Below are 72,089 nucleotides of genomic sequence, written 5' to 3' on the forward strand. Positions count from 1 at the left end.
TTGCATGAAATGTTCCCTTGATATCTTTAATTTTCTTGAAAAGATCTTGCATTGATCACTGAGGAAGGCTTTCTTATCTCTCCTTGCTATTCTTTGGAACTCTGCATTCAGATGCTTACATCTTTCCTTTCCTCTGCTTTTCACTTCTCTTCTTTTCACAGCTATTTGTAAGGCCTCCTCAGACAGCCATTTTGCTTTTTTGCATTTCTTTTCCGTGGGGATGGTCTTGGTCCCTGTCTCCTGTACAATGTCACGAACCTCTGTCCAGAGTTCATCAGGCACTCTATCTATCAGATCTAGTCCCTTAAATCTATTTCTTCCTTCCACTGTATAATCATAAGGGATTTGATTTAGGTCATATCTGAATGGCCAAGTGGTTTCCCTACTTTCTTCAATTTAAGTCTGAATTTGGCAATAAGGAGTTCATGATCTGAGCCACAGTCAGCTCCTGGTCTTGTTTTTGCTAACTGTATAGAGCTTCTCCATCTTTGGCTGCAAAGAATATAATCAATCTGATTTCAGTGTTGACCATCTGGTGATGTCCATGTGTAGAGTCTTCTCTTGTGCTGTTGGAAGAGGGTGTTTGCTATGACCAGTGCGTTCTCTTGGCAAAACTCTATTAGCCTTTGCCCTGCTTCATTCCGTGTTCCAAGGCCAAATTTGCCTGTTGCTCCAGGTGTTTCTTGACTTCCTACTTTTGCATTCCAGTCCCCTATGATGAAAAGGACATCTTTTTTGGGTGTTAGTTCTAAAAGGTCTTGTAGGTCTTCATAGAACTGTTCAACTTCGGCTTCTTCAGCATTACTGGTTGGGGCATAGACCTGGATTACGGTAATATTGAATGGTTTGCCTTGGAAATGAACAGAAATCATTCTGTCGTTTTTAAGATTGCATTCAAGTACTGCATTTCGGACTCTTTTGTTGACCATGATGGCTACTCCATTTCTTCTAAGGGATTCCTCCCCACAGTAGTAGATATAATGGTCATCTGAGTTAAATTCACACATTCCAGTCCATTTTAGTTCACTGATTCCTAGAATGTCGACGTTCACTCTTGCCATCTCCTGTTTGACCACTTCCAATTTGCCTTGATTCATGGACCTAACATTCCAGGGTCCTATGCAATATTGCTCTTTACAGCATCGGACTTTGCTTCTATCACCAGTCACATCCACAACTGGGTATTGGTTTCATTTTGGCTCCCTCCCTTCATTCTTTCTGGAGTTAATTCTCCACTGATCTCCAGTAGCGTACTGGGCATACCGACCTAGGGAATTCCTCATTCAGTATCCTATCATTTTGCCCTTTGATACTGTTCATGGGGTTCTCAAGGCAAGTATACTGAAGTGGTTTGCCATTCCCTTCTCCAATGGACCACAGAGAGAAAGAGAGAGAGAGAGAGAGCAGTGTTATTTGAACTGTGTTATTTGAACATTATATATATATATTTGAACTGTGTTATTTGAACATTATATATATATGTGGAGTGATCAGTCGTTTTTCTCCTGCCCACAAAGGATGTTGACAAGGGCATCCAGTCAAGGCTGGTGGTAGTGGGACACAGGATTGCAGAAATCTTCACATTTATCTATCTAAAAAAAAAAAAATTTTGTAAGAAAAGAGAAGAAAGGGACATAAACACAATTAATGTGTAATTTCAAATTTCTCCAGGGCTCTAGCACTTGTCCAGGTACCTGAAGTGGAAAATTAAAAAGAAAATATGAAAGGAACAGCAATAACTAAATTCCCTAGAAACATTTGGAGAAAAGTAGTCCAGGGATTGACTTTTGGAAAGGATACATTGGTTTGAATTAAAATCAGAAACTCTCAGATTCTTGTTTTTCTGGTATAGTGTTTCTGTGAAAGGGACATAAATAAAAGTAAATAAAAGCTCTTCCCACATGTAACTACATGGCTTAAACATTCACCTTGCTTTGATGAAACAACTCTGTGGGAGATCAGACTGTAAGGGCATTAGGTGCCAAAAAGAGATATCTGGGGAGTTCTTTATAATTTAACTAGAAAATTAAACTAGATGGAAATGTTAAATTTCTTAGTAGGAGAAAAACACTCAACATTATTTTGCCAATTATAATAATACGTGCTAAGTCGCTTCAGTTGTGTCCCACTCTTTGCGACCCTATGAAGTGTAGCCTTTCAGGCTCCTCTGTCCATTGGATTCTCCAGGTAAGAGTATTGGGGTGGGTTGCCATACCCTCCTCCAGGGGATCTTTCCAACCCAGGGATCAAAGCCACGTCTCTTATATCTCATGCTTTGGCAGCCAGGTTCCTTACCATTAGTGCTTTGTGGGAAGCCCACATTTCTCAATAAAATAAACATTTTCTACTAAAAGAAAATTAGTATTTAAATAAGCTGCATAAGCATTTTGCAGAGACATGCATGGTCTCTTCTCTTAACTGCAAGTGTCTTCTGTACTTGTGTTAAACATTTTCACTTTTGCCAGAGGTATTATTCCTCTCTTCCTATTTAGTCACAGTGGAGTATGATTCCAAAGAATCAGAAACAAGGAAAATTCATTTTGTTCTCCATATAATCATTCTGTTTAGTGATACTGCACTGTGTGTTTTTACAAAGGAAACCTCACAGATCAATCTATGTTTCAAGTAATCTGATAAATTAGTAATCTTCGAGTTTTTTTTTTTTTTTTTTTACAGACCAATTTAGCAATCTTCCAACAGATGTGCACATGGTACCAATAAAAATGCTTTTTTTGCCTTCCTGAGTTTGGCAGTCCTGCACACTCATACTTCCAATGGGATATTTCATCATTTGTAATGAATTAACATCAAACAGCATGATGGGTGATATAGAGAAAATTGGCTGGAGTAAACAAGTCAATAAACATTTACTATTAGAACCATGTTAAAAATATGACATGAGAGAGTCTATCCCATAAAAGCCATAAAGGAGATGTTTACAGGCCTGGGAGACCTTTGAAGTTTGCTGTTATTTCTTTTTTATACTTTTCTATATACCAAAGAAGAATGAGAGTCATACGAAATTATTTGGAATTATTGGCAAACAAATACAGAGAAGGGGAATGCAATACGTCTCTATAGATTTTCAATATGTATCTGAGGAATTTATTTTCTAAAGATAGCTCATTTCAGGGAGATGTAAAAATTGATCTACAGTATTTTGACCAGATTGGACATTTTAAAGATTCCAAACAATGAAATTAGTGCTTTCAGGGAGAAACTGCACTGTAAAATTTTCTAAGAATCTAAGAAACAGCAACTATCCTTATATACAGCAGTCATCAATAGAAAATCATAAAATTTTTGAAATAGAAAGTAACTCAGAGATCATAAAATTCAACATTCTACTCTTTATACCATGCTGTTTTATTCACTCAGCAGGGGCATCTGATAATCCACTAAAGGCAAAACCCCAGAGACACATCTTTTTTTCCATGATAACCTCTTCGTTCTCATAGCGTCTAATGGCTATGTGATGATGTAAAGCCCATTACTTATCAACCAGTATTTGTAGACTACAAAAAATTTGTAATACTACTATATTAAATATTGTCTTTTTTGCTGAAAAATAATACACTTCTATTCTAATAATTATATGCCAAGTATTTCAGTGTTACAAAGGCTTTCATTTAAACTTTATTCATATTTAGCCTAAATATACATTTGAATCACTTTTGGACATTGGTAATTTGTTATGGCATCACCATGACTGGTTGGTATAGATGGTCTGTATGAGTGATCAATAAAATTTTAATCCCCTTTTGTATTAAAATTAAAATATTGAGGCATATTGAAGAAAGCCCCAAGGTTTCCTTTTTCTTTCCTATTTGACTACAATAGCAATTTTTTCTCCATCTTGATCTGCTTTCCCTTGAGTAAATTATATGTCATTTTATCACTGCACCTTAAAAGCACCTTAAAAGCCAAAAGCAAATTTTGTCTATTAATTCACACATCAAAAATCCATTTAGTACCTACTGTGTGTCAGGTACTTTCCTTGCCCTGGGCATTTAGTGGAGACAGGCTAATTTCTCTTGAGATTTACATCTTGTCAATCTGCATATTCAGTTTTCTTTAGCTCAAAGGAATTATCTTTTATTTGTCTAATGATTGTGCATATCCAGTTCTTTTCTCTTTTGGAAAATCCTAACATGATCATATTAGATACTCTGAATCTTCTTTCCAAGTCTTATATTTTCCTTCATGCTTTTTATATTATTTCATTTTTGCTTGAAATATTATCTCTACTTGATTTTCTGGCACAAAAAGCACTGACTTCCTATTTATGAATTTGTACTTGTTAGTCTGGAAAACAACATTTTTCACTTCCATAATGTATGTTAGTGTGATGTGATGTGCATCATTTTCCACAAGAAAGACAAAAACTTTGCTCCTGAGGGCTGGCTGGGCATGGAGGCAGTTGGAGGAAGGTCTCCACTTGATTAGTTCCTAGGGCTCCCCCAGGCCCAGCAACAGAAGTATGACTCAGGCTGAGCAACTGGCTCTACCTCATCTTCCAGAGAACCACAGGGAAGAACCAAATGTGTACAGAGCTCCAGGTCTTCCCTGCTATCTGAGCTGCTTGGCTCAGGAGAGGAGATGGAGGGATATGTGGGCAGTTGGATAAGTACATATATGTTAAATGCCACACCTGTCATCCTGGACCCTCTTTGGTGGAAACCAGAAGACTATTTGCTAGAGGGAAAATTGATCATATAACCTCCCTTCTTAAAATAAATAAAAATAATCTCAATGCTCTTAAAACTATTAAAAATGGTTTTTGAGTCCTCATACCCTCGGAATAGTGATTATTTCTAAACCATGTTTTCTGCTATTTTTCTTTCAGTCAATCCCAATAGATGGACAATCTGATTTCAGGTCTTTTTATCATACTCCTTCTCACCTCAGAGCCTACTTGTCTGCTTCTTCCTTTGCCAGGAGTTCTAATTCTCTCTTTCCTTACATTTCAGTTCAGTTCAGTTGCTTAGTCGTGTCTGACTCTTTGCGATTGTCCATCCCTCCCAGCATCAGGGTCTTTTCCAGTGAGTCAACTCGTCGCATGAGGTGGCCAAAGTATTGGAGTTTCAGCTTTAGCATCAGTCCTTCCAATGAATACCCAGGACTGAGCTCCTTTAGGATGGATTGGTTGGACCTCCTTGTAGTCCAAGGGACTCTCAAGAGTCTTCTCCAATACCACAGTTCAAAAGCATCAATTCTTCTGCACTCAGCCTTCTTCACAGACCAACTCTCACATCCATACATGACCACCGGAAAAACCATAGCCTTGACTAGATGGACCTTTGTTGGCAAAGTAATATCTATGCTTTTTAATATGCTATCTAGGTCAGTCATAACTTTCCTCCTTACATATAGCTACTGTTTATTCATCATTTCCTCCCTTCTTTTTTTCTTAAACTTGTTCTTACTGAGTTCTGATTATGTGCTAAAGGCTAGTTATACATTGATGATCAAAATTGATATCATCTATGTCTTTGCAGAGATTTTAGTTTACCAGGAGTTAACAGACCAAAAAAAAGTACATAAAAATTTAAAATCCAAACCGCCATGAATTCAGTGACAAAAGAGAGAAAATACATTGGTTCAAGGACAAAAGGCTAACTGAGTGAAGGTTTTGACATATGAACTCACTTCTGCCTGTTTTTTAAAACTCTGGCCTCAATCACAATGTTGTTATCTGTTTAATAAAATCATATTAGTTTACTTCCTGGACCATTATTTTACTTTTAATGTCAATTGCTGCTAAGTCGCTTCAGTCGTGTCCGACTCTGTGCGACCCCATAGATGGAAGCCCACCAGGCTCCCCAGTCCCTGGGATTCTCCAGGCAAGAACACTGGAGTGGGTTGCCATTTTTAATTAGTTAGGATATATTCTGAAATGTTCACTGCTATCAATCAGAAAAACATAGCAAATAGCAATAGTGGAGAAGAAAGAAAGTAGGCTGCATATTTTTCACACCTCCCTATTTTGTCTGCCATGTGACTTTTCAGACCCTGACTAGTATCACTGTACTTTATTTCTCCACCTCATGAATGTTGGTGACATACATTAGGATGTGGCTTGTTAGGCAGCGCTGTCTGTGATAATCATTGACAAACATGGTACACATTCCCAAGTCCCTTTCAAATTTCTACAATATTGATGTATTTTTAAACTTTAACTGTAGTCTCTAATGTACCCCCCCACAGAAGTTCATTTAAATATATTTATTGAGGAGCCATTATCTCAAAACATTTCTTTTGTGGTATATTAAAAGGAAAAGTATAAATTACTTACTTAAAATAATTATGGATTCATAATTTCAACAACAATTTCCTCCATTGAAATTTCCATTCAACTTTTCTCCATTGAAACACTTCTACCCATATCCAAAAGGTAACAGTGGAAGCAAAATTATTAATTAAAAGAAAGACATAATCCTGTCTTGTTCTAATTTTGGTGTTTATTTTGGGGGATGTAGGAAAATGAAGCTTATATTTCTGTTCTTTTCCTATTTAGAAAGACATCTGTATTTATATTAAGATTCCACCACACTCCAATGGAAGTCGGTTTGGAACCCAGGATTTCATTGACGGTTTGGTACTATGGGTAGAAAGATCACAGAATTAAGACCCCTGATTCAAGAAGACTATAATAGGTTTGGTAGTGAGAAAGGCTATTATATGATTAAGGTACAATGTAAAAGTCAAAACAGGTCAAAGATGTCTTGAGCTGATTTTGATAAGGTGCCATTCCCATAGAATACAACCCATCTGTGATATTTTCTATCTTACAAACACACTGGCCCTGTTTCTCCCTAGTTATTGCTCTTTTTCTGCTCCATGTAACAGAAAATCTCAGAGTAGTGGTGTATGCTTATTATCTGCAGTGCTTCTTCTGTTATTCTCATTGAAGATATTCCAATGAGGCTTTCATCCCATAACTACTCTTATCAAAATCACTTCCAGTCCCTACACTGCTAAATTTAATGAGAATTCTCACTTTTTATCATCCTTTACTTACCACCAATATCTTACACATTAATCACTCCCGCTTTATTTTTTATTGAGATATAATTGACATACAGTATATTAGTCTCAGGTGTAGCCACTTACTAAAACTTCTTCTATTGCATTCCAGGACACTTCACTCTCATGATGGTTTCCCTTTTATATCAATGACTATTCCTTTTAGCTTCCCAGTATCTCAATATTGTAGAACTTCTGGACATAACTTTTGGATTTTTCCCTTATTTAAATCCACTCCTTGATATTTATGGCTTTAAATATTATCTAAATATTGAGAGATATTTTTCAGCCTGTACTTCTCTCCTAAATCTCCAAATTCCAGACTGGTACAATATCACCTACTCAGTATCTCTATCTAAGTATTCAAAATGCATCTCAAACTTAACATTTCCAAGACAGATTTATCACCTTCCTCAAAGTCTGCTTCTCTTAAAATCGCCACCATCTTGATCACAACACCACCACTCTTCAGATGTTTAGGCTAAAACTCTTGTTGTCATTCATGATTTTTATTTTATGACCAACATTAAATTTGGTAGCAAATCCTGGAAACTCTACTTTAAAAATATATCTAAAATTCAACTACTAGGTTACTACATCCACAGAGTGACATAATCCAGCAACATTATTTCTAGTCTGGATAGTTGCAATGGCCTCTTAATTTTTTTCCCTTGACCCAAATGTATATTCCTCATCGAGTTTCTGAAGGGAAATTAGCCATATCTGTATCTATATTGACATAAATATATCAATAGACATTATCTTTTTAAAAAGTAATTTATTTTTTCATTGAAGGATAACTGCTTTACAAAATGGTTTTGGTTTCTGCCAAACATCAACGTGAATAAGCCACAGGTATAGATATGTGCAGGTTCTAGAGGGAGAGGACATATATCTTTTAAGATATCAATCGTACAATGCCACTTCTATGCTTCAAACCCTGGCTTCCCAGATCACGGAGAAAACAAAAATTACTGCAGCATCCTACAGTGTCTTACAAAATACCTATGCTTTCTCCTCCAACCCAGTTATCTCTCCGAGCTCACGTCCCATTATCATCATTCCCCTTATTTGTTCTTTTTAGTGCCACTGGATCTTTCTCTTCAAACACACTGGGCAATGTACACCTAAGACCTTTTATCTCTACAGGTGTTTAGTTTTCATGTGTTTTGCCTAGAAAGCTCTTCCATCAATAACGCCTGCACTCCCCTCCTTAGTCTTCATTCTCCAGACGCTTCCTCTGATCAGACATTTCCTAATCATCTTATTTAAAGTTGAGCCTCATCATTCTCTTGGTAATTCCTTTCCTTATTTCTTGCTTTGTTCTCATCTCTGACACTTACTGATATCTAACATCATATCTTCTCACTTAATCATTTTTGTTTTGTGTCTTTCTCCTGTCAGTAGAATGTAAAATTTATGAGTGTTGAAATTTTCGCTTTTTACTTCTGTTACATCTTCAGAACACAGGATGAAATAAATATTGAATGAATGAATAAATAAATGAATGAATTTCCTAAGTCCTGTTTTGCTGAAATCATTGATGAATCAACAGGCCAATTAGCTAAAACTGTCAAAGAAGGTTCCAGTATAAAATGGGTGTAAGGAATAGAGATTTCCTAGTCCTTAAGCATTCTTACACCTTAATGACTTTGTGGAGATAGGGCATATATTAAGTAAGAGGAAGGAATAGACACACTTTTTTTTCTCCTCCATGTGATGATAGCATAGGAAGTATAGTTGATGTTGCAGAAAAATAGTTCTGCCTCACCACAGTGGAGTATAATGGACCATGGGAAACCTGGCACACTAAAGCCTTAGGTAGGTCTTCCTAAAGGCTAAGTGATAACCATCCCAGACAAGCCATGTTGTGTAGACCTAGGGCTGATTTTTAAAATAAAAATGATAGCCAATGGATGACTACACTGATTAATTTCATGTGCTGAATGTAAAGTTTGATGATAGGATACTTTGGCCTCACAGGTAGCATTTGTGAGATTACCTAATATCACTGAGTGCTGAAATTCTATTCCTACCCAAAGTTGTGCCCACGTATTTTTCACTGAACACTTTGGAGATGAGTGATGTCATCAGTCTCAGTGCAGAGAGAAAGATTGAAACAGTAGGAGTATGTAGCCAATAGATGCTGAGGAATAAAAGCAGTAAAGAGAAACTCTGTGTGTGTGTGTGTGTGTGTGTGTGTTATACAGGGAAGAAACTGGAAAGAAGTATGAAAACATACTTGATTTCTGAATCATTTTCATTCAAAAATGTATAGTATATGAAAACTGATGTGCTTATCTATGTAGAGATTCTATATTTTGGGATTCTCAAATTACCTTGATATTTTAAAATATCACTATTATACTTAATTTATTTAAAGATGGAAGAAAAAGACACCTGATTGCCTGTCAAATCATGAAAGCTAAGTGAGTGGCTAAAAGTGTAGAAGTAAATTTGACAAAAATGGGAATTCATACACATAAAGGCTTCCTTGGTGGCTCAGATGGTAAGGTGTCTGCCTTCACTGTGGGAGACCCGGCTTCGATCGAAGATCCTCTGGAGAAGGAAATGGCAACCCACTCCAGTACCCTTGCCTGGAAAATCCCATGGACAGAGGAGCCTGGTAGGTTACAGTCCATGGGGTCACAAAGATTCGGACACGATTGAGCGACCTCACTCACACACATAAACAATGAGTGTTTTTCACTTGCATGCACTGCCAAATGACATGTGTAAGTGTTAGGAAGGGAAGACAGCCAGTGCACAGAGAATGAGCAGTGCTGTATTATGTGACAAACCTTATTCCTGCCTTGATACCATATATAACTCCAAATCTTTTATAAAAAACATCACTAAAGAAAGAACAATTCAATATCCAAGAAAAGAAGATGATCTAGAATTTCAACAAACATGAATTAGGAAAATGTACGAGAATGCTGTGCCTTGACGACACAAGTCTGAAGACAGAAGTTGAATTTGGGACCTTGGTGTGACTGGCAGATAACAGAGTAGGATGTCCATATGGTGAAGCACTTGGCACAAAGTAAAAAATAATCGAGGCCAGGAGACTGTACTCCCAAATAAACTCAAGGGAATAAAGCAGCAAGGGGTTGTATACATATGATAATTTAGAGGACAGCAAGAAAATAGCACAACCAAAACATGATTAAAAATGAACACGCCCAGCAGGACAAACACCATAGTGGCTCAGAAAATAGAAAAAGTGGTTGTAAAGATCAGTATGTTTCACATAAGGTACTAATTCTACCTCCAACTGAACTTATGCCAAAAGGATGAGAGTATTTATTGTTATTGTAGTTGATTTATAACATTGCCTTAGTTTCTTGTGTACAGAAAAGTGATTCAATTATATATATGTACATATTTTTCATAATTTTCCATTATAGATTATTAATAGACATAGAATAAAACAATTTTTTCAACTCTCAGAACTTTCAATATATTGAGGAATAAAGAAAAGTGAATATATAATTATATAACACAGCTTTAAATGCTCTGAATGTAGAAATACAGAGGACATTTCAGAGGATAGAAGAATGGGAACTATGTGAACTTGAGATAGGTGAATGTGGACAGGCAGGAAGACTTCCAAAAAGTTATGTTTCACTGATGGTGACGTAAAGACTGAATGGAAAAGTCTCTTGATTAAAGATCATGACATATCAGACAGCCCAGAGACTAGCAGAGAATTTAAAGATTTGAAATCAAGTTTGGAGTTTCATAGGATTTATTGTTTGTTCTTTTTTTTTCTGTAGATAGTCAGACCTGAAATAGAAAGAGCAGAGGTGTTGCCATTTTGTGGATACATTGCATCTCTGAAGTTTATATTTTTCAGAGATCTATCACTACTAACTTTAATCCTGCTAAGCCAGGTAGTGCAGTGAAGACCACACTCTTTCACTGTTGTGGAAACTGAGGCTTATACGATCTCATAAAGTTTCAAGGAAGTTGATGCCAAATCAGAATTCAAATATGTAAATCTTGACTTAGTCAAGTTAGTATTCCATGTTGGCTTCTCTCACTTGTCTTGTAGACAAAGATAAACAACTGATTCTGATGTATTTAGATTCTCTCTTTGCCAATGAAGTACTGAAAACAATTGAATACAATTTAGCAGAAATAAAAAAAATTAGGAAATATAATGAAGTCTCTTTGAGGAACTATTTTATATTCTACTCTATATAGGGATTGTGTGTTAAGTGATGGTATTTTATTCTATTGTAGGAGAGTATGCAAAGCAAGCTCATGGTTACTCCTTGAATTGGGAAAATCTTTAGTTTCTGAACATAATCTATAATTTGCATGTGATTCTATAATTCTAGGATGAGCTGATTATAGGATGCTGCACACAATTAAGGTTGAGAAATAATTTCATTTTACATACTGACAATGAACAGATAGAAAAAAGGATGTCAATTAAAGCCACACTGAGAAAATCAGTGACAAGTTGGCATGAGAAAAAAGGGATTTTTACATCTGAGGTACAGAGAAATTGCAGTTTGAAGGTGATGCCAGATTTTGGATATAAAAGGGAGGAAATAGAGAGTAATAAAAAATTTATACATAGTATCAAAATGGATTAGAAAGTTTAGTTTCTTACTTTGGCTCCATTAATCTAGATGAACACACCATATACATTCTTCATACAATGCTCTTTTCTTCTATAAAATGCGGGTAAGATGGGGAGAGTCGGACATGACTGAGCGACTGAACTGAACAGAACTGAAGATGGGTGGGGTAGGAAGTGACATTCTCACTCAGTGCCCAAGGAACTTGTGGAACTCATAAAGGTATCTCTTAGAGAATTTCTAAATAGAAAGTATATACAAATAATACATTTGAAAGGTATCAGGAGAACTCAAATGAAGGACAGGGCAGAGAAAAATTGCCCTATCTAGACTCAAAGAAAAGAGATGGAAAAAATGTTTTTCTATAAAATCTTAAAAATTAATTTTTAAGGAAAATGGGTTTTAAAAACTTTTGGAAACAAAAATTTCATTTTAGTGTCTCAGAGTAAAGAAAACTCATTAGAATAATGGATCTGCCTGACAGTCTTTAGTGTCCAGCCTCTATTTCATGACTTTGAAGGTACTCTGTATTGACATTTTATCAGTATTTAAATTCTTAAGAGTTGCAAAAGTCACTATGTGACTCAGTTTTGAATTTTCTTGTATTTGTTGAATTTACTTATATTTATTACAGATGTTCATGGTTTAGTTAAAGAACAATAAATAAAACTGTTCACCGAATACTCGCCTATGTTTTGGGCCTAAGAAATAAAGTGTACGGTTTACAGCTGCCTCCATTTAGTGCATTAGCCCTTCATTTACAAAAGCACATTACATGAACATGACAGCACTAATCACAATATACATAATTATTTCTAAACAAAGCTTTAATATATGACATTTTTCCATGGCTTATTTGAGATAGCTGCTTATCACAAGATTTATGAGCAATTCTGTCACACAAAAACTGAAGCCTTCAGGGTCTTGTAACCCTCCAATATATTCTCACCAGTTCAATTCCTATTTATTTTGTGTACACCTCTCCAAGCCACTATCAACTTCAAGCCACTATGAATGTCTTCCTGTACTTTTGCTTCCTTCATCTTATTTACCATAGGAAAACTACCCTGCTACCACTTGATTGACTGTACCACTATAACATTAAACTGCTCATCTCCCTCCTTCCAACTGCCTAGATGATACTGGGCTTTTCCAATGAACATCAAGATAACAGTATACTATTAAAATATATTTTCTAGTATTTTTAAATATTTCTGTAAACAACAATTCAACTTCTTTGCTTTAACTGAAATTTTACTTTCTCTTTCAGCTATCTTCACTGGAGAGTGTGGTGTTTTCTAACTTCCCCAGTCATTAAGGATACTCGGTAGACTCCCATGTTAATTGTAGATCACACTTCTGCCACCACCAACCATCAATCGCTTTTTGAACATCTTCAGTAAACCTTAATTTTAGCTTCACAAGTGGTATCCGTGACAGGACACTCAAAATTCAACCCCTCTCCTTGATGCCTTCATCAGCAAACTGAAAGTGCCCATAGCCACATCACTAAAATTTTTTACAACTTCAATATCAGCAGCAATGACCCTTCTGGTAGCTGAAACCAGACTTGCTCAATCACTTCTACATATTTCAAGGTCACTTTTATATCATTTAATTTACCTTCTACTAGAGCTTGACTGTGCTTTTCATCATATTTGGAAATGATTCACCTCAATGAGTTCACATTTGGCACTTAACAAAATCATGCATTTATTGAATCTAATCTTTACCTTTACTGTGATTTCCCATATTATGTCTCTTTCCATTCCTCAGTTAATTAGCTTGCCCACCACATTGACTTATGCTTGTTTTATTCAGTTAATTATTATGAATTGTTGCTAATCCAAACTGTACTAGATTATTAGGATTTGAGGAATTTAAGACAAAAATAAAGATCGATAAACATGGTACCCTCCCCTAGGGAATTTAATTCAATTAAGTTGTAGGAAATACAGTTTCTTGGGTCGACAATCCAACAAAAGTCGCAAAACAAAAGTGCAGCAATGCCAGTGGAGCTCCACAGTGAGCCTAAGGTCTCTGTCCTGAATTCCTATAAAAATGTGTGTGGAACACAGAAAGATCCAGAAATTTCACTATGGAAATGGAGAGCTTAAAAGAATTGCACATGGGCTGATTCAGATCAAAAGAAGGATTTGATGACTAGGGACACACAGTTTGTACCATGGCATCTAGACTATTTCCCTCCAAAGACCAGCTGGATGTCACATTTCAGTGGTTACATATGTCAGTTACACCACAGCATAGATGGAAGGGGAACCAAAAAACCCAGGAAGAATCAAGGTCTTCTTACTCCTGTCACTATGAGAAATCTAAAGAAATGGGCATGTCATGAGGTTGTTAATTGGTATGTCATGAATTTCAGAACAGAATGACGGCATTTGAGAGGCCAAACATTAATATAAAAGTGACTATATCATTAATACAGGCTTTTATATTTGTAGAGATTGTGGCGTCACATAAAGCTATACTTTATTTCCCTGATTCAAATCTATCAAGGTGTAAAGCTGTGAGTAAATTTGGATCTTTACAGAAAACCAAAATGCTAAATTTCTTATGTATGTATAAGGAGCAGTATGAGTAAATTTGTGTTTCTTTTATAACTATACATTTTTCTTCAACTCATATCTTTGTCCTATGGTATCATTAAAATGAGTACAAATAAATATTTTCTAAGATATATTGAAACTTATCAAATATATATTGTCTGTCTAAGTCATCAGCTACCTGACACCTGTTCTCAAGTGCTGACATCTCTTCAGAGTAGCAGCTCATTTGGAATTAGCTATAAAATCATTTCATAAGTGCCATAGGAATGTAGTTATATTCCTCTGTGGCCATACCTTGAATTTCTCATAATGTCATCTCTTTCAGCATAACTATCTGTCTACTGTTGACATTTCTGCAGCCATGCATATTTTTAGCTTGAAGGGAGAATTAGTGATATCCTGTCAATTAACACTCAGAAAAAACAAAAAGCTTTGTTGAAAAACTGGCGTTTCCAATGATGATAAAATTTATCAGAACCATCAGGGGGAGCAACCAAAGTACTGCCCTGCCACTATTTATAGACTGAAACTATGCCAGGAATAGTACAAGGCCATTTACATTTAACTTCACAACATATACAGAACATAGAAAAGCTTAATACTGTTAACTATACAAGGAAACCAGACAGGACAGAATAAGTACTTGCTCAAGATATTCTGAGTGGACTCTGAAGCTAATTCAGACTGACTTCAGTCTATAATTTTGAGAATTTAGTTTATAAATTTGCTCTCAGAATAACAGCAGATGCCTGAGTTTGATTAACATACTCTATGATGATGCTAGAAAGTCTGTGAGGCTGATGCAAATGAGATATCACTCTTTTTTGTTGAATTATTTCTTGAAAAAATTGTAGGCAAACAACTACCTTCATTTTTTAAGGAAAATCTGAAAGTTCCAGAAGGAAATTCTATGACTATGTACCTTGAGGCCTGTTAGTGCCTTCTAGCTTGGAGTTGGAATGATGAAAGAAAGAAAATGTTATATAATGGTTTCTTTAAAAAACCAAGTCAAAACATTACAACAGCTGTCATTTATATACCAAACAACCAGGTGGGAAAAGAAGACTTTTATCTAGCAAAACAATGTCATTTGGGTTTTAAAAAGAATAAAGGAAGATGAAGTCCAGGAGTCATTCCATCTGTTTTACTTATTGTTCATATAATTATGCATGATATTTGCCACTGTTTTTGACACTGTAGTTAGGAGTATCCACAAAGTTGTTATGGAATGAGAAAATTGAAATTGGTTATGTTAATGATCACTTTATGAGAAAAACTGGTTTGAAAATTATTCAAAAAAATCTTAAGTGCTTAATAAAAGCAGTAGGACTTTTAATAACTAGCAAATTTCCTGTTCCATGCCAGCTTTAATTCTATATTTAAAAGCTGAATGCTTATATTATTAATTTTGGTTCATTGATTTTCTCTACTATGGTAGATTTATTTCTTAAAACATTCTCAATTTTCTCACCTTCCAATTTCAATTATGTCATATTATTTTTAGTTAAATCAGGACACAATCCTAACCTTGATATCACTATGTAAATTGTTTTCTCTGCTCAGAAAGTGTTCTATAATTACTATTTCTGGTAAAGCTTCCCTCCACCTTCCTCTTAATTGTGTATGGAACACCTGGTTGAAAATAGCCTCTCAGAATTTCCATTGTTGCCTACTACCTAGTATTGACTATGACATCAATGCTTATTTAAGTTTTACTCCTTTGCAAGGTAACTATTTTCCCAACATTTTATACCCGCTCACTCCAGTTCCTCTTGACAATGAAAAAAATCTAAATTTTAAAATTTCAATTTCACAGTTGTTTAACACAAAATTAAGATTTACATTTCAATTAGTTTTCCTGGGCTTTGGGATGCTCCATCTAAATGAAAACACATTTCTTCATTTCGCCCTTTCTAGAGCCCCTATTTGGAGAAGGCAATGGCAACCCACTCCAGTGTTCTTGCCTGGAGAATCCCAGGGATGGCGGAGCCTGGTTGGCTGCCGTCTATGGGGTCACACAGAGTCGGACATGACTGAAGCGACTTAGCAGCAGCAGCAAAGCCCCTATTTGGAGAAGGCAATGGCAAGTCACTCCAGTACTCTTGCCTGGAAAATCCCAGGGACGGCGGAGCCTGGTGGGCTGCCATCTATGGGGTCACACAGAGTCGGACACGACTGAAGTGACAGCAGCAGCAGCAGAGCCCCTATTAGACATATTTTGGACACCTTACACTAATTTTCTGTTTCCTTTATCATCTTTTACCTTATATTTTCCATCTGTTACTCATTTCTACTTTCTGGATATATTGTCTATTTGCTCTTTCTGCTAACTAATTTTTAGCAACCATATTGTTGCAGTTCAGTTGCTAAGTCATGTCCAACCTTTTGCAACCTCATTGACTGTAGCACAAAAGTCTCTGTTCTCTACTATCTCCCAGAGTTTGCTCAAATTCATATCCATTGAGGGAGTGATGGTATCTAACCATTTCATTCTCTGTCAATCCCTTCTCCTTTTGCTTTTAATCTTTCCTAGCAACAAGATCTTTTCCAGTTAGTCTATTCTTCCCATCAGGTGGCCAAAGTATTAGGATTTCAGCTTTAGCAACAAACCTTCCAGTGAATATACAATTTGACTGGTTTGATCTCCTTGCTATCCAAGGGACTCTCAACAGTCTTCTCCAGCACCACCGTTTGAAACATCAATTATTCAGTGCTCAGCCTTCTTTATATTCCAACTCTCACATTTCACAACTCACATCATCTCACAACTCTCACATCTAAGATTACTGGAAAAACCACAGCTTTGACTATATGGATCTTTCTCTGCAAAGTGATGTCTGCTTTTCAATATGCTGTCTAGGTTTTTCATAATTTTCCTTTCAAAAAGCAAGGCATCGATTTCATGACTGCAGTCACTGTCCACAGTGATTCTGGAACCCAAGGAAGGAAACTGTATCACTGCTTCCACTTTTCCCCCTTCTATTTGCCATCAAGTGATGGGACCAGATGCCATGATCTTTGTTTTTTGAATGTTGAGTTTTAAGCCAGCTTTTCTCACTCCCCTCTTTCACTCTTCATCAACAGTTTCTTCAGTTCCACTTTGCTTTCTGCCATTAGGGTGTTATCTGCATATCTGAGGTTGTTGATATTTCACCTGGCAGTCTTGATTCCACCTTGTGATTCATCCAGCCCAGCACTTCACATGATGTACTCTGCATATAAGTTAAATAAGCGGGGTGACAATATACAGTCTTGATGCACTCCTTTCACAATATTGACCAGTCCATTGTTCCACATCTGATTCTAACTGTTGCTTCTTGACCTGCATACAGATTTCTCAGGAGGCAGGTAAGGTGGTCTGCTATTCCCATCTCTTTAAGAATTTTCCATAGTTTGCTGTGATCCATACAGTCAAAGGATTTAACATAGTCAGTGAAGCAGAGCATGATGTATTTCTGGAATTCCTTTGCCTTTTCCATGATCCAATGGATGTTGGTAATTTGATATCTGGTCCCTCAGCCTCCTTGAAACCCAGTTTGCACATCTTACAGCTCTCAGTTCACGTGCAGCTGAAGTCTCGCTTAAAGGATTTAGAGCATACTCTTGCTAGCAAGTGAAATCAGCTCAAATGTACATAGTTTGAACCTTCTTTGGCATTGCCTTTCTTTGGTATTGGAATGAAAACGGACCTTTTCCAGTCCGGTGGCCACTGCTAAGGTTTCCAAATTTGCTGACATACTGAGTATAGCACTTTCACAGCATCATCTTTCAGGATTTTAATCAGCTCAGCTTGAATTCTGTCACATCCATTAGCTTTGTTCTTAGTAATGGTTTCTAAGCCCACTTGACTTCGCACTTCAGGATGTATTGCTCCAGGTCAGTGACCACACCATCGTGGTTATCTGGGTCATTAAGACTTTTTTGTACAGTTCTTTTCTGTAATCTTGCCACCTCTTCTTAATCTATTCTGCCTCTGTTAGGTCATTAATGTTAGGTCCTTAATGTTTCTGTCCTTTATCATACCCATCATTGCATGAAATATTCCCTTGATATCTCCAATTTTTTGAAGATATCTCTGGTCTTTCCCATTCTATTGTTTTCCTCTATTTCTTTGCATTGTTCATTGAAGAAGGCTTTGTTCTCTCTCCTTGCTATTTCTCTGGAACCCTGCATTCTTTGGGTATAATTTTCCTTTTCTACTTTTCCTTTCACTTCTCTATCCTCAGCTATTTGCAAAGCCTCCTCAGACAACTACTTTGCCTTTCTGCACTTCTTTTTCTTTGGCATAGTTTTGGTCACTGCCTCCTCCTGTACAATAATATGAACATCCATCCATAGTTCTTCAGGCACACTGTCTTTCAGATCTAATCTTGTGAATCTAGTCATCATCTCCACTGTATAATCATAAGGAATTTGATTCAGGTAATACCTGAATAACCTAGTAGTTTTCTCCACTGTCTTCAATTTAAGCCTGAATTTTGCAATAAGGAGCTCATGATCTGAGCCACAACAGTCAGCTCCAGGTCTTGTTTTAACTGACTGTATAGAGATTCTCTATCTTTGGCTGCAAAGATCATCATCAGTCTGATTCTGATGTTGACATCTGGTGATGTCCATGTGTAGATTCACCTCTCAGATTTTGGAAAGGGTGTTTACTATGACTAGTGTGTTCTCTTGACAAAACTTTGTTAGCCTTTGCCCTGCTTCATTTTGTACTCCACTGCAAAATTTTCCTGTTATTCTGGGTATCTCTTGACTTCCTACGTTTGTATTCCAATCCCCTATGATGCAAAGAAAATCTTTTTTTTTGTTAGTTCTAGAAGGTATTGCAGGTCTTCATAGAACTGGTCAACTTCAGCTTCTTTGGCATCAGTGTTTGGGGCACAGACTTGTATTACTGTGATGGTGAATGGTTTGTCTTGAAAACAAATCAAGATCATTCTGTCATTTTTGAGACTGCATTCAACTACTATATTTTGGACTCTTTTTTTCAGCAACCATACTTTCATTTAATTTTACTTTTTAGTACTTCTGTTTCTGTATCTCATTTCTTTTCTTTTGAATGGCAGCACCATTTCTTTTTATATTTTGTCTTTTCAGATTTCTCAAAAGATATTCACTGAGCGAGATTTGTTTATATTTTCTCTCTTCCATGTTTTAGGATTTCTTCAAATGTATGAGACATTCAACAATTAGACAATGAAAGAATGACCCAGGAAATCTGTGTACTTTGTTGTGGTGTGTTGATGGGGATTCAATACTCCAGTGTGTGGTTGGAGGATGGGGCTGGTTTTTACACAAAAGAACTGATTATTTAAAAGTGTCACTGGAATCTCAGAACATATGAAAGGAAAGGTTTTATTATTAAAAGTCAGATTTAATAAAAAGTATTAGGAAGCAAGTCATTCAGTAAATTATTAATGCCCAGGAAAGGGAAAGTGATACCACTGGAGAGAATCTAATAATACAAACATGTAAAATTATAGAAAGCAAAATTCTAGGACAAATTGCAGTGTATAATTTTTCAAAGATTACATTCTCAAACAGCAGGAAAAGTCAACATGATGCTGAAAAGGTTTTTTATAATAACTGAAAAACAGCAGTTTTTCTATTCAGGTGATGAATAAACAGATTTTAGCAAAAGTATCATGCTGTAGTATTTTCAAATTTTGTAAATGATGATGAAATTAAAACTTCTGTTTTGTTGCAAAGTACTTCTGAGACAACCAAAGGTATTGATGTATGTAGCATTTTTTTGTCTTTATACCGAGAGGAAAGGTCTGTCTTAGAGAGAGAATATATTGATATCAGCATTTATGGTGCCCCATGAATAGTTTGTTTCAGATGTTTCAACTGTTTTAAAAAATAAGGGAAATCCAAACATTAAAATATAGAACTGCATTCTTCACAGAGACATGCTAGTGTCAATTATTTTTTATCTCTTCTCTCCTGTGGTAAAAACTCTGAAGATCTACTTTCTTAGCAACTTACAAATATGCTATATGTGTGCATGCTAAGTTACTTTAGTCATGCCCAACTCTTTCTTTGTGACCCCATGGACTGCAGCCCACAAGGCTCCTCTGTCCATGGATATTCCAGGCAAGAATACAGGAGTGGATTTCCATTCCCTCCTCCATGGGATCTTCCCAACCCAAGGATCAAACCCACATCTCTTATGTCTCCTGAATTCGCAGGCAGATTCTTTACCAGTAGTGCCATGTTGGAAGCCCCAGATGTGCCATATAGTATTATCAGTTATAGTCACCTACTATAGTGGACTTTCAGGCAATTATCCTAAATGAAATGTCAGGCAAAAGAAAGACAAACACCATTTGATCCCACTTATATGTGGAATGTTTGAATAAAAAAGCTCAGAGATACAGAAAACAGTTTAGTAGGTGCCAGAGACTAGGAGAAAATAGGTGAAGCAGGTCAAAAAGTACAAAGTAAAAAGTACAAATAGGGACATCCCTATTACTTATTTATTTTATTAGAAATTTGTACTTTTTGACCTGCTTCACCTATTTTCTCCTAGTCTCTGGCACCTACTAAACTGTTTTCTGTATCTCTGAGCTTTTTTATTCAAACATTCCACATATAAGTGGGATCAAATGGTGTTTGTCTTTCTTTTGCCTGACATTTCATTTAGGATAATTGCCTGAAAGTCCACTTATGCCATTCCAAATGACTAGATTCTTTCTTTTTATGACCAAATAATACTCCATTGTACATGTATATGTTGCATTTTATTTATCCAATCATTCATAGGGGAACACTTAGGTTGTTCCATATCTTTGCTACTGTAAATAATGCCACAATGAGCATGGGGCTGCATATATCCATTTCAGTAGTATTTTCATTTTCTTCAGATTAATACTCAGGAGTAGAAATGCTGGATCAGCAATTCTTAATGATAAAATGAAAAAAGTTCTGGGTAACACTACAAAATGGATAACTTTACTTGTCAAAGACCAGTTCATTTAACATACTTAAAAATTATATGCAAATGTCGACAGAGAACATAATCCTCTGCTAAGTAAAGAAACCTGATGGTTTAGCAGAAGAAGGTTTTGTGACAGGATGGTTTAGCTGAAAGATGAATAAATTCTTTTAAGAGCTTTTTTAGTAAAACTTTTTTGAGATTTTGCTTGGTGTTTTGAAAATATAGAATGAATTTAAAATCTAGTCTGGTTAAGAGAGAGTTTTCAACAATAAACCATTTGAATGAGTCTCTGCCAGGCCTTGGAGAAAATGTTCTGACTTCAGGTGACAAGATACTTGGATTTAAAGGGAAGCAGTCCATTCTAAAAGAGATCAATCCTGGGTGTTCATTGGAAGGACTGATGTTAAAGCTGAAACTGCAATACTTTGGCCACCTCATGCGATGAGTTGACTCACTGGAAAACACTCTGATGCTGGGAAAAGTTGGGGGTGGGAGGAGAAGGGGATGACTGAGAATGAGATGGCTGGATGGCATCACCGACTCTGTGGACATGAGTTTGAGTGAACTCCGGGAGTTGGTGATGGACAGGGAGGCCTGGCGTGCTGTGATTCATGGGGTCGCGGAGAGTCGGACACGACTGAACGACAACTGAACTGAAATCTTTGGAAAATCATGTTGCAAAAACAAAACAAAACCCAAAAAACAAACAAAACTCCCTATAAAAAATCTTGAAACATTTCCATTCTTCCTTAGGCATTAGCATGTGGAAGGAAACTAACAACACTCAACTTCTACCCAAAGATGGGAAGAGCTATAGCACAAATAACAGCATTTACCTTCCCTCTTCCTAGACTGGGTATGACCCTTCTTCTGAGCCTTCTGCTCAGAGAACAGAATACTGAGAGAAGATAAAGACGTCAGAGAGTTGTACTGTTATTACACTCAAGTTGAGATTTACTGCTATCTTAAGCATGCAATAAATCTCTTCACAATTTCTGTGTGAAAGAATATCCTGCTATTCACAAGAAAGCATAAGAATATTCTGCTACTGTTTTTAGCTTCCTATAAGTGTGAGCAAGCTACTTTGTTTTAACAAGTATCTTGAACAAATTAAATTCATTTAATTTCAATTGAAAATAAACCCCTTTGTATTTATCTCAATTTTGACTGATAATTGAGTATTTTGTGCAACAAAGCCTAAGCACAAATTTCACAAAGAAGTTTTATTCTTTATTTTTAGTATCAAAAGAAATAATTTTATTCATAGGTCTATAAAAAGTTCAAAAAAGCAATGTCTTGATATGATAATTTTGTAATTACATGCCTACTTACTAGCCCCGATGATATCACCCAGGAAAGAATGTTTTATCAAAGTCTTAAATAAATCTGTTTTAAACTAATTTGTATCCATGTTACTTTTGATTAAGGTTGAGTAAATTTGCTATTGCCAATAACATTAATCGGAATCAAATTTCAACTTTTATTTAAATTAAACGTATTTAGCTTATCTGAAAAAAATGAAAGGCTATTTTACCTTAAGCCATAGTTTGACACAGACATACTGTCTGCCTTTTAAGTTTTTTAAATTTGTACAAAGAAACAAAGTTAAAGTCAAGAGGGGTAAGCTACGCCTCTTTTTTTTTTTTTTCTCTAAGAAAAGTTTTAAGTATTAAAAAGGAGGAAACATAAAATCACCCTTAACAATTGTGTATTATATATCTACTTCATTAGGAACTTTCTTAGCAGAAAGTTGTGATAAGAATATAGACTTAGAAGTTCCTCAGCCTAAAGATGGCGGCTTCTACAGCGAGGGGAGCTATGGGGCTGCGTACAAATATCGGAGGGCGGTTGCGTTTGTCAGAAAAATTCCCTGGACGGCAGTCTCAGGTGAGCTGAGAGAACACTTTGCACAGTTTGGCCATGTACGATAATGCACTGTTCCTTTTGACAAAGAGACTGGCTTTCACAAAGGTACGGGTTGGATTCACTTTTCTTCAGAAGAAGAACTTCACAATGCACTACAACAGGAAAATCATGTCATTGATGGAATAAAGCTCCATGTTCAGCCTCAAAAACCCAAAGCTTTACAAGGAGACCAAACATCTGATGAAGAGAAAGATTTTTGAGACCCTCACTGCCTACTGAATAAAGTAAATAAAAGAGAAAAAAAAAAGAATATAGACTTACTTGGATATAAAATAATTTTTTAATGAAAAAAACTAAAATTTCCTTTACTGACTTAAAGTGGCTATAATTTACAGGAATGAAGCAACACATAAAAAGAGCAGAATAAAGAATTGGCCAAAATAAAGATAGTCACAGGAAAATATTTCTCAACTTAAAATAGTACTGAAAATTATTATTGTAATATTATATCCACAACAAACTTATTTAATTACTGAGAGTCATGGAATATTTTGTGTGTAGCAAACCTAAGAATTATTTTAAGGATTTTCTCAGAGTAAAAAGATTAATGAATATTGTTCCCTCTTACAGACTACATGGAAGGATGGATGAAAGGAAGGAACAGGACAGGGAAGGAGGGAGGGAGAGAGAGAGGGAAGGAAGTAGGAAAAGAAGAAAATAGATTGGAAGAGTAATTTTCTGTTTTGATGCCCTATCACTCTTAAGAGACTCCAGTGTGTATCTTATAAAAACAATACTCTCTGACATGACCACCATACAACTCATCCATAGGCTCTATTTTAATTTTGCCAATGATCACATCAATGTATCCTTTTCACTTCTAGTCCAGATACTTGTCTAGAAAGCAGTATTGCTTCTAATTTCATGTCTTATAAATATTGTCTGAAACAGTTGTTTAATCTATCCCTTTCTCTTATGTCCTTAATAGTTTTTCAAATTTGCAGGTTTTTCATGCTTTGTGACTCCTTTCTAAGTCTGGAGGATGTTTCCTCAAAACCAAAGTCGGGTCTCTTTAGGGTGAAGTCATCATTGTGTTCAGATTTCAGTATTCCACCAGCATACTGTTTCTTAGCAAAACCTCTGCCACCATTACAATTTTCCAAATTATGACTATTATTTCCTCTTTATTTTTAGTTATTTAATTGAAGAAGAGTTCTTTTCCTCCTTCATTTATTTATATTAGTATGAACTCATGGGTTTCTGTTTTAGTATACTGGGTGTCATCTGATATTGTCATTGATTTTTAATACTCAAATTGTCCTAGACTTGCTCAATGAGAGATCCATTAAGTTAAGTTCTTGTATACTTTTGACATATCTTATCATTCTTTGAGCATGTCTTCACTTTCTGATATAAGGTGTTCCTGGACAAAAATTTTTATGCTTTAGTGAAGATGCTATTTAGAAACCAAGAACATTGCTAAATGGTATCAATGAGTCTATGCCCATCTCATGTGAATATAATTCACATGCATTCCCATGCAAAGTTTATTCTCATTATTCACGGTAGTTACATTCTAGCAAGTCACTGAAAATTCCAAATTAAGGAATACTGAACCACCACCCCTGAGAATATGGGGTTAGGTTCCTGTGAGTCTCTGGTCACATTTTCACCAATTGGTCATTGCATAACATTGTTGTGTTACATGTGTTTCTGTTTAAAACCATCAAACTCATCTTATTTTTAAAAACCTGCCAACTACTTTTCAATAACATTTTATCATTTTCTTGTCTATATTGCCATCAACATCAACTGACATTCTTTTTCATTTTTTAGCTATTCTGATATCAGTGAGCTCCTATTTCACTGTGATTTTAAATTTTCTTTCTCTGATGAGTAATGATGATGAGCACATTTTATGATGCTTTTCTCCAAGCTTTTTGCACATTCATTTTAACTTTTTTACTAAAGTATAATTTATTTCCAGTGAAAGGTTCAGATCTGAAAACTACTAACAGTTGGACTTTGAAAATCCATATGCTCATACATCCCACATCACTATCAGGGCATTGATAATTTCCATAACTGCGGAACATCTCCCTATCTCTTATCCATCAGCCATTCCCCCACTGGCTAAACACTCAGAAGGCAACACTGGTATTATTTACATCACTGCAGTTTAGTTTCACCCATTCTAGATAAATTCTCATACACATATTTGTGTGTGTATAAAACTTCTTCAACTGAGTGTAATGGTTATTGAGATTCATCCATGTTGTTGGTATTGCAACAGTAGCTCATTCTTTCTTATGAGTAAGTGGAATTTAATTTTATGATTATACTACAGTTTGTTTATCCATTTTCCAATTGATGAACATCTGTGTTATTACCACTTCTGGTCTACTATGAATAAACATGTTATAAACATTTTATTCCAAGACTTTTAATGTACTTATATTTTCTGTTCTCTGGTATACATAACTGGGAGTGGAATGACAAGGTCAGAGAGTAGATATCTGCTTAACTTTTAAAGTAACTGGCTAAATTTTTTTTCAGACATTTTCTACCTTTTCTTCACTTCAATTGCTTGCTCTTTTATTAATTGTGCTCTAAAATTTTTGCTTGTTTTTAATCAGAAAAGTCTTACCAAAACAACTACTCCTTGTTGTTCAAATAAAAGAATTCAGCGGAAAAGAAAGGCAATGAAAAAGCAATATAGTGATATGAGGAAAATACTATCATCCTAGAACTTTATATGCAGCAAAACTAACAAAACAAAACAAAAAACCAACTGTTTTTTTCTTAAAAGGAGGCAAAAAAAGACAAAAGGAACAACTAACCCATGCTCTTCTAAAAACCAATGTTCAAAACTTAGCGTCTTGTTTTCATAAGATCTGTATATTGTCTCGAACTGATAAAATAACAAAATGTAAAAACTGTATTGATTACGACTTTCATCCCCCAATGCACAGACTATGAAAGAAGGCCATGACTTCACTACTACTGATGATTTATAACTCAGATGTCCTGGATTCTGTTATAGGGGAGGAAAGACTTTCCCTTTAGCCTCCTAAAGTTCCATAGCCAAGTCAACTAAATAAACTGAAACAGGCAGACTAAAAGAAGAAAAAGTATCCCAATGTACTAATTTTTAATATTGTATGCATGGGATCATTACAGGGAAAAAGGTTAATTCCTCTAATGATGGAGATATTTGACAGTTTGTGTGCTATCTGGTGGCTCAGATGGTAAACAATCTGCCTGCAATGAAGGAGACCTGGGTATGATCCCAGGGTCAGGAAGATCTTCTGGAGGAGGGAATGGCAATCCATTCCAGTATCCCTACCTGGAGAATTCCAGGGACAGAGAAGCCCAGTGGGCTATAGCCCATAAGTTTGCAAAGAGTCAGACATGACGAACAACACCTGTGCGTGCGCACGCGCGCGCACACACAAACACACACACACACTGTCATAATAAGGGAAAGGGTAGAGCAGAGAGAGATAAGAAGGCCTTCTTCAATAAACAGCCTATAAAACTAGAAGAAAACAACAGAAAGGGAAATACTAGAGATCTCTTCAAATAAACTGGAGATATAAAGAGAAACTTTTGCCCAAAGATAGGCACAATAAAGGACATAAACAGTAGAGACCTAGTAGATGCTGAAGAGATCAAGTAGTGATGGAAAGAATACATGGAAGGAATGTATAAAAAAGATCCAAATGAACCAGATGACTACGACGGTGTGGTCAGCCACCCAGAGCTAGATAATCTGGAGAGCAAAGTCAAGTGGGCATTAGAAAGCACTGCTGTTAATAAAGCTATTGGATGTGACAGAATTCCAGTAGAACTATTCAAAACCCTAAAGGATGATGCTATCAAGATGTTTCATTCAATATGTCAACAAATCTGGAAGACTCAGCAGTGGCCACAGGACTGGAAAGGGTCAATCCTCATCCCAGTTCCCAAGAAGAGTAGTACTAAAGAATGTTCAAATCATTGGACACTTGCACTCATCTTCCATGCTAGTAAGGTCATGCTTAAAATCTTGAATGCTAGGATTCAGCCTTATGTGAACCAAAAACTTCCAGATGTCCAAGCTGGGTTTAAAAAAGGAAGAGGAACCAGTGATCAAATTACCAACATGTGCTGGATCACAGAGAAAGTTAGGGAAGTCCAGAAGAACATCTGTTGCATCGACTACGCAAAAGCCTTTGACTGTGTTGACCATCATAAAATGTGGGAAGCCTTTAAAGAGATGGGGATAGCAGGCCATCTTACCTGTCTCCTAAGAAATCTGTATGCTGGTCAAGAAGCAATAGCTAGAACCATGTATGGAACAATTGATTGGTTCAAGATTCAGAAAGGAGTGCAACACGGCTGTCTGCTGTCACCCTGTTTATTCAATCTATATGCTAGCACATCATGAGAAATGCCGGGCTGGGTGAGTAACAAGCTGGAAACAAGAAAGGTGGGAGAAAAATCAACAACCTCAGATATGTGGATGAAACCACTCTAATGGCAGAAAGCGAAGACTCAAAGATCCTCTTGATAGGGATGAAGGAAAAAGTGAAGGGGCCAGCTTACAACTAAATATTAAAATACTAAGAACATAGCACCCAGTCCCATTACTTCATGGCAAATAGAGGGGGAAAAGGTAGAAGCAGTGACAGATTTCCTCTTCTTGGGCTCTAAAATCACTGTGGATGGTGACTGCAGGCATGAAATCAGAAGACATTTGTTTCTTGGCAGGAAATCTATGACAAACCTAGACAGTGTGTTGAAAAGCAGAGACATCACTTAGTGCTGGTTAAGAGACAGATATATTACTCTCTCTATATATATATATATATTCACTTGAATCAAGTGAATGTAAATAAGAGTGAATAAAATTATTTATATTTTCTTAAAGCAAATGTAAGTTTATTTTTTTTCAAAAAATTTTTTAATTTATTTATTTTAATTGGAGTCTAATTACTTTACATTATTGTATTAGTTTTGCCATACATTGACATGAATCTGCCCCGGGTGTATATATGTTCCCCATCTTGAACCCCCCTCCCACCTCCCTCCCCATCCCATCCCTCTGGTTCACCCCAGTACACCAGCCCCGAGGATCCTGTATCATGCATCGAACTTGGACTGGCGATTCATTTCACATATGATAATATACATGTTTCAATGCCATTCTCCCAAATCACCCCACCCTCACCCTCTCCCACAGAGTCCGAAAGACTGTTCTATACACCTGTGTCTCTTTTGTTGTCTCATATACAGGGTTATCATTATCATCTTTCTAAATTCCATATATATGCGTTAGTACACTGTATTGGTGTTTTTCTTTCTGGCTGACTTCACTCAGTATAATAGGCTCCAGTTTCATCCACCTCATTAGAACTGATTCAAATGTATTCTTTTTCATGGCTGAGTAATACTCCATTATGTAAATATACCACAGCTTTCTTATCCATTCATCTGCAGATGGACATCTAGGTTGCTTCCATGTCCTGGCTATTATAAACAGTGCTGCAATGAACATTGGAATACATGTGTCTCTTTCAATTCTGGTTTCCTCGGTGTGTATGCCCAGGAGTGCAATTTCTGGGTCGTATGGAAGTTCTGTTTCCAGTTTTTTAAGGAAATCTCCACACTGTTCTCCATAGTGGTTGTACCAGTTTGCATTCCCACCAACAGTGTAAGAGGGTTCCCGTCTCTCCACACCCTCTCCAGCATTTATTGCTTGTAGATATTTGGATAGCAGCCATTCTGACTGGTGTGAAATGGTATCTCATTGTGGTTTTGATTTGCATTTCTCTGATTATGAGGGATGTTAAGCATTTTTTCATGTGTTTGTTAGCCATCTGTATGTCTTCTTTGGAGAAATGTCTGTTTGGTTCTTTGGCCCATTTTTTGATTGGGTCACTTATTTTTCTGGAATTGAGCTGCAGGAGCTGCTTGTATATTTTGGAGATTAATCCTTTATCAGTTGCTTCATTTGCTATTATTTTCTCCCATTCTGAAGGCTGTCTTTTCACCTTGCTTAGAGTTTCCTTTGCTGTGCAGAAGCTTTTGATTTTAATTAGGTCCCATTCGTTTATTTTTGCTTTTATTTCCAATATTCTGGGAGGTGGTCATGGAGGATCCTGCTGTGATTCATGTCGGAGAGTGTTTTGCCTATGTTCTCCTCTAGGAGTTTTATAGTTTCTGGTCTTACATTTAGATCTTTAATCCATTTTGAATTTATTTTTGTATATGGTGTTAGGGAGTGTTCTAGTTTCATTCTTTTACAAGTGGTTGACCAGTTTTCCCAGCACCACTTGTTAAAGAGATTGTCTTTTCTCCATTGAATATTCTTGCCTCCCTGTCAAAGATAAAGTGTCCATAGGTGCGTGGATTTATCTCTGGGCTTTCTATTTCATTCCATTGATCTATATTACTGTCTTGATGATTGTCACTTTGTAGTAGAGCCTGAAGTCTGGCAGGTTGATTCCCCCAGTTCCATTCTTCTTTCTCAAGATTGTTTTGGCTATTCAAGGTTTTTTGTATTTACATACAAATTGTGAAATTATTTGCCCCAGCTTTGTGAAAAACTGTTGGTAGCTTGGTAGGGATTGCATTGAACTTATAAATTACTTTGGGTAATATATTCATTTTCACAATATTCATTCTTCCAATCCATGAACACGGTATATTTCTCCATCTATTAGTGTTCTCTCTGATTTCTTTCACCAATGTTTTATAGTTTTCTATATATAGGTCTTTTGTTTCTTTAGGTAAGGTTAAAATGTGTGTCCTAAGTTTTAAAACTTGTGTATTTTTTAAATTAAAAATTAAATTAAAAACAAATTTAAAACAGGAAATTTCAAGAAGACCAAAATTTATTTAAAAAAATATATTTGATAACCTCTAGGCAATTTATTCTGGAACTCTCTTGTTTTTTCCATGATCCAGGGGAAATTGGCAATTTGATCTCTGGTTCCTCTGCCTTTTCTAAAACCAGCTTGAACATCTGGAAGTTCACAGTTCACGTATTGCTGAAGCCTGGCTTGGAGAATTTTGAGCATGAGTTTACTAGTGTGTGAGATGAGTGCAATTATGTGGTCATTTGCGCATTCTTTGGCATTACCTTTCTTTGGGATTGGATTGAAGACTGACCTTTGCCAGTCCTGTGGCCACTGTGGAGTTTTCCAAATTTGCTGGCATACTGAGTGCAGCACTATCACAGCATCATCTTTCAGGATTTGAAATAGCTCAATTGGAATTCCATCACCTCCACTAGCTTTGTTCATCGTGATGCTTTCTAAGACCCACTTGATTTCACATTCCAAGATGTCTGGCTCTAGGTCAGTGATCACACCATCGTGATTATCTTGGTCATGAAGATCTTTTTTGTACACTTCTTCTGTGTATTCTTGCCACCTCTTCTTAATATCTTCTGCTTCTCCTAGGTCCACACCATTTCTGTCCTTTATTGTGCCCATCTTTGCATGAAATGGTCCCTTGGTATCTCTAATTTTCTTAAAGAGATCTCTTGTCTTGTCTTTTCTGTTGTTTTCCTCTATTTCTTTGCAGTGACCGCTGAGGAAGGCTTTCTTATCTCTCCTTGCTATTCTTTGGAACTCTGCATTCAGAAGCTTATACCTTTACTTTTCTCCTTTGCTTTTTGCTTCTCTTCTTTTCACAGCGATTTGTAAGGCCTCCTTAGACAGCCATTTTGCTTTTTTGCATCTCTTTTCCATGGGAATGGTCTTGGCTCTGGGCTGGAAGAAGCACAAGCTGGAATCAAGATTGCTGGGAGAAATATCAGTAACCTCAGATATGCAGATGACATCACCCTTATGGCAGAAAGTGAAGAGGAACTCAAAAGCCACTTGATGAAAGTGAAATAGGATAGTGAAGAAGTTGGCTTGAACTCAACAATCAGAAAACTAATTCATGGCATCTGGCCCCATCACTTCATGGCAAATAGATGGGGAAACATCTGGTCCCATCACTTCATGGCAAATAGATGGGGAAACTGTCAGACTTTATTTTTTTGGGCTCCAAAATCACTGCAGATGCTGGTTGCAGCCATGAAATTAAAAGACACTTACTCCTTGGAAGGAAAGTTATGACCAGCCTAGATAGCATATTAAAAAGCAGAGATATTACTTTGCCAACAAAGGTCCATCTAGTCAAGGCTATGGTTTTTCCAGTGGTCACGTATGGATGTGAGAGTTGAACTGTGAAGAAAGCTAATCGCCGAACAATTGATACTTTTGAACTGTGGTGTTGGAGAAGACTCTTGAGAGTCCCTTGGACTGCAAGAAGATCCAACCAGTCCATTCTAAAGGAGATCCTCCTGGGTTTTCATTGGAAGGACTGATGCTAAAGCTGAAACTCCAATACTTTGGCCACCTCATGCGACGAGTTGACTCACTGGAAAAGACTCTGATGCTGGGAGGGATTAGGGGCAGGAGGAGAAGGGGACTACAGAGAATGAGGTGGCTGGATGGCATCACCGACTCAGTGGACATGAGTTTGAGTGAACTCCAGGAGTTGGTAATAGACAGAGGCCTGGCATGCTGTGATTCATGGGGTCGCAAAGAGTTGGACACGACTGAGAGACTGAACTGAACTGAACTGAGGCAGTTTGTTCAAGAAAAATAGCAGAAGGAGAGAAAAGTCACAAATTATAACCATAATGATTGAACAGGGAAAAAATACAACAGATTTAAAAAGGAGAAAATATGAAATAATTACCAACATATTTGCTAATAAACTTGATAACCGGGTTCAACTGGGAAAAATCCTCAAAAATAATGCTAAATCTGACCAGAAAAAACAACATAAAATCTCAATATCCTTATAGTTCTAAACTGTATGCCCAAGGCATATTAAGATGACACAGTGAACTCAGAGTGGTGTCCGATTATACTTTAAATATATTTCATAAATATGAACTACAATCTTCAGAGATAAATTTGGGTGACTGTACATGTTACTAGAAACGACCAAGATTGATTTAAGTACCTGATGCAAAGTGTTAGTCATTAAAGGATTTCATTTAAAAAAATAACTTTTGTTTATAAAGTTAACTATAAAGAGAGTGAAAAGTCAATAGATAGAATAGAATAATATATTCCCAACATTATTTCTCAAAAAATATTAATAAACAGAATGTACAAAGAACACACAGAAACACAAAATAGAAAATCCGATAAATTTTTCTGATTGTTTGTTAAATGAAACTTAAAACACCATGATATGCCACCAAAATCTACCAGAATGGTGAAGACAAATAAATGACAATGATAAAAATATTGTTTTGGAGAATGGTAAATAACTCTCTTACTTTCCTGGAGGAAGTGTAAATTGGTACAACTCCTTTGAAAATCTGTTTTTCAACCTCCACTAAAACAATACATTCACACAGTTCCCATGCTCTGGGAATTCTACTCCTAGATCATACCTATAAGAAATATCCACATAAGTTCACTCAAAAATATGTACTAGAATGTTCATGGCAGTAGCACTATCTCAAATAATCAAAACCCTAGAAACTAACTGAATACCTATCAACAGTAGAATGAATAAATGGTGTTATAGTCACACTACATAGTAGTGAGAAGAAATATCTAAATCATGCAACTCTATGGCCAAACTTCATACATTTAATGTGGAATAAAAAATAATGAAGCTAAAAAATACATTATGTATTATTCTATTCACATACAGTGCAAAAGATAACAAATGTCTTAGAAGTTATAACTGTGGTTTTCCTGTGACTGGTTTTCCAGGGTGTTGACTGGAAGGGAACATAACAGGTAATTTTGAGGTGTGGACAACATCCCATTTCTTGATTTCACTGCTATTTTACAAAAGTATATTCAGTTTATAAAAATTTATCCTGTATATCTGCCTGTCCCTTAATCTTCTCTATTGCTGTCAAAGGAAACCATCTATAATTCAAACCTAATCACATCAATGCCATGCTTAGGCATTGACATGACTTACTAATAATATTTCTTTTATCTGGATGAACTCACTCACACCTGATTCCAGCTCTTACTCCTTCCTAAGATTTAGTTCAAATGTCAGCATTTCCACAAGTACCCACCATTCAGAGATGACCCTGTGCTCTATCACATCTGCTGTATCACATCAAATCTAAAATATCCAGTCCCAGTAAGAAAAAGAATTGACTCCCTATTATCCAGTGTAAGTGAAGTGAAAGTGAAGTCGCTCAGTCGTGTCCGACTCTTTGTGACCCCATGACTGTAGCCTACCAGGCTCCTTCATCCATGGATTTTTCCAGGCAAGAGTACTGGAGTGGGTTGCCATTTCCTTCTCCAGGGGATCTTCCCAACCCAGGGATTGAACCCAGGTCTCCCGCATTGCAGGCAGACGCTTTACCATCTGAGCCACCAGGGAAGCCCATGCAGTGTAGAAACACATATCTTAAAAAGGCAAAACATATTCTATTAACATTTCTCATTTATTGGAGATTTGTATTTGAATCTGATACCAATAGTCTTTTAAGTGTTTAGAAATTGTATGAATATTATTTTCTCTATTCTTTGACCAAAAAGGATGACTCAGTATTCTGCAGTCTTGATTCCTTGTGCTAGTCATCTGCTTTTGTGAAACTCAATTTGTTTGCAGAGTTTATCTATTATAACTGGACTTTTTTCTGTGTTCTTGGGTGGTTCATTAATAATATGTGCTAGTGAAGTAATTTCTAATTTATATTAAATCTTAGTTTTGTGCTATTTGCTGTTTCTTTGAGTTTTTATATGACAACAGTTTGCACCAACATATAGAGCCTATAAACAGGTCTACCTCGTATTCCCCAGGAAGAAAGAAGCATAACTATACCTATACCTAAACTGGAGAAAAGTGTTTTGAGTCCAAATTTAGGAGACAATATATCTGCAATGTGAAGGGCTGTTTTCTACTTATATGTTGAACCCTGTTTATGACTTACTTGTTTGCACCTTTGTTAAATAAAACAACAAATGCCTATCTGTTGGCCACTGTGATAGACACAATGATAACTTCTGGGAATACAATTATGAACAAGAACATTATGTCTTTGCCTTCATGAAGATTATCTTAATAACTTAACAAAAGAAAGAACTCAAATATGATGCATGATTTTTAAAAAAGGTAAAACAAATGATGCTCTGAGGCCATTTAGTAGAATTTTTACCTCATTAGACTGATGCTGACTGGAAGGTAGCCAACTTGCCCTCACCAACCTGTCCTCATGATTTTCTTCAAGCCCTGGCTTAAAAAACGATTTCTCTAAGAAATCTTACTTGATTAATCCTATTTCACTGTGTTGTTGTTTCCTGTTGTTCTGTCACTAAGTTGTATCCAACTCTTTGTGACCTGTGGACTGTAGCCTGCCAGGCCCCTCTGTCCATGGGATTTTTCAGGCAACAATACTGGAGAAAGGTGCCATTTCCTTTTCCAGAGGATCTTCCTGATTCAGGGATCAAACCCACATCTCTGGCTTTGCAGGCAGATTCTTTACCACTGACCCACCAGGGAAGCCCCATTCCATTTTGCATATTCCTTTAACTTGGGTATGCTTAGGCACTTATGGGAATATTGTGTTCATTTTACATCTGATTATATCTTGTGAGTTTCCATCTACCCAGACTTTCCTAATGGCTCATGAATAGTATTTAATAAATATGCATTGAGTTAGGGAGGTTAAAGCTGAGTAATAGAGGAATCCTTTACATGTGAAATATCTTCAGTTTCAGAAATACAGCAGTAAATCATCAGGGAGCATAATCTCTTGGAATCATCACAAGGGGACAATTACCTATTGCACATGTCTGTTCAAAATTCACTCAGTGAGTTCCCAACTGCTACAGACATTTCAGACTAGGTAGAATCTTCAGAATCAGGGTAAGGAGTTTTAACCATCTCAGTTATTCAGATTTTATGCTTATAATGAGCCCAATCTGTAGGTGTTAAATTAGCCAATGGGGAGCCCATTTGCTGGCCCATAAATGTCAGAGAAGCAGACTGAAACAGATAAAAGAAAAGTAAAAAGAATTTATGTAGGTGATATAAAGCTTAAACTTCATACCACAGATGATAACTGCCTCAATATACAGAAGAAAATTTTTAAACGTGTTTTATTTTCTGCAAGCTTTCCAAAGGAAAAAGAAAATAAATGAAATAAGGTTGTTTCCTTTTTACGCTGTTTCACATAATTCTCACTATAAATTAAATTGTGATGTGTGCATTTAACTACATTTTTTAAAGGCTGTACGTTAGCATCCACAGACCTTAGTATCTACATCTCTCATATAATCATCTGCTGAGTGAACATAACTCTAAGTGGGGAATTCTTGTTCACGGACTTGATGTCACTTGATGTCACAGTCCTACAGCATTAAGTTTTATCTGCAGTTTCTTGTTTGTTGATCTTTCCAATAATTGTTTTAAAGGTCACTTCCATTAGGAAATCCCGTTTTAGATGCAGAATCTGAAACCTCAGGTTTTTTAGAATATAACCTCAGTGATGTGTTTTAAAATAAATTACCTGGGAAACATAAGAAAAAGAAGAGAACTTACTTTGGAATAAATATACCTTTTTATAATGAAAGGTATGTTCAGAAATCATTCTTACAATGTTTGAGCTTTAAGAGCAGGTAAAGTTTGGAAAGATAATGATAACAATTATCCAATATGGAAAGTGGCAAACTTGTTTTTGGTATACTATAAAGTGGAAAAAATTAATTACATTGTTGGGGTCCTTTGTGGACCGGGGACCTGGTGGTCCGGAGACGACGATATGAGACAGCAAAAAAGACACAGGTGTATAGAACAGTCTTTGGGACTCTGTGGGAGAGGGTGAAGGTGGGATGATTTGGGAGAATGGCATTGAAGCATGTATATTATCATATGCGAAACGAATCACCAGTCCAGGTTCGACGCCTGATACAGGATGCTCGGGGCTGGTGCATGGGGATGACCTGGAGGATGTGGGGAGGAGGGAGGTGGGAGGGGGATTCAAGAAGGGGAACACATGTACACCCGGGGCGGATTCATGTCAATGTATGGCAAAACCAACCAAAATATTATTGTAAAGTAATTAGCCTCCAATAAAAAAAATAATAATAAATAAAAAAATAAAAACAACAACAACAAAAAGAGTGAAAGAGAGAAAGAGGCTGATACTCCCTAGTTTACTCAGAAAACAAATAAAGTCCTTGGCACAGGACTTGCATCTCCCACGAAGGCACCGGGTGCCCTCTTGAGGGGGAGTGAAGGCACAGGGCGCCTTCTTGAGAGTCTTAAAAGCCCGGGCAGGAGAGTGGGCAAGACGGGTCTCTACACTCTAAGGAATCAGCCGAGGAGAGAGAGAGAAAGAAAGAAGGAAGGAAAGAAAGACACGGGGCCCCAAGCTCTGATGGAGCAAAGGTACTTTAATGATTTCTCTGTGAGTATATAAAGGCTGTGGTACAAAAAATTTCTTTCAACAAAGATCAGAAAACCAAATGTACAGTAACCATTACCAAGGGAGCCAGGGGTTAATAATGGTCACAAGGTCAGGAGACAATCCATATCTCAAGGAAAAGGGGGAAGAGACTAAGCAGTTTTGTCGTAAAGAGAATGTTTAGTAGAGCCTGTCTCACACAATGACCCCAGTTCTGGGAGAAGCTTGCTTACTCCACTTGAAAAGAAACAAAGGACTTGTGAGAAACAGCACGTAAGAATCCTCCTGTTAAACATTCCCTGACAACATGACCATTATTTTTCAAGCTTGAAATTGTTTAATGATTCTATACAATGATTAAATAAGTATATATATATATGAAACTAGAAATATTTGGGGTACAGGAACTGGTAACCACTATAGGAACATATCTGTTGTACAAATGGTACCATTGTTTTATCAAGAATATGGGCTATTAATACAAATGATGGTATACACTCAAAGAATGAAACATTATGTTCATGATAATGTCAAATTGACTGACAGCTTATTCCAAGTTTGAAAATACAGTGACTTTTAGAAGACGAGGAAAATAAGACAATGGCAAAATGAATAAAGCATAAGAGAAAAATGGATCCTCTTTTATTTACCCTTCAATCAGTATGAACACACATCAGGGTTTCTTTTTTTGTCAAATTATTTTCAATTATTATACTAAAAGGTATAATACTATAATCAGGATGAGTGTATGGAGAGAAAATGAGAAATATCTTTAGCCTCTTTAAATGTGTTATCAAGTGATAGTTTAAAAATAAAATTATAGTTAGATTTCATATTGTTCATATTTCATTACCTTTCTACTGGTGTTGGATAAATACTGCTTTAAATTGGATGATCAAACAGGATTGGGAGGGTGGAAATAGTAGCATAGTAAACATTCTTTAAATCTGTAGCCTGCCAAAAATGCTGACCAAACTTTCTTTAGTACAGAACAGCTTGTGACACTCAAATGCATAAAGAAAACATAAATAATAAAAGCAAAGCCAGCTTTTAAAATCCAAACAAAAATAGTTTTCAATGAAATGCAAGATTTTTATGATCTTAGAAACTCTGCCAGAATTTGTTTGCTTTGTGCTGCCAGGATTCACGAGAACTGAATACAAATTTGTATGTTTTGCTTGCTTTGGATGCACCTAAATCAAGCAAGTGACTATTAAACTTCACCTTCTAGTGAAGATCTTTTCTCCTGTCATTAAATTTTAATTAGCTCAGGTTTTGACATTTTAAAAATCACTTTTTCTGTTTTTGAATGAAGTTGTTAATTTGGCATTAGCTGTTTCTTAAAAACAGCTGAAAAGCCCTGAAGCTCATTGGACAAATCCAAAGCAGACAAAAGTGAAATAAACTGTTTGCTATCATCAGAAAACTAACTGGATGATCCACAACTGTAATTCTTATTTCCAAGTGATACAGGTAATACTTTTAGCTTTTCCCCAATAAATATGATGTTAGCTGCGGGCTTGTCATATATGGGCTTCATTATGGGGAGTTAGACTTCCTCTATGCCTATTTTCTGGAGAGTTTTATCATAAATGGTTGTTGAATTTTAGTAGAATTTTGTCAATTACTTTTTGCTCCATATATTGAGATGATCATATAGTCTTTATTCTTTGATTTGTCAATATGGTGAATCATACTGTTTAAACTGTGAAAACTGAAGAATATTTGCATTCCTAGAACAAATCCCACTTGATCATGGTGTATAACCCTTTTAATCCATTGTTGGATTTGGTTTGTTAACATTTTATTGAGGAAAACTGCATCTATGTTCATCAGTGTTCCCGGCTTGCAATTCTATTTTTGTGTGATATCACTGTCTGTTTTTGGTATTAATATAATGGTGACTTTATAGATAAGATTGGAAATAGTCTTTCCTCTCCAATTTTTTGGAATAGTTTGAGGAGGATAGGTATAAACTCTTCTCTAAATGTTTTGTGGATTTCACCTATCCAGTACTTTCATTTGTGGGGAGTTTTTAAATTACTGATTCAGTTTTGTGACTGATAATTGGTCTGTTCAAAATTAACATACAGAAATCTGCTGCATTTCTATTCACTAACAATGAGCTATCAGGAAAAGATATTAAGGGAATAATCCCATTTACCACCACATTAAAAGAATAAAATACCTACGAATACACCTAACTAAGGAGGTAAAAGACCAGTACTCAGAAAACTATAAGATTCTGGTAAAAAAAAAACTGAAGATGAAACAAACAGATGGAAAGATATACTGTGATCTTGGAGTGGACTGAATTAATATAGTTAAAATGACCATACTACCCAATGCAATCTACAGATACAATGCAATCACTATCAAAATATCAATGGCCTTTTCCACAAAACTAGAATAAAATTTTTAATATTTGTATGGAAAACCCAAACTATTTTATGAATAACCAAAAGTTTGAGAAAGAAGAAGAGAGCTGAAAGAATAATGCTGTGATTTTAGTCTATACTACAAAGCTAGCATAGTACTGGCAGAAAAATACACACAGATCAATAAAACAGAACAGAGAGCCCAGAAATAAACCCACACACTTATGGTTAATTAAGTTATGACAGAGAAGGAAAGAATATACAATAAAGAAGAGACAGATTTTTCAATAAGTGCTAAAGGAAAATCTGGACAGTTACATATAAAAGAATAAAATTAGAAAATTCTCTAACACTATATACAAAAATAAACTAAAAATGGATTAAAGGCTTAAATGTAAGACTGAAATCGTAAAACTAGAGGGAGACATAGGTCAACACTCTGACATAAACCACAAGAGTATTTTTTTGGATTTGCCTCCTAAAGCAAAGAAAATAAAAGAAAAAATAAACAAATGTGATCTAATTTACTTAAAAGCTACATATAGCAAAGGAAACCATTGACAAGATAAAAAGAAATGTGACCGAATTGGAGAAAATATATGCAAATGATATGGCCAGTAGTGGGTTATTATCCCATATGTTTAAATAGCTTACACAATTCAACATAAAAAAAAAATCTGATTAAAAAATAGGCGCAAGAACTAAATAGACATTGTTTCAAGGAAGAAATGCGGATGGCCAGCAGGCACATGAAAAGATGCTCAAGATTATTAATCACTTGAGAAATGCAAATCAAAACAACAATGGGACATCACCACCTACCTGTCAGAAATGCTATCATCAAAATGAGTACAAAGAATAAAGTTTGCGAGGATGTGGAGAAAACAGAACCCTCATACACTCTTGGCAGGGATGTAAACAGGTGTAGTCACTGAGAAAAACAGCATGGAGGTTTCTCAAAACAACAAAAACAGAACTACCATACGATCCAGCAATTCCACTCTTGGATACATATATGAAAAATACAGAAACACTATTTTGAAAAAATACATGTCCCCCAATGTCCATAGCAGCATTATTTACAATTGCTAAGATGTGGAAGTAACTTGTGTGTCCATCAACAGATGAACTTAAAGAAGATGTGGCATATATGTACAATAGAATATTGTGAAAACAAAAAATAAAGTTTGCCATTAGCAAGAACATGGATGGGCTTGAAGGACATGAAGCTAAGTGAAATAGCTCCACAGAGAAAGACAAATAATGTATAGTATCACTTATATGTGTAATCTAAACAATACAAAAAACTAGGGAGCATAACAAAAAAGTAGACTGACAGTTATAGAGAACTAGTGGTTACCAAGGAAAAAAGGCAAGAAGGAACAGTAAGATAGAAGTAGGAGATTAAGTACAAACTATTAATATTATGTATTAATAAACTACAAGGATATATTTTATAAAAAAGGGAATATAGTCAATGTTTCATAACAACTATAAATTTGAATATAACTTTAAAAATTTGCAAATAATATTGCACATATGTAACATATTGTACTTCAACTACACTTCAGTGAAAAATACAAAAATAAAAGACTTAAAATGTTAGAGTCCGGAGTCGCCCTTCCCTCAAAGGAACAGAGGACACTCACGATAATGCAAGACACACAGCAAGGTTTATTTCCAGCTAGCTGGGGTCCAAGTGTCCGCCCGACGCAGCGGGTTTCAACAAGGACCCCGAGCACTCAGAGCCAAGGGGTTATATAGCATTTTCAAATCATGATATTTCTTAATTACATGACTCACAGGAATTTTTTCATTACACACACACACACACACACAGCTGTGCCTATCTCTCTCCTGGGGTCTTAAGGAGATAAGTTTATCAGACCTGTTTACCTAATTTTCGGTGTCGAAGCCGCCCACATCCTTGGTGTTTAAGATTAACTTGCCTTCCTGGTACTTAAGATTAACTTGTCTCCCAGGTTTTATCTAGTTCTTCTTCCCTCAAGTCACGTACTCAGTAAAAATGGTTTTTCCAGCCTCTAAGATGGCCGTTCTTATGCTAACTTATTCTTACAAAAACAGTACCAATAAGTCAACAGTTTCATTTTTTCATTTGTGTCCAGAAATGGGGACAGATTAGATAGATAAGAATATATACTTAATAAGGATTATAAAGTGCTTCTTTGCAACATATTTTAATTCATATCTTCAAAAATGGGCCAAAGAACTAAACAGACATTTCTCCAAAGAAGACATAAAGATGGCTAACAAACACATGAACAAATGTTCAATATCCCTCATAATCCGAGAAATGCAAATCAAAACCACAATGAGGTACCATTTCACACCAGTCAGAATGGCTGCTATCCAAAAGTCTGCATGCAATAAATGCTGGAGAGGGTGTGGAGAGAAGGGAACCCTCTTAAACTGTTGATGGGAATGCAAACTAGTACAGCCACTAGGGAGAACAGTGTGGCGATTCCTCAAAAAACTGGAAATAGAACTGCCATGTGACCCAGCAATGCCACTGCTGGGCATACACACCGAGGAAACCAGAATTGAAAGAGACACATGTACTCCAGTGTTCATTGCAGCACTGTTTATAATAGCCAGGACATGGAAGCAACCTAGATGTCCATCTGCAGATGAATGGATAAGAAAGCTTTGGTACATATACACAATGGAGTATTACTCAGCCATTAAAAAGAATGCATTTGAACCAGTTCTAATGAGGTAGATGAAACTAGAGCCTATTATACAGAGTGAAGTAAGCCAGAAAGAAAAACACCAATACAATATATTAATGCATATATATGGAATTTAGAAAGATGCATGTGATAACCCTGTATACGAGACAGCAAAAGAGACACAGATGTATAAAACAGTCTTTGGGACTCTGTGGGAGAGGGTGAGGATGGGATGGTTTGGGAGAATGGCACTGAAACATGTATATTATCATATGTGAAACGAATCGCCAGTTCAGTGTCAATGTATGTTACAGGATGCTCGGGGCTGGTGTGCGGGGATGACCCAGAGGGAGGATGGGGGGGGGAGGTGGGAGGGGGGTCCAGGAGGGGGAGCTCATGTGCCCCCTGGGCAGATTCATGTCAATGTATGGCAAAGCCAACCAATATAATATTGTAAAATAATTAGACTCCAATAAAAATTTAAAAAAAAAAAAAACTCTTTTGCGAAACAACAGTGAATGTGAATGCCCATGAAATGAAAAATGCTATTAGCCACCCTAAACTAAAAATACCACATTTGGTGCTGATGATCAGTTTTGGAGTTCACTCTTTTAGGTATGCAAGTTATTAAAATATAACATTGGTAAGTCTGGTTTTAGAGTTGTACAAATAGTGCTAAAGATGAACTCGGGTTTAGTTAGGACCTAGATACACAAATTTAAATGTACCAAAATTAATATATCACATATATTTTGGAAGAGTTATGTGGAACTACCATCGAATCACCCTAGTAGAACATAGAGCGTCTCCTCTTTTCCTTCTGTGTCCTCTCTCCAGTCTCATTGTTCCTTCTTTCTCTTTTAATCCATTATGTGTTGGATATAATAAAAACAAGGAGAACACAGAATTTTATAAGCTTAGTGATATATCACAAAGTAAACATGTGGTTAACCAAGGGAATTAAGAAAAGAAAGAAATAGAATGTATCTAGCACATCATGTATGCCTGCATGCTAAGTCGCTTCAGCTGCATCCGACTCTTTAGGATCCTATGGACTGTAGCCCTCCAGGCTCCTCTGTCCATGGGATTCTCCAGGCAAGAATACTGGAGTGGGTTGCTACGCCCTGGCCCCAGGGGTCTTCCCAACTCAAGGATCAAATCAGTGTCTCTAATGTCATGTCCTGCGTTGGCAGGTAGGCTTTTTACCCCAAGGGCCACCTGGGAAGCCCCTAGCATATCACGGTCCCTCTCAAAATCATGCAGTTTGGAACACATCACATTTATGAACAGTTTGGAACACATGTCTTACACACAGATACAGTTTTATCAATTTTTACCACTATGTTTAGCATTTATTTTTAATTTTTTAACATATCCTATTTAATAAATCTTTGCCTACTTCAAGACCATAATCTCCTAAATTCAGAACTTTAGTAATTTTGCACTTTACATACTGATCTACAATACACTGTGATTTAGCGTTTGTAAGAATAGGTTAGCATAAGAACGGCCATCTTAGAGGCTGGAAAAACCATTTTTACTGAGTACGTGACTTGAGGGAAGAAGAACTAGATAAAACCTGGGAGACAAGTTAATCTTAAGTACCAGGAAGGCAAGTTAATCTTAAACACCAAGGATGTGGGCGGCTTCGACACCGAAAATTAGGTAAACAGGTCTGATAAACTTATCTCCTTAAGACCCCAGGAGAGAGATAGGCACAGCTGTGTGTGTGTGTGTGTGTGTAATGAAAAAATTCCTGTGAGTCATGTAATTAAGAAATATCATGATTTGAAAATGCTATATAACCCCTTGGCTCTGAGTGCTCGGGGTCCTTGTTGAAACCTGCTGCGTCGGGTGGACACTTGGACCCCAGCTAGCTGGAAATAAACCTCGCTGTGTGTCTTGCATTATCGTGAGTGTCCTCTGTTCCTTTGAGGGAAGGGCGACTCCGGACTCTAACAGCGTTGTATATGATGTAAGGGCTTCCCTGGTGGCTCAGAGGGTGAAGCATCTGCCTGCAGTGCAGGAGACCCAGGTTCGATCCCTGGGTTGGGAAGATCCCCTGGAGAAGGCAACAACCCACTCCAGTATTCTTGCCTGGAGAATCCCAAGAACGGAGAAGTCTGGCAGGCTACAGTCCATGGGGTCGCAAAGAGTCGGACACGACTGAACAGCTTCACTTTCATGATGTAAGGTAGATGTCAGTTTCATTTTCTTCTGTAAGGTAATCTGTTTGATCAAGCACAATTTACAGAAAAGGAACATTCTTTTCCAATGTTATGTAATGCCAAGTATTCCTAAATCAGGCCCTGGGCCTGTTTCTGCACTCTCTTTTGAGTTCCCCGTCTATTTCCCTTTTTCTGGACCTAAAACTCATGTTAATAATGGCTGGATTTTAATCAAAATTTTAATATCTAGTAAAGCAAGTTCCTTATCATCTTCTCTTTCCCAAATATCTATTCTCAGCCTTTAAGTCTTTATATAAACTTCAAATCATTCGTCAAGTTCTACATAAAACATACAGTAAAGTTTGGAACACTGTGATTTCGTTGACTATACAGAATAATTTGGGGAGTATTTACATCTTTACAGTGTTGAATGATACTTAAGCTCAAGTTCATGCTGGCTTCATTTCAACTTTATTCTAATAGTCTACATAACTTTGGTGCTATTTCTTCATTGTTTATTCAATACAGCTATCTTATTCCAGAATTTCCTTTGAAAGAGGATTTGGAATTTTAGATTATATTTCTTCAATAGTCATCACGATATTAGATTTCAAATTTTCTTGGTTAGGTTTTGGTAAGATTTATTTTTAAAGAAATTTTTAAATGGGATACTTTTTTTACAAGTATAAAACTTGTAAAAAATAAATAATAAATAAATAAATATTAAAGTTTAATACTTTTTTATTAGCATAAACCTATTCATAATATTTTCTTTCATTATTAAGTATATGCAGATGTTTGGTACTAATTACACCTTTTAAATCTTGATATTTTTGCCTATTTCATGACTTTTATTCTTCTCATCAATTTTTTTAAGTAATTTTGAAAACTTGATTTTTTAATTGAATTGTCCATTTTTATGTTTTTGTTTTCAATGTCATTAATTGCCATCACATCTTTAAACTTTTTTAATTTTACTTTTTGGGTTTAGGTGTTTTTTTCTCCCTAAGAAACAAATATTTGATTAATTTATTTCTAGTATTTCCTTTTCTTATGAATTTAAAGTGATAGATCACTTTTCAAGTTTGGTTGCATTTCACAGTTTTGATATTCATCGTCTTTCAGTTGAAAATTTAGAAAATAATAACATAAACCATAAAAACGCAATCAAGTACACTATTTTAAAAAGTAAGAAATAAATATCTAACCTTTGGCAAAGTGATAATAAAATAAACCTAAATAAATAATATAAATTGAGAACATATTTTTAAAATTAATTTTCATAAATAAACTTATACTTTATACTAGTAACTTTGAAAGTAGACATAAAATATACAAGTTTAAATATACAAACTGCCAAAATTGATACAAGAAATACAAAGTTTATTATTTCAATACTGTATAATAAAGATGAAATAAAGACAAAACTAAATAAGTAATGAGCAAACAAAAAATTTTTGCTATAATTGTCTGAGGATTGTTTATACAGATATATAGCACAAACTGTGGGAAAACTCAATGAGACAAAAAATAGAATGTTATTCACTCTTTAGGGCAGGTAGGCTTCGCCATAAGAGAATCCCTATGAATACATGCTGCTGCTGCTGCGTCACTTCAGTCGTGTCCGACTCTGTGTGACCCCATAGACGGAAGCCCACCAGGGTCCCCCATCCCTGGGATTCTCCAGGCAAGTACACTGGAGTGGGTACATTTCCTTCTCCAATGTGTGAAAGTGAAAAGTGAAAGTGAAGCCACTCAGTCGTGTCTGACCCTTAGCGACCCCACGGACTGCAGCCTACCAGGCTCCTCCATCCATGGGATTTTCTAGGCAAGAGTACTGGAGTGGCTTGCCATTGCCTTCTCCGCTATGAATACATACGGTGGTTTAAATAATTAAATTTGTATTTACACTCTGCTTTTATAGTGTGCTCCAGAATGGCGACTTCACATGCTTGAAATTGGAACTAGTTCAGTTATCAAGCAATACTTATTTGACAGTTTTTGTGAGAAATCTTCCTGGAAGCCCACACACAGGGAGAAGCATATTGATTTCCTAGGGTTTAACAGGCAGTGGAAGACGTGACAGTGATTTATTTACGAAACTCCTGGAGGGATGCAGGCTAGCCATAGGACGGATTCAATGCTGTCAACCAAAGTAGACAGAATATCACAATGTATTTAGCAAATGATCATGCAAACTAAAGGCAAACATGCCCTGAAGGCAAGGGACAGTGGTGTGAATCTGACTTGAGAAGAATTTTCTGTAGACGGTAATAGCTTAGCTTGAATTTTTATGAACATCAAGAACACTGACAATGTTTAAGTGAGTTTTAAAAATTCATTTCTCCTCAAGGATAGTAATCCAAAATAAAATTAGCTTTGAACAACATAATTATTGGGTTGGGGGAAGTCAGTTATTTTTTAATGTACTTTTTTAAGAAAAATAATATCCTAAGGAAAATATTATATATCTGTTAGATATCTATGAAAGATTATTAATTCCTCTCTACATGATATTAAAATCAAGTTTCTTTCTGTTGTGCAGTTTTAATGATCAAGCCACTAACACAGAAAGAAGACCTATTGAGATGAAGTAATTGGGTTTTCAGGGAATACAGTCACAGAAAGAAGTTCCAGTTTTTCTAGAAAGTCATAATGCAAATTCCCACCAATGATGCCCATGATACGTGACTCTCTTCTACAAGTAGTTAGTCACATTCTTAGATTGTCACTAGGTTCCAGTACTCATGGACACTGCATTTTGTCACACCAAATACAAGAGACAAAATGTCTTTTCTATGTAGAAATTGGCCGTAAATGCCCTTTAAGTAAAATGAAATGCTCCTCAGTTAATCTGAACAATTTAAAATGCAGTTACATACCCTATTTTTTAAAACAGTCATTCTCTAGAATACAGAATCATTAAACCCTCATGAACTAATGTACTTTTTCAAGATTTTACTGACGTAAAAAGCAAACATTACTTTGCCAACAAAGGTCCGCCTAGTCAAGGCTATGGTTTTTCCCGTGGTCATGTATGGATATGAGAGTTGGACTGTGAAGAAAGCTGATCGCCGAAGAATTGATGCTTTTGAACTGTGGTGCTGGAGAAGACTCTTGAGAGTCCCTTAGACTGCAAGGAGATCCAACCAGTCCATTCTAAAGGAGATTAGTCCTGGGTGTTCATTGGAAGGACTGATGCTAAAGCTGAAACTCCAATAATTTGGCCACCTCATGTGATGAGTTGACTCACTGGAAAAAGACTCTGATGCTGGGAGGGATTGTGGGCGGGAGGAGATGGGGACGACAGAGAATGAGATGGCTGGATGTCATCACCGACTCGATGGACATGAGTTTGAGTGAACTCCGGGAGTTGGTGATGGACAGGGAGGCCTGGCGTGCTGTGATTCATGGGGTCGCAAAGAGTCAGTCACGACTGAGTGACTGAACTGAACTGAACTGAAGTTTAGATAAAAAAATACACTTCCATACGTAACAGGAAACACAGAGAGAAGTGTCTGTTCCAAATAACTCCCTCAATTATTCCGAGTCAGAGACCCATAGATATGTTCCAAAAGACTCTTTCTGATTCAAAACAAGTTTCCTACTAATCTTTATTACTTGTACAAATAATGATAATACCTTTAGTTATGACTATATACTTGTTAAAACATAAATGTCCTTGATAAGGTAATTAACTCAGTCTGTTAATGTTCAGTGCCACAGAACAAATTATTGCTCGCATCTCTTTGTTAGGTAGTTAGAATAGGAAAAAGGAGTCCAGAATGGCAGTGGCTAAAAGACAAAGAAGGGAAAAGCCCATGAAAATAGAACAAAGTAAGGTCTGAGGACCAGAGTGAGGACCTCTGGTAAAACAAACAGCCCTTCTGGCTAGTCCATAGGATGGGCTCAGGGGGAGGAGAAAAACCGTATTAAAAGAGGAGCCAAATTGAGCCAGGGGCTTCTTTTTCTTCACGTCTTCTGGGTCGACCTGCCCTCATGCTTCAAGGATGTGTTTTCCTTTGCTTGCCAAATAAAGCTGAACTGTAACAGAGCTGTAACACTGGTCCGTCCGTCACTTCAAATTTTTGCTGCGATTGAGGAAATTACAGGGGGCTGTAACACAGGTCTGTCTGTCACTTCAAATGCTTGCTGCAGCAAGACAGAACCAAGGAAATTACTCCCTCCAACACCTTCCTAAAGGCAAGAAACAGATATTTTCAAGAATTATTACACGAGAGGTTTAGGATATTAAACCCAAATTTCAGCTACTTCAAATTTTTCTTAAATGTAGCTCATGCTGTATTTTAAGACAATTTGAATTAAATTTTAACATAAGAACAACACATATAGAATTTGTAAGAGCCATAGAATTAGAGAGGCTGACTCAGGAATCAAGACATCCTAGTAAAGCGAGATGAGTCAGGATTGCAACTCTTAATGGTAGCCTGAGATCTTGGTACTTCCAATGCTGAAGAGTGAGTGATTATGAAGCTGTTGAGAGACAATTCTCCAAAGGTCTCCTGTGATTTGACATCTTATAAAGAGCCATGCAGGCTTTTGTTCTGAACTACCTTTTTTCAAGCGATTTTGCATAACAAAGGGCCTTGGAAGAAAAACATAGTATCTGCTTCCAGGGGAAAAGGCAAAGAAATATCCTTGCCAGGTTATTAAACATAACATCTCCTTTTTGGGAACAGGAAAGGCAGGTTTGCCAGCAGTCCCCTTGCAAAATCAGTAGTTTTCTAAGCCATCCTAACCACATCCTGTGGCCTGCTGTGCCATGGGTAATAAAGTCCTTTGCTTCTGGCCCAGGAGTCCTGTCTCATCTGTCAGTATCTATAAAATTGTGACAGATGAAATTGTTACCTTGAAAGGAGGGTAAAATCTGAAACCCTTCTACAGTCTTTACAGTGGTATAGCATATTAAAAACGGAGAAGGCAATGGCAAGCCACTCCAGTACTGTTGCCTAGAAAATCCCATGGATGGAGGAGTCTGGTAGGCTGCAGTCCGTGGGGTCGCTAAGGGTCAGACACGACTGAGCGACTTCACTTTCACTTTTCACTTTCACACATTGGAGAAGGAAATGGCAACCCACTCCAGTGTTCTTGCCTGGAGAATCCCAGGGACGGGGGAGCCTGGTGGGCTTCCGTCTATGGGGTCACACAGAGTCGGACATGACTGAAGTGACTTAGCAGCAGCAGCAGCATATTAAAAAAGGTCAGGAACTGCAAGTAGCACAACCAATAAGCAGGACGATGGGGCCTGTGCTGGCCAAGAAATGACATGAAAATTCTACTAGAGCTGAGTTGAACAGAAGGAAAAAAATTAGCTCACAGAAGTAATTGGGAAGTTGAGAGCATCAAAAGAGAAGCAAGTGTTCCCCCAGAGTGATCCTCGTGCTTTGAAAATGATTACCAGTCTCTAGACCACCCCACTGGGTCTAATATTAGTATGCTCCTTATCCCTGTTCCTCTAGGTCATTACAAAGAAACCCAGATTTCCAGATCATTCCTCATGTCTCTGTACTAAGACCCACATAGGTCCTCTCTCGTCTCCCCCATCCCTCCCTTGCACACTATTTACTCTCCTTCTCTGCTTTAAATTTTCCAAGGAACACTCACGACCATCTGACAGATTATGCACATATTGCATTGCTTGTTTGTTTGGATTCTTCCACTAGAATGTAAACTCCAAAATGGTAGTCATTTTTATCTGCTCTCTTCACTTATTAATCCTCACTGCTGAATAGAATCTAGCATTGCATATGTAATAAACTTTAATCAAGATGAATTAATTAGTAGTTGAATGAATGAACAAGAATTGAGGCTTGTGGTTAAGTTGAAGACTTAAGTTAAAGCTGTTTTTTAAGCCTTCCAAACCCTTTCTGCCTTCCATGTAGGACCCATTTCCTTCCCCCCATCCTTTCTTCTTCCTTCCCTTCCTTTCCTTTCTCCCTTTCCTTTTCTTCCTTGTTTCATTAATTTTTTTTCTTCCAGTTTTATTGAGATATAACTGACATACAACACTGGATAAACTTAAAGTATACAACGTGAGATATACTCATTTATAATAGAACTGGAAGTTTGTACCTCATAAGCTCCCTCACCTGTTTCTTTCCTCTCCCCTCTGGCAACCACATTTTGTACCCTGTATTCTACAACCCTGTTTCTTTATGTTTGTTCATTTGTTTTGCTTCTTAGATAGATAGATATTTTTATTCTAAATTCCTGAATGTTTAACCAATAGGAAATATTTGCAAATGTTTTCAAATAGTTACAGGCACTTCCTGCTTCCTTTTTAATGGCTCCTGGCCACCACTTTCCTCACTTTCCAAAATCTACACAAATATATGCAGCTATAAGGGAAAAAAAAAATAAATGTAGTATGCTTCTATTAGGACTTATAAATTTAAAGCTAATGATCAGATCATATTTATTGGGTGATACCAACACACAGAAAAAAGTAATGTATTTGACATTAATCTGAAATGCAAAGCATTTAAAAGGATTAATAGTTCTAGTCAATGCTTTAACTTTCCAAATAGAAATCTATTCAGATACTTAAAGATTTATAACTTCTTTCCTATAGAAAACTTGGTTACAATTTATATCCTCTTCATTTTTCATATGAAAATGATCTAAAATAATTATTATACAGTTTTTATAAGCATCTTTCCTCTTTACTTACACACTGTCTTATGACAAATAATGTCCACATCCCTTTGACTGAGCTGGACTTCTTCCCATGAAATGCTATCAAAAAATGTTGATGAAACTGGGACTTTTTAAGCTGCCATATTCTATTTCATATTTTATGGTATCAGATTTAGTATTATGTCTAGAATTCTATACATTTAAGCCTTAGATTAATGCACAATTTTTACTAGTCATGGAACCCATATTCAGTCAGAACCATGTCAAATTTTGATTTTTTTTCCCTTTGAAAATAAAACCACATCATAATCCACAGCTAGTAGTTTGCACTTAGGAACTGCCATATATAATATATGCCATACACACATACATATATTTATCTATTTATTTATATCAATCTTTACATAGCTATAAATACATAACATAAATATAAATTTTAAAGTATCCAAACAACCTTGCTGAACTTAATCTAGAAGTATCCTAGGTGAAATTAGATGAACCAAATTCCAGATTTTTTTCTTTTCCATTTTTTTTAATTTGTGAGAAGGAATATTTTTGTGGTTTATTATGTGTAAGCAATATGTTTTGTTTAAATAAATCTCTAAAATATCCTGAAATCTGTTATCCTGAGAATACCTTAGTATCATTTTTTCAGAAAATAATATTCAAATTTTGATATGTAATTCACTTTCGACTGCCTGACTGTTCACCAAGGTAGATTTTTAAACCTTATTGATAGCTATTGGTATACTACACTCAAATGTTAGTTTAATGTTTTCAACTAGATGTACAAACAGATGTACATATAGACAATCATAAGGTACTGCTTATGATTACTAATGATTAAAATTACATAGAAAAGAGAACTAAGTTATTTCAGAGGCTCAGAAAGGAATTATGAGAATTTTATCATAATTTACCTTCATTTTGTAAGAAACAGTTAAAGCAAAAAACATGCATCAGTGATGACCTACTCCAATTCAGCCATGTTAAGCAGAAACTTTGGCTGAAAGCCAGAAATGAACACCTGCATTTAGTAGTAAATCTTTCTTAGCCCAGGTGATTAAAAAAAAAATAAAGGAAGCAAAAAGAAAGCTTGTATTCCATTCAGAAGGAAAAGCTGTAGCTGCACTATTTTTATATTTTTGGAGCCAACAATTAATGATGGAAATAATAGAGTGAGTGCAGATGGTGGTTTGGTCTCTGCATCAGGAGTTGAACAGTTTTGCTGAGAGAAGGTTAAAATTAGCAGTTGAAATTAGTGAGAGAGGAAGTATTTTGTTCAATAAAGTGACCTTAAGTTCTTTAAATATCATGGCACAGTTTTAGAATTATTCAAAAATAATGTAAGCATCATGCTGTATCAAACTCCCCATCTCATGTCTCCCACCTGCTCTCCCTTTCATGCCAATGCTCATATTAAGGTGAAAAAAGACTCAAAGTATCACATTCAAGTATTTAAAGTGCAGAGGATTATTTTTATTCTAGAAGAGGAATGTGTTACGAGAAAATCTTATCAGGGAATTTTGGAGTTCCAGAATTTAAAGAATTCTAGGACTTCTAAATTCTAATTCAGGGATATTTCTGTGATTTTACTAATGTTTTTAGAGCCTTGGATCTTTCAAACATTTGACGAAAGATGTAAAGTTTCCCCAGAGGAAAAATTATAGGTGCATGCTTGTAACTTCCATATCAAAGTCACTCACATACACACACACATTCTCTTTGCCCTTCTCACACTTACATATCTGCATATATCCTGACTTAAATATATTACAAAAAATCGTATACCTTTATTTCTTAAGACGTTTTCATATAAAATCATGTGCAGTCCTGAGTTCTGTCTGTGGAATAAAAGAATAAGAATCTATGATAAAAACAGGAGTCAGCAAATTGTGACCCATGGGCAAAATTCAGCCCACTGCCTGTTTTTAAAAACAAAGTTTTATTCAAACACAGCCTTACTCAGTCATACATAATTTATGGGTTCTTTCATGTTATAATGCAAGAGATGTGTTGTCGTGTAACAGGGATTGTAGGAACAACAAAGCCTAAAATAACTGCAATCCTGACCTTTAAAGAAAAAGTTACCTAATCTAGAACAAAAGTCTTCTTTACATCCTGGGAAATAGAAAGTTGAAATAATTTGTTTCTACCTTCGAGAACAATCTAAGAGCAAGGTGAATAAAATTAATTAGACCATTTTCTACTACAAGACCTAAAATGCTAGATAAAATACAAAAAATTATAAAGCTCTGCCTCTGCATATGGCAGGGAACCACAAGTGAGACTCCTGCACAGATTCTCATGAGGCTGCCTCTAAGTGACAGGAGACAAGAACTTCCTCCCAGTGATGAAGGAGTCACAAGGAAGGATCATCTCTCAGGGAAAAGCCTCTCAAGGAGGGGGATATAGAAGAAAAACCAAAACAAATGATCACCTGTGGAATAAATCGAACTTCAATCTTATGTTACCAAAACTCAGAGCCTGAACTTATACTCCAAGCAGAGATAATATGATCACATCAACCTGCCATGTAGAGAGGTATATCCAAAATTCAGGCCTGACAGGATTCCTTCAAATTAAGCAATCACCACTGACGATTAGTTCACAATGAAACAAACAAGATCCCCCCAAACAAAAGCAAAGAGAGAGTCAGAAGACACACCCAGAAAGGAAGAACAGCACCCAGAAAATTAAGAAATAGAAAAACCTTAAGACTATAAGTAAGCTTATGAAACTATAAAAGAATTAAAACATTAAAATTAAAATATCAAAATTAAAACATTAAAATTAAACATTACACATTAGGGAAATAGGCAAGAAGATGGCTAATATTACCATTAAAATTTCTATAAATGAAAATCAGCTATCATAGGTTAAAAATTCAGCAGAAAATTTAAACAAAAAGATAAAACTGAAGAAAATCTTCAGTAGATAAATAAAGCTCTGAATAAACTGATGTGAACATAGCCCACAGAGATTTTCCCTCCAGATTCGCTGACATTTAATTGACATATAACACTGTAAGTTTAAGGTGTATTGATTTGACACGCTTATACATTGCAATTTGATTACCACTGTAGCCTTAGCTAATACCTCTATCACATCAATTGCCATTTCGAAAATAAAATTAGAGAATGGGAAAAAAGAGGTCAAGAGACATCAAAAACAGAATGAAAATGTATAATATAAATGTAATAGAAATTAAATAATAAGTTTGAGAGACAATATCAGCAGAGATTAATACCTGATAGTTTTGTGGAATTTTTGAAAAAAAAGTAAACAATGGGAAGAATTGGCTCCCTTCTAGTCACACTCTTTCTCTTGTATCTTGTCACTGTAGGTTACACAGAGAACAGACTTTGCACAGGCTAGTGGAGAAGCACAGAAACTGTGAGAAATTCACCGAAACTCCTGGAAAAATTAGGAATCCTAAGGTAGACAGTGATTTCAGAGTTTAAAATCCCCTCTTATCTGACTGCTGAGGGACCTTCTGGCTAAATTCAGAATTTTGATCTATTCATTTCAATCCTTGTGCAGGTGTGTGTACTGTCAAATCTGACCTTTGTGACCCCATGGACTGTGGTCCTCCAGTTCCTTTGTTCATGGAGTTTTCCAGGCAAGAATACTGGAGTGGGTTGTCATTTCCTACTCCAGGGAATCTTCTTGACCCAGGAATCAAATCTTGTGTCTCCTGCATTGACAGGTGGTTTCTTTACCACTCTACCACCTGGGAAGCCCATTCATTCTGCTGATATGCATCATATGAACCGCAGTAAAAATAGAAATTCATTTTTATACATGTGAATAGAGAAATTTCTAGGTAGCTGTTAGAATGAACAAGGAGAGAATAAGAATAAGAGGGACCAAGAGGAGCAAACTGAAATAAAAAGAATGCAGACAACTTAGAATTGTAGACTTCAAGAGAAAATGTAAACATCTTAAACTTGTATCTTCAGAATGACTCAAGAAGAAATGTGTTGGTTACGTAAAGCCAGAACATAATGTTATGTAAAATGAACAGCCAAAAAAAGGGGTGGAAAATGAGCTTTAAAACTAAGCACGTCTTAGGCAAAGAAAACAAAAACCAAAGATTAGAAAGTTATTGAAATTTATTTAGAGATTAAAAAAGACTGAGTTTGATTTTGGGGAGAAAAGAGACATAAGGCAGCATTCCAATAGCATCAACATATGAATGACATGAATTTGAGGAGAGAATAGGGAAAAAATGGAGAAGAGGAAATATCCATTGTAGGAAGAGAAGTGATTTATAAGGTCTGGGGAAGGGGGATCACAAATCTCACAACGAAAAGGGTCAGCTAAGCACCCTTAAGAATAGGTTCAAAATATAAACAAACAAATCTTCACCTTGGTACATGACTGAAATTACAGAGCAGTAAGTTTCTAGAGAGAAAGTGCAATCAAATACACCAGATTTTCATCAATCACAGTGGAATCTATTAATAAAATAGTGCAATAATTCAATACCTGAATTATAAAATATGATTTAGAACCAAAAAGTCTGTATATACCAGGACAAGCAGACTCAGAAATTTTACCTCCCACATGTTTTCTCTCCTCTTCTAGCTCCCACAGACTATCTTTTCCACCTACTCCCTCTTCCCCTTCCTATTTTAATTTCTTTTTGAGAATGTTTTTGAACATATATATGCAAGGAAATCATAGGTTAAAAGTGAAAATGAAGGAAAACTATCAGTAGTAGTAAAATTCATCCAGGATTCTAGCAAAATGGAACAACTTGGTATGTGAACAAAGCACAACTTGAAAAAAATTTTAAATTAAACAGAAGTTGAGTAACATCAAAAAGAAAAGGACCTAGGCTAAAAAGTATACCTGAAAAAGGGAAACTGTTTTCTAGATTTCCACCAAACAACTTAAAAACATAATTTAACTTTACAGTTACGTGAACAAAAAATTCTCCAAAATAGCTAAGTTTAAATTACTAAAATCGCTCATAGAGGGAACTCTATGCTTAGGAAATAGAAGGCAACAACAAATGGCAGGTGTAGGGGAAGCAAAGGCATTATTTCACATCTAGCATGTACTCTAAGACTCTATTCACTTAAAATCATATGTGGTTTTTAGTCATTGGTAGCCAAAGTAAAGAATGCTCATGTTTCAAATGAAAATAACAGAGTATATGATATTTTAATATAAATTATGCATTAATGACATAAACTAACAAGATACAGTCTGTATATTAAGAAGAGCCAGACTTGAAGAACAAATAGTTCAGCCATAAGTATGAATTTACATAGATGAAGCTATGTCTAAGCACATATGACAAACATCAGACTGACGAGATCAGGCTGGACTCCATTTCACTTGTAATTTTACATGTTACTACTTGGTATGACACTGAAACAACGAAGTCCATAACAAAGTTTCAGAGTGAGCAAAAGTTTTTGATATAGTCATTATAATTCTACCTATATCTTAAAACAGGAGCTTTAACACTAAAATACTATGTTGCACTTTTTATTCAACCTAGGATTTCCTATTTTCACACCTATATGGTACTACATTTGAATACTGTCAAAGGACACATAAATATAATAAATATTTACAATGGAAAGGCATGTCATGGTAATACAAATTTAAAAGTTGTCATAGATTTCTGACAACTACACAGGTATATCTTAAGATTTTCACAGAAAGCTATTCTTTCTGTTTGAAGGGAGGCAATATTAACCCCATGCTGATTTGGTGCCTATAAATGGGAAGGGTAAGTTAGGATCATAAAAGGGAGGCCAGGGAGTGTTAATAACGGGATGTAGTTGGAATAGGAAAAATGGAAAGCCTAGATATTTAAAATATGCTTTTATTTTTTTTCAATATTTTAAAAATTTATTTAATTGGAGGTTAATTACTTTGCATTATTATATTGGTTTTGCCAAACATTGACATGAATCTGCCCCAGGTGTACATGTGTTCCCCATCTTGAACCCCCTAAATAAGAAGTTGTGTCTCTTTGTCTTGAGGTTCACACAAATATAAAGGCAATCAAAAAGTTTGAAATTAGGAAATGGGGGATGACATCATTATGTAAGAACAAAGGAAAATAGACTTAACAAGATTAGTTGTCTGCACAATCTTTCTGATAATTTGTAATGCAAATGTTCAATACATCAGTTTAACAATTTAACTTTGTGCTAAATAATTTTGCAGTGCTTGGGTTCTATTCCCCTTCATGGATCACTGCCTTACTGTGGCAAAGGGGCTTGTGTAACTCAATGAAACCATAAGCCATGCCGTGTAGGCCACCCAAGATGGATAGGTCATAGTGGAGAGCTCTGACAAAACGTGATCCACTAGAGGAGGGAATGCCAAACAACTCCAGTATACTTGCCATGAGAACTTCATGAACTGTATAAAAAGACAGAAAGATATGACACAGAAAAATGAGTGAGTTCCCCAGGTCAGAAGGTGTCCAATGTTACTGGGGAAGAGCAGAGGAAAGTTACTCAGTTCAGTTCAGTTCAGTCACTCAGTCGTGTCCGACTCTTTGCGACCTCATGAATCACAGCACGCCAGGCCAAGTTACTAATAGACCCAGAAAAAATGAAGCGTCTGGGCCAAAGCAGAAATGATACTCAGTTGTGGATGTGTCTAGTGATGAAAGCAAAATTCGATGCTGTAAAAGAGAAGTATTGTAAAAAGGAACCTGGAATGTTAGATTCATTAATCAAGGTAAATTGGACATGGTCAAGCAGGAGGTGGTAAGAATAAATATCTACATCTTAGGAATCAGTGAACTAAAAGGGCAAATGGGCAAATTTAATTCAGATGATCAATATATCTACTACTATTGGGCAAGAATCCCATAGAAGAAACAGAGTAGCCCTCTTAATCAACAAAGGAGTGTGAAATGTAGTACTTGAGTACAGAGTCAAAAATGACAGAATGATCTCGGTTCATTTCCAAGGCAAGCCATTTAATATCACAGTAATTCAAGTCTATGCCCCAACGATTCTGAAGAAGCTGAAGTTGATCAATTCTATGAAAACCTAGAAGACATCCTAGAACTGTAAAAAAAGATCTTAATGAACCACATAACTACAATGGTGGGGTCAGTCACCCAGTGCCAGACATTCTGCAGTGTGAAGACAAAAGACAAAAAAAAAGATGTTCTATTCATCTGAGGGGTTTGGAATGCAAAAGTAGGAAGTCAAGAGATACCAGAAGTAACACACACATTTGGCCTTGGAGAAAAATGAAGCAGAGCAAATGTTAACAGCGTTTTGCTAAGAGAACACACTGGTCATAGCAAATACCTTTTCTTAACAATACAAGAGATGACTTTACACAAGGACATCACCAAATGGTCAATACCAAAATCAAACTGGTTACATTATTTGTAGCCGAAGATGAAGAAACTGTATACAGTCAGCAAAAACAAGACCAAGAGCTGACTGTGGCTTGGATCATGTTTCTCATGGAAAAATTCAGGCTTAAAGAAAGCAGGGAAAACCACTAGGCCAGCCAGGTACGACTTAATTCAAATTCGCTATGAATATGCATTCAGTTCAGTTCAGTCACTCAGTTGTGTCCGACTCTTTGCAACCCCATGAATCACAGCACGCCAGGCCTCCCTGTCCATCAACAGCTCCTGGAGTTCACTCAAACTCATGTCCATTGAGTTGGTGATGCCATCCAGCCATCTCATTCTCTGTCGTCCCCTTCTCCTCCTGCCCACAATCCTTCCCAGCATCAGAGTCTTTTCCAGTGAGTCAACTCTTCGCATGAGGTGGCCAAAGTATTGGAGTTTCAGCTTTAGCATCGGTCCTTCCAATGAACACCCAGGATTGATCTCCTCTAGAATGGACTGGTTGGATCTCCTTGCAGTCCAAGGGACTCTCAAGAGTCTTCTCCAGCACCACAGTTCAAAAGCATCAATTCTTCGGTGATCAGCTTTCTTCACAGTCCAACTCTCACATCTATACTTGACCATGGTAAAAACCATAGCCTTGACTAGATGGACCTTTGTTGGCAAAGTAATGTCTCTGCTTTTTAATATGCTATCTAGTTTTGGAGGTGACTAATAGATTCAAGGGATTAGATCTAGTAGACAGGGTTCCTGAAGAACTATGCATGGAGGTCCATAACACTGTACAGGAGGCAGCAAACCAAACCATCCCAAAGAAAAAGAAAAACAAGAAGGTGAAGTGGTTATCTAAGGAGGCTTTACAAATAGCTGAAAAAGAAGAGAAGTGAAAAGCAAGGGAGGAAAGGAAAGGTACATCCAACTAAATGCAGAGTTCCAAAGAATAGCAAGGAGAGTCAAGAAGGCCTTCTCTGATGAACAGTGCATAACAACAGAGGAAAACAACAGAAGCAGAACGACTAAAGGTCTCATCGGGAAAATTGGAAATATCAAGGGGACATTTCACCCAAAGATGGGCACAATAAAGGACAGAAATTGTAGTGACCTAGTAAACGCTGAAGAGATCAAGAAAAGTTGGAAAGAACACATGGAAAAACTGTACAAAAAAGATCTTAAGGAACCAGTTAACTACAATGGTGTGGTCAGTCACCCAGAGTCAGACATTCTGGAGTGTGAAGACAAGTGGACCTTAGGAAGCACTGCTGTCAATAAAGCCAGTGGATGCGATGAAATTCCAGTAGAGTTATTCAAAACTCTAAAGGATGATGCTATCAAAGTGTTGCACTCAGTATGTCAGCAAATCTGGAAGACCCAGAAGTGGCCAAAGAATTGGAATAGGTCAATTTTCATCCCAATCCCCAAGTACTAAAGAATGTGCTAACCATCAGACAATTGCACTCATCTCCCATGTTAGCAAGGTTATGCTTAAAATTTTGCATGCTATTCTTCAGCATTATGAAAACCAAGAACTTCCAGATGTCCAAGTTGGGTTTAGAAAGGGCAGAGAAACTAGAGATCAAATTGCTAACATTCACTGGATCATAGAGAAAGCATGGGAATTCCAGAAAAACATCTATCTCTGTTTTATCAACTGTGCTAAAGCCTTTGACTGCATGGATCATAACAAAATGTGGAAAGCTCTTAAAGAGATGGGTATATCAGACCATCTTACCTTTCTCCTGAGAAACTTGTATGCTGCTCACAATCAACACTTTGAACCTTCTATGGAACAACTGATTGGATCAAGAATGAGAAAGGAATATGGCAGGCTGTCTGCTGTCATCCTGTTTATTTAACCAATACACAGAACACATCATGAGAAATGTTGGGCTGGGTGACTTACAAGTTGAAGTTAAGATAGGTGGCAGAAACGTCAACAACTGCATATATGTGGATGCCACTCTATTGGCAGAAAGTGAAGAGAACTAAAGAGCCTCTTGATGAAAGAGTTGGCTTAAAACTAAATATTAAAAAACTAAGATCATGGCATCCAGTCCCATTCAGTTCAGTTCAGTCGCTCAGTCGTGTCCGACTCTTTGCAACCCCATGAATCACAGCACGCCAGGCCTCCCTGTCCATCACAAACTCCCAGAGTCCACCCAAACTCATGTCCATCAAGTCGGTGATGCCATCCAGCCATCTCATTCTCTGTCATCCCCTTCTCCTCCTGCCCCCAATCCCTCCCAGCATCAGAGTCTTTTTCAGTGACTCAACTCTTTGCATGAGGTGGCCAAAGTATTGGAGTTTCAGCTTTAGCATCAGTCCCTCCAATGAATACCCAGGATTGATCTCCACTAGAATGGACTGGTTGGATCTCCTTGCAGTCCAAGGGACTCTCAAGAGTCTTCTCCAGCACCACAGTTCAAAAGCATCAATTCTCCAGTCCCATTACTTCATGACAAATAAAGGGGAAAAAGGTGGAAGTAGTGACAGATTTTCTCTTCTTGGATTTTAAAATCACTGTGGATGGTGACTGTAGCCATGAAATAAGAAGACAATTGCTTCTTTGAAGAAAAGCTATGACAAACCTAGACAGTGAGTTGAAAAGCAGAGATATTACTCTGCTGACAAAGGTCTGTATAGTCAAGGCTATGGTCTTCCCAGTGGTCACATATGGTTTTGAGAGCTGGACCCTAAAGAAGGCTTAGAGCTAAAGAATTGATGCCTTCAAACTGTGGCACTGGAGAAGACTCCAGAGAGTCCCTTAGATAGCAAACCAGCCAATCTTAAGGGAAATCAACCCTGCATACTCATTGAAAGTACTGATGCTGAAGCTGAAGCTCCAGTATTTTGGTTATCTCATGCAAACAGCTGACTCATTGGAAAAGTCCCTTGTGCTGGGAAAAACTGAGGGCAGAAGGAGAAGTGGGCATCAGAGGATGAGACGGCTGGATGGCATCACCAATCAGTGGATGTGAACTTGGGCAGATTCTGGAGACAAGGGAGGCCTGGCATGCTGAAGCCCATGGGGTCACGAAGAGTTAGACACAACTGGGCAACTGAACAACAACAACAACAACAACAAAGTCCTGTTCAGTTCAGTACAGTTCAGTCGCTCAGTCGTGTCCGACTCTTTGCGACCCCATGAATCACCCCATGCCAGGCCTCCCTGTCCATCATCAATTCCTGGAGTTCACTCAAACTCATGTCCATCGAGTCGGTGATGCCATCCAGCTATCTCATTCTCTGTTGTCCCCATCTCCTCCCGCCCCCAATCCCTCCCAGCATCAGAGTCTTTTCCAGTGAGTCAAATCATCGCATGAGATGGCCAAAGCATTGCAGTTTCAGCTTTAGCATCAGTCCTTCCAATGAACACCCAGGACTGATCTCCTTTAGAATGGACTGGTTGGATCTCCTTGCAGTCCAAGGGACTCTCAAGAGTCCTGTTACATACCCATAACACCCTACATTCTCCTTATAAACTATGATCCAGTGCTATTTGTCTTTCATCTTTAATCTTTCTTTTTAGTATTTTGAGTTCTCGAAGCGTAGTGATCAAATCTCTCTTGCTCAGTGGTATTGGTCCATTGTCAAAAAAAATGTTAGGAGCTCAAGAAACATTTGATAAATATAATTATAAACACTAAAAATCTAGTTCACTTCTGTTTGGTCACACTTATTTGTTGAACACCTGTTACATGCAGGGATAACAAAGATTAATAAAGCAAGGCACTTCCATAAAAGGAAACCAGAATAACAATACATGATGTTCTACATCTCCCAGCCCATCTATGCTCTAAGGCTGTACTAGGTGCTATGGGAGCACAGGAAATTAGTCGGAACTCAGCCAGCAAGTTCCAACAAGACTTTCTGTCTAAACTGAGTCCTCAATAAAACCAAAGGTTTGCCAGTTAAATCAGGATGATAAAAGCATTCCAGGTCAGGGGAAGAGAACAAGCCATTTCAAAAGCATGAAAGAGCATGATGTATGAGAAATTTTTTAAGTCATCAACTACTATTTATTATTAAGAAATGGTTGAAAGTTATTTTTGCCAAGTCTGTTACCAACTAAAAGCACTTTAAGACTCCACTGTCTGATTATACATGGAAATTAGTTTTTACCTAAGAAAAAGGATTATTATATGAAGAGGAAGTTATAATGTTTGGGTATCTGGGCTCTGAAGAACAGAGTAGAATAAAAATAACTACTCCAAGCATTTAAAAAGAGGCAACTCTCAAGAAGATACACACTATGTTTAGTATATAAAGTTTTCTTTTACATTTATTTTCTTTGACGATAAAGATATAAGCTATTATCCTACATAGCCTATATATATCCTTTTAAAATATATACTATTTTCTTTTTTAACATTTATTTTTAATAGGAGGATGATTTTTTTTACAATACATATTGTGTTGGCTTCCACCATAGATCAACATGAATCAGCTAAGGGTATCCATTTGTCCCTTCCCTTCTGAGCCTCCCTCCCACTGCATCCCACTTATATACATTCTCATTATACAGTCTTTTTCCAGAGTGGATTTATATATAACATCAGGCAAATTATTTTGGGCATCACATAACTCATTAGAGAAACTACTCAAAACTTAACAATGAGTAAAATTTTTATAGTTGCTTTTACTCAAGCCTATTTACAAACATTAGAAGTAAAGAAAAAACACTTATTATTTTCAAGAATCTACTTAATACTCTATTATGTGTGTCCTGAATTTCTTAATTTTTAAACAAAGGTCTTGTGTTTTCATTTTGCACTGGGTCAAACAATGACAGAAATTTTATGGACCTAACAGAAGCAGAAGATATTAAGAAGAGGTGGCAAGAATACACAGAAGAACTGTACAAAAAAGATCTTCACGACCAAGATAATCACGATGGTGTGATGACTCACCTATAGCCAGACATCTTGGAATGTGAAGTCAAGTGGGCCTTAGAAAGCATCACTACGAACAAAGCTAGCGGAGGTGATGGAATTCCAGTGGAGCTATTTCAAATCCTGAAAGATGATGCTGTGGAAGTGCTGCACTCAATATGTCAGCAAATTTGGAAAACTCAGCAGTGGCCTCAGGACTGGAAAGGGTCAGTTTTCATTCCAATTCCAAAGAAACGCAATGCCAAAGAATGCTCAAACTAACGCACAATTGCACTCATCTCACACAAGGTAAAGTCATGCTCAGAATTCTCCAAGCCAGGCTTCAGCAATACGTGAACTGTGAACTTCGAGGTGTTCAAGCTGGTTTTAGAAAAGGCAAAGGAACCAGAGATCAAATTGCCAACTTCCCCTGGATCATGGAAAAAATAAGAGAGTTCCAGAAAAACATCTATTTCTGCTTTATAGACCATGCCAAAGCCTTTGACTCTGTGGATCACAATAAACTGTGGAAAATTCTGAAAGAGATGGGAATACCAGATCACCTGACCTGCCTCTTGAGAAACCTGTATACAGGTCAGGAAGCAACAGTTAGAACTGGACATGGAACAACAGACTGGTTCCAAATAGGAAAAGGAGTAAGTCAAGGCTGTATATTGTCACCTTGCTTATTTAACTTATATGCAGAGTACATCATGAGGAACGCTGGACTGGAAGAAGCACAAGCTGGAATCAAGATTGCTGGGAGAAATATCAATAATCTCATATATGGAGATGACACCACCCTTATGGCAAAAAGTGAAGAGGAACTCAAAAGCCTCTTGATGAAGTGAAAGAGGAAAGTGAAAAGGTTGGCTTGAAGCTCAACATTCAGAAAACTAAGATCATGGCATTTGGTTCCATCACTTCATGGGAAATAGATGGAGAAACAGTGGAAACAGTGTCAGACTTTATTTTTTTGGACTCCAAAATCACTGCAGATCCTGATTGCAGCTATGAAATTAAAAGACGCTTACTCCTTGGAAGAAAAGTTATGACCAACTTTGATAGTATATAAAAAAGCAGAGACATCACTTTGCCAACAAAGGTCCGTCTAGTCAAGGCTATGGTTTTTCCCATGGTCATGTATGGATGTGAGAGTTGGACTGTGAAGAAAGCTGATCGCCGAAGAATCGATGCTTTTGAACTGTGGTGCTGGAGAAGATCTTGAGAGTCCCTTGGACTGCAAGAAGATCCAACCAGTCATTCTAAAGACAGTCCTGGGTATTCATTGGAAGGACTTGTGCTAAAGCTGAAACTCTAATACTTTGGCCACCTCATGGGAAGAGTTGACTCACTGGAAAAGACTGATGCTGGGAGGGATTGGGGGCAGGAGGAGAAGGGGACAACAGAGTATAAGATGGAGGGATGGCATCACTTACTCAATGGACATGAGTTTGAGTGAACTCCGGGAGTTGGTGATGGACAGGGAGGCCTGGCATGCTGTGATTCATGGGGTCGCAAAGAGTCGGAAATGACTAAGCGACTGAACTGAACTGTAACAATGACAAATAATGTAGTCAGTCTTGCTTCTTGCTTTCCTTTTGCTTACTATAGAGAATTTTTATTTGTTGTTTGGGTTTCTGTTTTGTTTTTAGGAGTATTCTATTTCTTTCATAATAAAAAGTTATCCATATCTATATACACACACACATATATTTTAATTCATATGTTTCTTTATTTCTGTAAACTACCACGGTATAATAAGAAAATTTCAAATTGTCATGGTAATGATTGGTTATAGTTAGACTGCTCTAACTTGTATAAGATTAATTCTTCTGATAGGAACTAAAATGAGATAAAGTTTTTTTAAAAGGTGTTTAAATTTATCAAAGTTTTTTTAAAAGGTGTTTAAATTTATCAAAATTTCAAGTTGTCATGGTAATGATTGGTTATAGTTAGACTGCTCTAACTTGTATAAGATTAATTCTCCTGATAGGAACTAAAATGAGATAAAGTTTTTTTAAAAGGTGTTTAAATTTATCAGGACAGCTAAGACTTAAGGAGCATCACTATAAGGGAAACACAATTCAATGACACCCAAAGTCTACACATGATTTCATCTTTGAATATTTACCAACTTCAAAACAATACATCCTCTGAGTGAGATGGTGAGAATGTTAAAACAGATGCTGAAGGCTATAACACTAAACAGAGTTTCTAGAGAATTCACAGTGCTGGAAGACTAATGGCTGACATGACGAGCTAACAGGAATGAGGGGCTATGGTTAAAATTTAGGCTTTTAGTTGAGACCCAGAAAGAGGTAAACAAAGCAAAAGGGGAAAAACCATAGAAACCTGAGCTAAAAAATTTGATGATCTGCCTACATTCCACCTGCCTATAGGAAGTAAATAAAATTTACTGGGGAAAAATAAAATAGCATCTAGAGCCTCCACCATCTTTAATTCACATTGCATTCAATACAATGTCAAAATGTCATATTTATCAAAAATAAAAGGAAACAACAAAAATCAAGAACACGGTTAAAGCAATAAACCCAAGTAATCAGATACTGGAGTTATCAAAAATGGACTTAAATTACAACTAATAATTTGAATAAAATAGATAAAGAGATGAATTAAACCAGAGATTCTAAACTCATGTGTAAAAAAAGGAAGCTAACAATTTCTCAAAATTAAAAATATAGTAACTACAATTAGGTATTCAAGACACAACAGGAGAGAAGGTTAGGAAATTTGAAAACTGATAATCAGAAAACATCCATGTAGAAATACAAAGAAAATATAAAAACAAAAATTACAGAAAAGTATGAAAGGAACATGTGGGATATGGAAGATTCAAAACATGTGCACTTACCTTCTGAGGAAGAGAGAAAGTGAAAGAATGAATGTTTTTAAATACAAGCCGAAAATTTTTCAAAATTTATGAAACTTATCAAGCAACAATAATCAAAATGAATACAAGGCAGTGCAAACACAAAGAAAAAATACAATTCACACATAAAATAAAACTCTGACAAAATGAGAGATATACTTAAAGTAGTAAAGGAAATGAGACAATTTTTCTTGAAAGGAGTAACTACAATTTCAAAAGCTGACTTTTAATACTACATTAATTTCTTAATTTTTTCAAATTTTTCTCATATGATAGTTACTTTAAGCTGTGCAAAGGATTAAAAACATGATAAAAATTATGCCTGTATCATGTTCCGTTCCGTTGCTCAGTCGTGTCCGACTCTTTGCGACCCCGTGGACTGATAGGGATTAAAGTCTAAGGAGTAAAATGATTCAGGAAACACGATAGGGTGTAGAAGGAAGTTTGCTACTTAAGCTCTTAGAGAAAAGAATTCACAGGGAAGCCAAGTGGACATTTGGGGTAAGAGTTTTGCAAGCCAAAGATCAGCCTGGCCTAAGAACATGAGTTGGGAGTATACTCAGCGTGTGATCAAGGAAGATGAAGAAAGTGTAGGTGGTTTGGGCCAAAGTCAGATGGAAAGAAGCACAAGAAAAGCAATGAGCTCATTCAGAGATATCCACTTTCTTTTCCTCCCTTTTAAAAAATGTACTTGGTCACAACATACAGAATTTGTACATTAGCAGTTCTCCCTCATTCCCACTTTTGTTTTAGCATTAAATTTTAAATTCTTATATTAAAATGCTCAGTATCAATCCTTTTGCTGAATTTTTCCCTGGTATCTCACGTTTCAATGAAGCTCATTCTAGTTTTCCTAAGGAGGTCTCATTAGCAGAGAATTCCCTGAATTCGTATATATTTAAAGCTTTTTCTTCCACCTTTATACTTAAGAAATGTTTAACTTGATACAAAATCCTTGGTTTACACTTCTTTTATTGAATTTTTGCATATCCTACTCTATTGTGGCCTTGCTTTGAATGTTGCTTTTAAATAATTGAATGTCATTCTAATTCTTTTCGCCTTGTAACTTATTTGATCTTTTTGTTTAAAGAACTTGAATAGTTTTTAATCTCTATCTTCAAAGTTTAATGGTTTTACTAGGGTACTTTTAAGAGCTAATCATTCTCAGTTAATTTTCTCCAGTTTGCCCTTTCAATTTGTGGATTCAGGTCTTCATTTATTTTTAAAAAGAATCTGGGGTTATAGTTTAACATATTAGTAATATACCATTATTTTTCCCCAAGGAATACCTCTTTTTTCCTTTTATTCTGTTTTTTTTTTTTTTCTTTCTCAGATGCTGTGTGTTTCAAAGAAGCCATTTCATAAAGTAAAAACTTCAGTCTTTGTAAATCAGGCTGTCAAAGTTCAGGATATTTAAAGAATCATCTCTAAAACTGTCTTACTTTTAATGGCAACTTTAGAATAACTTTAGGTCTCCTGGGACCTCTTCTGTCTTTCCTGCACTTCTCTCTCTTCTGCCCTTTCCCACCCCCCACCTCCCATCTTCCTCTCCTCTCTGCTACAACTCTCCCCTTCTCTCTTTCCGCCTGCTCTTTTCAACACAAAGCTTTTGTTTGCAGCAGGGTATAGTGTACACTGGATCTACTACCGTCTGTACTTATTTTTCCCATGGTCTTCCCTGGTGGCTCAGGAGTAAACAATCTGCCTGCCAATGCAGCAGACGTGGATTGGGAATATCCCCTGGAGGAGGAAATGGCAACCCACTCCAGTATTCTTGCCTGGAGAATTCCACACACAGAGGAGACTGGTGGGCTACCGTCCATTGGGACGATTTAGCAACTAAATAACAACTTATTTTTCCCACCTGCAATTTTAGTTAATTTTAAAGTTTGAGCATTCTTTATTTTCAATTTATGATCAAAGCATGGTTTTAGTGCAATTTTTCTTTTTCTCTTACTTTATTTTGTTTTAGGAGGAAATACTGGGAGATGCAGACCAGGTAGCTGCTATTGTCCTATCTACCTGGAAGTCTCTTAAATGTACTCTGTGATGCAAAAGCAAGTCTATATACAGTTTAATTTTCTCTCTTTTGTACAGAAAAGAAATCACTGTGCATGCAATTACTTTTTTTTTGAAAGAATACATTTATCTTGAAAATCTCTCCACAGCAGTTTCAACATATATCATATGTATAAATTTTAATATATTTGTTACTAAAAATTTTCACATGCTGCTAAATTAAACAGCTATGAAAAATCAGATTAGGAACAGTATACTCAGTATTAATGAAACTTCTAGCCAGAACACCAACAATTCCAAAGTAAAAATATCAGTAGAGTTAAAGACACAGAAAACCATCAAAAATGGAGTACTATAATAAATACATTCTCTTCCAAAAAAAAAAAATAATAATAATACAGATAGCTCAACAGAGGAGATATAAGGAAGAAATGAAGCTGCTGAGTTCTGGGAGGACTGAAGAAGCTCACCAATAGCACCGAGTCAGAGTCTTTGACAGAAAAGAAGACTGTGGAGTGGAGTGGACATGCATCATGTATGTGAACTACCTTTTGTGGCTTGGTGCTTTCAGCTGACACTGAACACTGCATTCAACTGCTTGGTGCTTAATGGCACAAATTAATCAAATGATGGAAAACTTCCCATGTAAATCAACATACAGTCCATCTTCTAGTAATATCATACCTCTATTTAGCAGTCAGGTATGACTTTATTTGTATTCCATAAGTAGACTGTATTCAGCTCTCTCTCACACACACACATTTAAATCTTAGAATTTTTAAAAAATATCCTCTGTAAGCAATTCAAAACTTCACTTGTAGAAGTGCCAATGTCATAAATTTTGAAGGTTCCTGTGTGTACTTTTTTGAAATTGTTTCCTGACTCCTTATTTCTGATCCAGAATTCATTTTCTTGTTCCATTAATGATATGTCTCCATCATCTTAAATCATGTGGTTAGCCTCACCTTCCTATTTTCTTTGGCTATTGTAGGTTTATACTTCTTAAGTCTTCTAGAGGCCTGGCGTGCCCTGATTCATGGGGTCGCAAAGAGTCGGACACAACTGAGCGACTGAACTGACTGACTGACTGACTAAGGAACATTTTAATTGATACGAACATGCTATTGATTCTATATAACCCCCTCAAATAGCCAATGTATAATTATTCTTATAATTAATAAAACTATCAATAAAATTTATCTTTTAAGACTAATAGATTATATATTCTACTAAAAAGAAACAATTCAAAACTACCAAAACATTACTTGTAATATAGTATCTTGTTAACAATGTGAGATTTTGCATGCAACAACCTAGATCTGAATTTTGGTTTTAGTCTTTACTAGACTACTTGTATGATTTTCAACAAGTGTCTTGCCCTTTCTGATCTTCAGTTTTTACAGTGTGTACGTCACAGAGTTATTGTGTAAGTTAAATGAGTAGAGATGTGACAGGACTCCATATATGCTACATTTTTAAGTTTGCACTAGAGAGATGATACATTCAATATCTTAGTACTTATTTTTTTTCTCTTATATAATCTTACAGGATATGTATTAGGATACCTACACAGTTAACCAAAAAATAACTAATGAGAGAACTAGGACGGATTTGATCTCAGTGTGGCTCATTGCTAGAAACCCTTGGAGTCCTGGAGGAATGGAGAGCCATGTACAAGCATGCTCACCATTTTGCAAGGATTCAATTATAACTGTTTGGATGAAGATAAATGCAAAAAAGATGTCCTTTTCATTATAGGGGACTGGAATGCAAAAGTAGGAAGTCAAGAAACACCTGGAGCAACAGCCAAATTTGGCCTTGGAGCACGAAGTGAAGCAGGGCAAAGGCTAATAGAGTTTTGCCAAGAGAACGCACTGGTCATAGCAAACACCCTCTTCCAACAACACAAGAGAAGACTCTACACATGGACATCACCAGATGGTCAACACCAAAATCAGATTGATTATATTCTTTGCAGCCAAAGATGGAGAAGCTCTATACAGTTAGCAAAAACAAGACCAGGAGCTGACTGTGGCTCAGATCATGAACTCCTTATCGCCAAATTCAGACTTAAATTGAAGAAAGTAGGGAAAACCACTCGGCCATTCAGATATGACCTAAATCAAATCCCTTATGATTATACAGTGGAAGTGAGAAATAGATTTAAGGGACTAGATCTGATAGATAGAGTGTCTGATGAACTATGGACGGAGGTTTGTGACATTGTACAGGAGACAGGGACCAAGACCATCCCCATGGAAAAGAAATGCAAAAAAGCAAAATGGCTTTTTGAGGAGGCTTTACAAATAGCTGTGAAAAGAAGAGAAGCGAAAAGCAAAGGAGAAAAGGAAAGATATAAGCATCTGAATGCAGAGTTCCAAAGAAGAGCAAGGAGACATAAGAAAGCCTTCCTCAGTGATCAATGCAAAGAAATAGAGGAAAACAACAGAACAGAAAAAACAAGAGATCTCTTCAAGAAAATTAGAGATATCAAGGGAACATTTCATGCAAAGATGGGCTCGATAAAGGACAGAAATGGTGTGGACCTAACAGAAGCAGAAGATATTAAGAAGAGATGGCAAGAATACATAGAAGAACTGTACAAAAAAGATCTTTACGGCCAAGATAATCATGATGGCGTGATCACTGACCTAGAGCCAGACATCCTGGAATGTGAAGTCAAGTGGGTCTTAGAAAGCATCACTACGAACAAAGCTAGTGGTGGTGATGGAATTCCAGTTGAGCTATTTCAAATCCTGAAAGATGATGCTGTGAAAGTGCTGCACTCAATATGCCAGCAAATTTGGAAAACTCAGCAGTAGCCACAGGACTGGAAAAGGAAAACACAATAATTGAATCCAAATGAGAATATGTTTAATGCTGAAATTTCAGACATGTGACAAGTCAATAAACAAGTATTTTGTATAGATGAACTTTTTAAAAACATTTTTACTTCTTGGTAAGATGGACAGGGAGGCCTGGCGTGCTGTGATTCATGGGGTCACAGAGAGTCGGATACGACTGAGTGACTGAACTGAACTGAACTGAAGATATATAATTATTATGCTTAATAGCAGATATCCTGGGTTTGATCCCTGGGCTGGGAAGATCCATGCAGTAGGGCATGGCAACCTACTCCAGTATTCTTGTCTGGAGAAACCCCATGGACAGAGAAGCCCGGCAGGCTACAGTCCATAGGGTCGCAAAGAGTTGGACACGACTAAGCAATTAAGCACAGCACATCTTTAAGAATATGTACAACTCACACACCACACACACACGAAAAAATGGCAATAATAATGCAAGAAAGAGCTTTTTAGGTTTTCCTAACTTGCAATTTATCTGCTTGCCTTTTGAGGAATAAAGATACTGCCTCAGAGAAGGTACTAACTTTAAAAGTCAGGGCAAGTGGACCTAGAAGTTATAATACTAAGTGAAGTAGTCAGACAGAGAAAGAGAAATATATACATATAAAAACAGAAATAGTGTCACAGAAGGTAAAAAAAAAATCTTATGATTCTCAAAAGGGAAAGGTGGGAGAGGGATAAATTTAGAGTTTGAGACTAAAAATATACATACCACTATATACAAAAATAAACAACAAGAATGTAATGTCTAGCACAGGGAACTATACACATTAGCTTGTAATAACCTATAATGGAAAAGAATCTAAAATGAAAATAATATATATACACACACATACACATATATATGTATATAACTTAATCAACTTGCTGTACCCCTGAAAATAACACAACACTGTAAATCAACTTAAAAAGTCAACAACTATATGTCTATAAAAATTAAATTTAAAAAATAAATTTCATTTCCTTCAAAAAAAGTCAGGGCCAAGGCTCCTGAGTTCAATGAGATTCTTTCAGTACGTTCTGAAAGTATGGTTACATGCTGATAATTTTAAATAAACATATCTATTGTAGTTGTTCAGTCTCTTAGTCATGTCTGACTCTTGACCCCATGGACCACAGCATTCCAGGCTTCCCTGTCCTTTCCCTGTCCTTCACTATCTCCCAGAGTTTGTGCAAACTCATGTCCATTGAGTCAGTGATGCTAACTACTGTAGTAGTTTTTGTAAAAGTCAAGATTATTTGGCTACAAACATGTCAGTCTATAGTAATATCTCTATGAAAAATATAATTCTAAAAATATAGGCAGAAAATACATAAAAGAACTGCTCTGGATAATAGCTTACTAAAAAAATGAAAACACGTTACAGACATTACTAAATAAAAAAATTCTTTGCCCTGTTATAACTTAAAAATTTTTTTTGGATTATATATATACTCAAAAATAGTGCTAAAAGTCATTCTTTGTTGACAAATGAAAGATACCTGCTACTCTCTCTACTATTACTAGATTTAAATGTGAAATACCAGTACACTCTCTCTTACTCCATGACCTCCCTGAGGGCTAAGGGGACTTGTGTCCCGTCTTTATGTTTTACTGATGCAAGGGAAATTCTTCTTTCCTAAGTCAAATATATTCATGAAATTTATGCTGATAATTTTCATGCAAGTATTGTATATTTTTACACTCATTTGTGTATTCACAAAAATAGATGTACTATTCTGTGTATTCTAAGAATTTATATTAATGAAATGATGCTTCT

General features: G+C 36.4%; 1 pseudogene; it reads left to right on the plus strand.

Annotated features, from left to right (window-relative positions):
• Positions 1-22,922: 22,922 nt before the first annotated feature.
• On the plus strand, positions 22,923-23,267 carry LOC129552053 (SRA stem-loop-interacting RNA-binding protein, mitochondrial pseudogene; annotated as a pseudogene).
• Positions 23,268-72,089: the final 48,822 nt, after the last annotated feature.

This window comes from Moschus berezovskii, chromosome 3 (assembly GCF_049115385.1).
Source record: "Moschus berezovskii isolate FMDL1 chromosome 3, NW_MosBer_1.0, whole genome shotgun sequence".
NCBI classification, from domain to species: domain Eukaryota; kingdom Metazoa; phylum Chordata; class Mammalia; order Artiodactyla; family Moschidae; genus Moschus; species Moschus berezovskii.